This window comes from Staurois parvus, unplaced genomic scaffold (assembly GCF_062004578.1).
Source record: "Staurois parvus isolate SC_StPar_1 unplaced genomic scaffold, SC_StPar_1.0 ptg000347l, whole genome shotgun sequence".
Lineage (NCBI taxonomy): Eukaryota > Metazoa > Chordata > Amphibia > Anura > Ranidae > Staurois > Staurois parvus.
The window spans coordinates 7504976-7555756 of NW_028318143.1; the positions used below are offsets into that span (position 1 = coordinate 7504976).

At 41.8% G+C, this 50781-nt stretch overlaps 1 protein-coding gene across 1 annotated transcript; it reads right to left on the minus strand.

Annotated features, from left to right (window-relative positions):
• Positions 1–1567: 1567 nt before the first annotated feature.
• LOC149456826 (cytochrome P450 4B1-like) lies at positions 1568–44931 on the minus strand. The gene is made up of 12 exons (XM_089684432.1): positions 44694–44931; positions 33561–33705; positions 25375–25419; positions 22980–23107; positions 20840–20964; positions 20571–20722; positions 19393–19499; positions 16924–17114; positions 13322–13455; positions 10151–10215; positions 5826–5908; positions 1568–1831 (listed from the first exon to the last, which is right to left on the minus strand). The coding sequence occupies exons 1-12, from the start codon at positions 44880–44882 to the stop codon at positions 1654–1656; spliced, it is 1542 nt and encodes a 513-aa protein (XP_089540558.1). The 5' UTR covers positions 44883–44931; the 3' UTR covers positions 1568–1653.
• Between the last annotated feature and the right edge of the window lie 5850 nt (positions 44932–50781).

Sequence of the window (50781 nt, forward strand, 5' to 3'; positions counted from 1 at the left end):
GGACATTAAGAAAAAAACATGCTGAAGTGCCTTATACCTATTGTAGGTAGTTAGCCAGTGTTAGGGCTATATTGTTTTTTGTTGTTTTTCTGTTACTGTTCTGGACGAGGTCTCTGGATGGTCATCAGCTCCTTTGTGAGAACAAGAAGGCTTTTTATTGCCATACACTGTCTCCAGTAAGGGGGAGGGCTGGGGAGGCACTTCATGTTTATTTAAATCCAGTATATATATTTTTGTGGTAATTTGTTTATTTTTCCTGCTGCTAGCCATAGTCAGCTATACTCAGGATGTACTGTATATATGTCGGTTAATGTAAATATGTAACTTATTTTTATTCATATTTTTTTACAACTATTTGTACATATCCACTTCCAAGTTTTGTTCCCTTTTCCCCTCCCTTTTTTTAGTACGGGATGCCCTGTTCCTGGGCTCAGGAATCCTTTTTTGTTGTCCCCCAGCCAATGAGAACAGGAGTAGTGCTACAGAGGTTGTAATCCTCCCTCAGAAAACCCAAGTAGTGATTTGGCTGGAGTTAGATTAGAATTCTGTCATTGTGAGTCTTATTTCATGGCAATATGACTAACAAGCAATTCTCACACACATTTATCACTCAGAACTGTTTTGTTAAAATAACAAAGCTAGAAATGTATATATATATTTATGTCAGTGGCTAAATGGTTAGCACTTCCTCCTGGCAGTAGTAGGGTCGTAGGTTCGATTCCCAGCCATGGCACCACCTTCCTGGAGTTTGCATGTTCTCCCTGTGCCTGTGTGGGTTTCCTCCAGGTACTCTTGTTTCCTCTCACACTCCAAAGACATGCTGGTATTTTAATTGGCTCCTGTCTAAATTGCCCCTAGTATGTGTATGTATGAATGTGAGTTAAGGACCTTAGATTGTACGCCCCTTGAGGGTTAGGGACTGATGTGAATGTATAATATATATGTAAAGCGCTGCGTAAATTGATGGCACTATACAAGTACCTGAAATAAATAATATTCTCGGTGTGTGATGTCTCCATCCGGGAAACACACGGCTTCTGTCATCTTCCTGCACAGATCAGGTGATTCTGGTCAAGGACTCAGATCATGGATACGGGAAGTCTTGGAAAAATAACTTTTATGTGCTTAAAGGCCAGATCTTTCTTCAACAGCTCCAGCCCAGGATCACCTTTTCTCCCAGATATCGTTTTTGCACAGTGGAGGAACAGTGCTCTTTTGGTGGAGCAGTGATCGTTTTCTACCATCTAGTGGATTTCTTCTGCCCAGCTCTGTACTATCGTGAGGATCTTCACTAACCAAGGGAACGCATCTACCCTTTCCATGCTGATGACTACTCTATGAACTCCATCTTTTCTACATTGCACTTATAATGTGCACTTCTGGTTAGTGTGCATTGTTACCCTAGGTCACCGTAGTTGGGACTTTTTTTGATCACTTTTATTTATTGTGACACATTTATATATTCTTCTAGTGCTGCACTTTTATTTTATTATAATAATAATAAATATATGTCAGAATCACCGAGTTATTCAACTTGCCTTCTAAAATAACAATGTTATCAAGAATATCCAAAACCCACAAATTGATATATTTGTATATTACATATAGAGTACAGTAACTGCAGTAACATCACACACATGATATTTTTCTGGTTTATTTTTTCTGTTGTATTTTCTTCAGATATACGTGGACACCATTTATAGATCGTAGAACAAGCTGAGGAATTTTCTTTGGCACTTTCTCAGGGTCTGGGATCAGTTCAAATCTTTGTAACGTCAGTGCGAGAGCGACTTTCATCTCATTCATAGCAAAGTTCTGTCCGATGCAGTTTCTGGAGAGGAGAGTGCAATAGCTATTGAATTATCATCTACAAATGTAACCCAGTAGAGGACATTTTGTCATGATAGCTAATATTCTCACAAATGAAGCTTATAGGTACCCCTAGATAACAGTTATCCCCATTTGAAAACAGCTTCAGATAACAGAAATTACTATATGCACACTAAGGACAAAGATCAGGTTTTGGTTAAAGAGAACCAAAAGAAAAGTCTGGAGCCAAACTCTACATCAAGAGTACCTTAAAGCCTGAGAGAAACAAAATTAGCACTTTTTCATCTAAGGAGCAGAAGGTTTACCTGTTGCTGTTCGAACTTTCCTTTTCTGGGATAATATTTCTTCATATAAGAGTCCAAGGATTCGTCAAAAATGCACTCATACTCAAAGGGCATCCACACAAGGCTCTACTGGCACAGAAGCTTAGCAGACCACCATTTGAGCCAAAAGGATCCTCCTCACATGTACCTCAAAAAGACTCAACCTGGATAACTTGTTACAGAGTATCCCCTAGCCCATTGACACAATAGCACAGAGCCATGGGCAAGAGCTCCAGCTGTTCAAATGCAAGCAGTCCATTAATATGAATCCAGGGTCACAGGCCATGATCTTGGACCACATTGCTAGAGGCTGGCAGATGGACATGGTCACAACTGCGGGTTGTATAGAAGGGACCGCAAGGGAAAACAAGATCTGGAAAGAGCTTTACCCCTTTTGACAACAGGATCCTTGAATACAGGAATGTTCCCTGCAGAATCATCAAGCTTTTGTTAAGCCAGGAAATGGCTGGGTCTACAACCGGAACAGCCCACTTTTTAGGATCCTCTCCTCAATGGGATAATGGTGAACAATTTGCTTGAGAGACATGAATACCTTTTCAAGGTGAGGCCAGTCCCTTTATAAGGCATGCTGTTATAGCAAGTAAACAAAGAATGTTTTTCCAGGCCAAGGTTGTTCGCCCTGGGGTATGGCCAATACAGGTTGTTCCATGTCTAGACATGTTATATGTTATTGTGGTGGAAATTTGTGGCTGCCATCATCCCTCAAATTAGTACATAAATGAAAATAATATTACCCTAAAAAGATGTGACTATGGGACAGCATTGGTCAATGAGCCAAAATGTTGCCATGTGTGCACTGCATTAATAAGGAGAAAAATTGTGTGCTTAAATTTGGGAGGTATTTCATCAGACTGAGACCTCTGAATTTAGCAAGGTGCTATTCTCTTCCACATGAAAGTGCACATACGCAGCCAAAAGAAATTCAAAGACTGATTTTAGTGGAGAGGAATATTCCAAAGTCATTCAGCTTGGGCTGTAATTCAAAGACACTGGAAACCTTCCAAGGGAAGTATTTACCACAAGGCAAACAAGGCATTTGCCTAGGGCAGCATTTTTCAGGGGGAGGGGATGGAAGAAGGGACACACGCAGCATAGGGACCAGGTGGGATCCGAGAGAGGCTGCAGGCTGCTTTATTGTTCCCAGGGATGTCCGGAGCTGAGAAGGTGAGTGTCTTCTCCCTCTCGCCAGGGTGGGGGGTTGTCCAGTGTATGGGGGGTAGTGGTAGAGGAAGGCTCTCTCGGGTGGGGGACTGGGGTGTTGTTGGTCAATGTCAGGCTCTCTTCATGGGGGAGACAATTTTTGTGTTGCCTAGGGCAGCACGAAACCTAAATACACCACTGAACCTCCCCATACTCTTAACGGTTCAATGAATTTTCACATATACAACACATGGAAGCATTCAATGAGTCAGTCCATGATAGATACGTTACTTTGTATTCTCTCAAAACTTTTGTTATGTACTGTATGACTGATATGATTGCAACTTGATCATATATTAGTATTGCCTTGTTCAGACTGTACATATTGGGATCTACATCTATTGTACTCTATTTTTTGCTATTATTCTGTACAATCTTCAGTAAACATCTACTCTTTAAAATTCCATATTCTCTAATTTATTAAATTATCCATCTAATTAAAATTCTAGAGAACAATGAGAATTTAAAAAAATGTACTTATGAGATATGAGAATATACAGGTTCTATACCCTTTTACTGCCAATTTTCAGCAATATACGCATGGCTTCTTGAGATGGCAGTCAGCCAGATATTACTACAAAAGAGATCAGACAATCCTAAGTAAAAGATCAAGGGGGGGCATATGCTGGGTGCCAGGGTCTGGCAACACCTTTTCTTTCACCGCTGCACAGGAGCTCATAGAGCAGGAGGCTCAGTGATGAGATGTAGGAAAGTCTAGAGCACCAAACGATGAATGTTTAAAGTATGAGGGAATAGAATACCAAATCTTTCTGATGGCACATTGTCCGGCCTAACAAAGGTGCATCTGAAGCAATTGAAGCCATAGAGATATATCCATCACACATGGCAGTAAGTACAAAGAGATGGAAGCAATGTTGAACACTGGCATGAAAACATCAAGAAGTGGCTTTCAGACAAGAGGTAATGTAAATAGGAGAATTGTTCTTAGTATTTTTATTAGTGTGCAATCTGTTTTTCTTTACAATGGCTACATCCAACACTGGTTGATGTCCACCACTGGTCTATGTGGTTAATTTGCAAAAACAAATGAGTGAATTATAAAACATGTTGGATCTAGTCTTATTCACCACAATACTGCCTACAGTAGGGAAATTGAGTTTTCAAGCATATTTCATTGCATGACACTGGTAGATAAAAATGTACGATTTGAAATAGTAAATGATTGATCTCATTCATTCCAATGTCTCTTGATGATGACAATAACAACAACAATTGTGTCAGCTTAGAGGTCTATTAAGTATTGTTATTACACATCTTTCACCCAAGATTCACATATCCACCCTATAGCAGAACTACTGCTACAGAGCGGAAGGGCTGTGCAAAATATGTACGTATATATACACGTGATTTTGCATGCCCACCCTGCCCGTAGCTACAGATATCAATCACCGGGTCCCAGCCGGAGATTACTCGCCAACACCCGACGGTCACTGAGGAGCAGTGACAGAGGAGAGACCTGTGTGTAAACAGCACATGGCTCTCTGCTGCCAGCAGTAACATGCTGCTATGTACATTTCTGCACAGCAGAGAAATACAAAGTAGCATGTTTACATAGTAAACACACACAGCACACAGTTAACCCTTTGATCGCCCCAGATGTTAACCCCTTTCTGCCCAGTGTCATTAGTACAGTGTCAGTACTTTTTATTAGCAATGATCAATGTATTAGTGTCATTGGGATGTCAGTGGCAGTTAGTCAGTTCACCCCCCCCCCCCCCCCCGTGTCAGAATGCCCGCCACAGTCCCACTATAAAAATCGCTGATCGCTGCCAGTAATAGTTTAAAGAAAAAACAAAAATAAACTCCAGAATATATACCGCCATTTGTAGATGTTATACCTTTAATGGAAACCAATTAATTTACACATATTGGGAATTTTTTTTAGCAAAGACATGTAGCAGAATACATTTTGGCCTAAATTTATGACGAAAATTTGATTTTTAAATTTGTTTACTGGATGTTTTATAGCAAAAAGTCAGAAATATTTTTTTTTTTTCAAAATTGTCAGTCTTTGTTTATAGTGTAAAAAAAACCCTGCAGAGGCAATCAAATACCACTGAAAGAAAGCTCTATTTGTGGGAAAAAAGGACATACATTTCATTTGGGTACAGCGTTGCATTATCGCGCAATTGTCAGTTAAAGTAACGCAGCGCCGTATCGCAAAAAATTGCCTGGTCAGAAACGGGGGTAAATCCTCAGGAGGGCAAGTGGTTAATCTTGGATAAAAATTGTATCAATCCTATGCGAAAGGATTTCTAAAAAGACCCTCTGGTGTGTGTGAGAATATGGAGAATTGATCATCAGTAGCATGCTGTGATCAGCTCAATATTTGTTAAAGGGTCACCCTACAAAATATGATGACATTAAAAAGGCATGATGAAAATACATGAAAAAGCACCTTTACTGTAAAATCAGGTTAAAAACACATACCTTGATCCAGCTGAGAAGGGAACAAAAGCATATGAATGTCGGCCAGTGGAATTCTCTGGTGAAAATCTCAAGGGATCAAAAACCTGAATGCAGAAAATAAATCACAATGTGTGTATTAATTTAACTGATCTCTAAAAACCCAAAATATCAATAGGAAAACAGAATAAAGTTTAAAAGCAAAAGGAAATGTTAACAGCATTATACAGCACAAAAATAAGAGCGTTATCATTAGAGTGTATGTATAGTCCAGATCATCTTTTTTTTTTTTGATGGGGTGTGAAAAAATTAAAACACTGTCAGTATTTTTATTGCTCTGTGTCCCCTCTGGGGAAGATTCACCTTCTCTATTTTTTCTGGAGGCGATTGTCACCAAAACCAAATGATAGGATATCCAACATTTTTTAGCCATCACCAGAACAGGAGGTGAGTGTAAGGCCTCATGCATGTTTTTTCTTTTTTTTGTTCTTTCCTGGACACCTTTGCTATCTCTCCTGAGAGTGTCTCTCCGGGACACCTTTGTCCAGGAGAGGAAAATGCAACTGAAAAACGCACCTAAAACCGCGGCTGGCATGTGTGTTATTTCACATTTATGTGTGTTTGGACATTTGACATTCACTCATTCTATTGGCTAGAATAATAATTTATTCTGACCATTGGAATGCATTAACCCACAAACACACCCAAACGCACTAGTGAGGTTTTTATGCCCAAACGCTCCTCTTCTTAATGTGCTGGTGGCAGGGGCGGACTGACCATTTGGAAACTCGGGCACTGCCCGAGGGCCCGGGGTCAGTAGGGGGCCCCATGAGATGCCCCTGGTACATTTTTCATAGGCTTTTTTGAGTTCTGCAAGAACACAGGGGCCCCATGATCCCCTATTGCCCGGGGGCCCCATGAGTTGTCAGTCCGCCCTTGGCTGGTGGTATGTTTCCTTTTTCTACCTCTAAACCAGCCTTTTGTACCACCTGAGGATGTCAGGGGTGCCACGGTGTCCTGGTAGAGAAAGGAATGTGGATCAGACCAAACTCAGCACCTCGGCTGCACTGCACAGCAGGAGTTTGGTAAGGAAAGTGTGTGCTGTGCTCTCCGCCTCCCCTACAGTGCAGTGCCTGGCAGTACCAATGCAGTACTGCAATTTTTAAAAGGCTATCTACATGTGTGTGTTTACATGTCTGTGTATGTACTGTATGTATGTTATTTTAATCCTCAAATCCTGTTCTGCTTTTTATGGGCTCATTCATAATAGCGGCAAGGACTGCCGCTCCATGAAAAGCAACCCATGCCAAGATGGCTTTTCAGAGGCATTTGGCAGGTAGTAAAGAGGCGATATGTTACCTCATCAACCCCTGCTTTAACCCCCTAAATGCATCATTGCAACAGCATGCAATACACACAGCTGTGGGGCAGTTGCAGCGTGGCCCCATTCACCTATTCGTATACTTCCAGCCATAGGCATAGCCTGTGTATGACCCTGACTGCTGCCTCTGCAGTTTAAAGGGGAGCAGTTAGGCATGGTAAAAACTATTCTCAACCACATGGTTTTACCCCCCCCCCCAAACCTTACGTGTTAAAGAGCCTTTGAGTCACATGTGTGCGACTGCATGCTGCATGTAGGGCAACTCATTCATTTCAATGGGTATCCCTACCTGAAAAAATGCAAGAAAAGAAGCTCCAGACTCTTTTTAAAAATCATGCCGCACTGAACATGCATGTGTGGGGGTAAGAAATAATGACACCCCTGTGTATCTGTTCAAGAGCAGCACGTTTGTCTGCATGTCAGGAAAGCATGCAATTCTGTACATGTTCACCAGCACAGTAATGTGAACAAAGCCTTAGATGGGGGTGCCTCGAGACTGAAAATTATTTTTCAAGAGCACCTGACTCAGAAGGTTGAGAAACACTGGTCTAGAAGGCTCGATTTCCACTGAGAGGAAATCTATCCAAATACTAGAATTCCCATGTTAACAATTGTCACCAGAACATTTGTCCCCGTTGGAAGATTTCTGCTTAATTCTTGTTTATATGAAAACTCCTTACATTGTGTCTAGCTGACAATGGACAGGACAAATAGATCAGTGAAGTTCCCTAGGGGGGCACAGACAGCAATAAACACTTGGTAGAGGGTCTAAATCCAGCTAGTACACCATGCAAATTTCAGCCCCCAATGAAAACAACTCAATGAGATCAGTGGGTGGCCCTATCGCCACCCTCCCACCCAAAAATCGAAGGAGCTGGGCAGAAATGTGTCAGCCGAAGAGCGGCTGTATCCAATCAGATGCAGCCACTGTTCAGGTACTTTAAAAGCCAGCAGGGCCAGCTGTCGAAATACAATAGTCACAGTGGGAGTTTTGTCCATCCGAGCTATATATAAAAAACTATATGCGTATTGCCAACTTTAGTCTTCCCCATTTTAGTAAAAACTAAAAAAAATAAAGTATGCCTTTGTGACGGGAGTCACTTTGGAGAGGTGGGGAGACCCCTGACTCAGCTCCCCATATCCCTCTTATGTGTAAATCACCCTGTGCCTGTTAGGGGTACAGGGTGATCTGTCCTAATATTGTGTGGGCTTTGTCTCAGACTGTGTAGACAGGTTTAGGAGATAGGTGGGGTGGGGGTTGTTGATTGTTTAATGTTAGGTGGCTGCATCCCATTGTTCTATTGTTTGTCTGGCTTGGGAGCAAACTATTATGGGATGTATGTGTTTATATGTATTAGCTTAGTGGGGGGGGGGGGGGTCACCAGCAGCACTCCCTCCTGATGATACTGTATGCTGGTGTGAAGTTTGAATACCTGTGTGTCTCTTGTTACTAAATGTAGATTGCCCCGCCCTTTGTCATTATTCAGGGAGGGGGGATTGTCCCCTGAGTGTATATATCTTGTATCTGTGTTCAAATAAAGTCATCTACTCTGGTTTACTTCAAGACTGGTGTTGTCTAGTCTGGTATGGTCAGCTGTGGTGTCTGTTGTCAGTGTTCGGACGGGGAAGCGGTATTCTAACGGAAGTACTCAAGCGCAGACTGGGTCGGTTCCGTTACAGCCTTTACCAATACCAATACTGGCATACCATCCATACTTCAAATACAAACAGCCTGTTGACCAATTCAGAGCAGTAGATACCAAAGACCCTAAGGATTTTAAATGTGGTACCAGGAAAAAGAAAATTATAATTACACCAACAAATATACACATAAAAACATATTTGTGTTATCCAGATGCAATAAAAGATCTTGAGAAAGAAATGCACATGAAGTGCAAGTTAAAAAACAAAAAAGCTTATTTTCCATTTACATACTGTATATACCTATGGGTTAGTACCCAAAATTAAGTTGGCCCATCTCACAGATACAAGGCTTATTCAGGACTGGGGCATACAGTAGATCTATATTTTGACAGAGATATGGTGATATTTACAGTAAATAGTGATCTGTATATATTATCCACATTGTACTATGATGCTGTTTCTTTTGTAGATGGATTGACATTTGTTAATTAGAGAGATCTATCTCATGCCCCAGTCCTGAAGAAGCAGTGTATCCATGAAGCGCATCAACTTAATATTGGGTGCTAATCCATATGTAGAAATGTATATGGCAAATAAGAGGTTTTTTTACTAGTAGTTTATGATTATACGATCTCTGTCTAGAGATCTTTAAAGTGTTCCTAAACCCCGGACCCTGCATTCACTATATCTGCAATTATTTTTGTAAATATAAACTGCTAAATACCTTTTCTCATCAGCAGTTAGAGCAGTCTTGTGACGTCTATCAGTATCCAGCCGAGCACTTGTTAAAGCTTGTAGGAGGAGTTTTCATTTTGCTCTAGGAAGATGCAGAACCCCATGACCTCTGTCTGGACAGTGCTGATTGGCCCTGTACTGATCACATGCACTCTTCCAAGCAAAAAAAAAAAAACCTCTCTAGCAACTAGCAATATACACCAAACTGAACATGTGCAGAGTGACTCCGCACGATACGTCTTATCAGAAAGTAAGAGGGAGACCATGGAAGAAGTGGAGGATCAGAGAAGACAGGATCAAACATCATTTTTACACAATGCATAGGATTAACCCCTTAGGTTCCACAGCGAGTATAACAAGCATGCTTTACTGAATATACAGACTGTTGTAGGTTTAGTAACACTTTAATTTCATGTATATGTTTTGGTGTAATTAGTATTTTTTTTTATCCCGGTAGCATATTTAAAGTCCCTTGTTTTAAAGTAGAAATTACTGTAGATACCATTGGATAAAATAATTAAGAAGAGAAAGAATGATCAATTATTTGTTCTTATTATACACACTTATGTTTAAAGTAGACCAACCTTACCTCTGGATCGTCCCAGACACTGGGGGATCTGTTTATGGTATATATACTCATTAGAATAATGGAATCTGTCAATTAAAAAGAGAAAAAGTCTGAAGTTCTCAATCACAGATTTTGGGAGGGTAAAGTAATATGATTAAATGTTTATCTTTAAGGGGTTACAAGACTATGAGCCACATGCACACAAAACACATACCTGTACCTTGTCATTACCCTTGGGGTTACGAATGAAATAACCCCAAATTGTAAAAAAAGATGCATTCCACGGCATTGCTGCAAGGCATTGAATTGCTGCTGCATTGCTGAACCCTGGCTGTGGCAGGTATTCCACTCTACCAGCTGTGTAAATACCTCTTCCCGCACCACACGCATTGGTTCCTCCCACAACTTCATGTGTCATGTAGAGATATATGAGCCAGTGGGAGAAACAACAGCATAAGGACAGGAGGAACAGGTGACTGACACCTGAACTGGCTACAGCTCAGCAATGTAGCTGAGTTTTAATAATCAGGCCACCAGAAGGCTAAGTATACAGCTTGTTCATATTGCTGTACAGTTTGGTACTCTAGCTATACACAGACAAAACAGCAAGAGCACAGGAGTTAAAAAATATAAATGTATTCTCTCTTGAGCAGAGGAGGTGAAGGGGAGATATGATCAACATGTATAAGTACATAAGTGGTCCATATAATGAATTTGTGTTTGTTCACTTTCAGGTAATTTCAGAAGACAAGGGGGCACTCTATGTCTGGAGGTAAAAAGATTTAACCTTCGAATACCGAAAGGCTTCTTCACAGTAAGAGTTATGAAAATGTGGAATAGACTCCCTCAAAAGCCGGTTCTGGTTAGCTCAGTAGGTTGTTTTAAAAAAAGAGCTGGATTCATCACTGAATGCACAAAATAGTAATGGATACTAATATTTCTAGGTAACGCCATGGGTAATTAATCCAGGAAACATCTGATTGCCTCATGGGGGGATCAAAAAGGAATTTATTCCCCTTACTGGAATGAATTGGATCGTGCTTTATTGGGCTTTTTTGCCTTCCTCTGAATCAACTCTGGGCACAGAATTATGTATATGAAGGTTTTCTATTTGCGGGTTTGTTTTTTTAAATCAGTTGGACTAGATGGACTAGCGTCTTTTTTTCAACCTGCATTTAGTGCGTATGCGCTAGTAGGCGTGCCCCTGAGGACGTGCATGTGCACGAAACGCGTTTGATGGAGCCTTACGTGCTGACGTCATGCCACCATGGCTGGAGATTGAAACAGTGGCCATCTTGGTATGCTTTCATGCACTTAACTCTTTGCTGTGTCCACATGGATTACTTTTAACCATTTACAATAAATACTACACTATATTGCCATACCTTCAGCTCCTGTGGTGAGCTTTTCCCTCTAGGAGGATCCTTTGCTGGTTTTGCATAGCCCTGACCCTGGAGAAGTCCGGTCCCTATTTATGGCTTCCTGAGACCCCCAATAAGGATCAGCATTAACGAGATTTACAAGTAGCGTTCTGGTGAGTGCACATCCATATAATGTGGGGGATTCCTATGTTGGATCATGAGCACTCTCGAGCATCCCAGCTGGTATTGCCGCACTTTGTAGTTCCACGATCACCGGGCTTTGCTGTGGCCAGTAGTGCCACGGACTATTTATTATCACTATTATTGCTGATAAGCACACAAGTACTATTTGGCACTTCTGTGACCTGTAGTGCCACGGACTATTTAAGTTCAGATTTCTAGAACTTTTATTATTCTATGATTTTATATGATCTGAGTTGTTTATTAGATAGATGTCACTTGCATATTGTATGATACACTTTTATTTACATAAGCACTTTATGATTCCATGTAAAACGGTTTATTAACAGAAACATCATCACTCACATTATAGTTGCTTTTGTTTGACTTAGGGTGCAGGAAGAAGATGTAATGCAATAACCAGGGGCCCTATAGTGGAAGTGCTGATGATGAGCAAGCCTCGGTTAAAATGGCTCCATACCCGCTTGCAAGAGATGAGAACCAATGGCATCTATATGGCCTTGTTCCATATACCTCACCGACAGAGCACAACCTCATAGGGGATGTAGTGGGCAGCAGTGCATTTGAAGAGTGCCATAGTGGAAGGCGTTTGTCAAGCATTGGATACAATAATGCCAGACCCGCCTTTTTCCATTATGCCTAATTATTAGGTTTTAGTATTGTTATTCTTTTTCCTTTGTTTGCAAACTCCATGCAGGAGGCGCCATGGTTGGGAATCAAACCCATGACCCAATTACTGCAAGGCAGAAGTGCTAACCACTAAGCCACTGTGCCGCCCTGTGTGTGTGTGTGTATACACACACACACGGTTGTTTTTTTCACTGGTACTCAGACAAGAGGTAATATTTGCAGAGGATGGTTAAGATTTGCCAGTGGATTATTGAGTCCCCACTTCTAGGTTCGGAAGATGTCTATTTGAACTGTCTTCACGAACAAGCTGAAAGTTTTATGAGAGATGTCATACATTCTTGCCGTTTTTGGTTCTCCATACTCCCCTCAGGTGCAGGTTCTCTTCCAGCCTGTAGGCAGCACTTTGTCATACTTGCAGTTGTAAAAACAAATTACAATAACATACGATATGTTCACTGGCATGATAAGGACATAACTTTGTGGCGACCGCATTCTCAGAGTGCACCATGGGTAAACACTTTGTACATGTGCTGAGACACTCATTATGTATTCAGAGTAATATGGCAATAGTAATGTTATAAGAGAAATTTCACAGAAGTATTTATTTATTTCAAGTACTTATATAGCGCTGTCAATTTACACAGCACTTTACATATATATTGTACATTCACATCAGTCCCTAACCCTCATGGGGCGTACAATCTAAGTTCCCTAACTCACATTCATACATACACATACTAGGGCCAATTTAGACAGGAGCCAATTAACCTACCAGCATGTCTTTGGAGTGTAGGAGGAAACCGAAGTACGCAGAGAAACCCACGCAGGCAAAGGGAGAACATGCAAACTCCAGGCAGGTGGTGCCATGGTTGGGATTTGAACCAACGCCCCTAGAACTGCCAACCACTTAGCTATACTTTCAAAAATAAAAAAACAGTAGTTGGGCTTTAAAGACACAGAACACACGATCTCAGTATATGATGCATTTGTGATAACTGACCTTTAGGCAGGCTCCGTCCATCAGGGAAGGTGATTGGTGAAGAAAGCTGACGTGCCACTCCTGGCACTGGTGGATACAGGCGCATGCTCTCCTTAATACACATGGTGGTGTACGGCATCTTACCCAGATCCTCCCTGATCAAACACAAACGTGAAATGTATGGTAAATATTTAATGCTCAGCTCAAAGTTTTTTTTAAATTGTCTCCTAGTAAGGGTTTAAACCCCACCAAAAAACAGCTCTGGCTGCAATACTCAACTCTTGCTCTTATCTCCTGCATGTGACTAGATGTCTTCAGCCTTCTAGGTTGAATGACACCCAGAAGACTGAGGACATCTTGTGGGTACAAGGACGTCATTGACTCTCCCACTTAGGAGCGTCACCACAGTACTTACAGAGTGATGCAGAGAACAGAGCTGGCTCAATGACTTTGCATCACTGAGAACTGCCCATACAGCTGTCACATGACCCAGCTCTTTCCCAGCCTGTCTACAGGGAAACATAAGCAGGAGGCGCTTCTAGTCCTCTGCTGCTGGTCACATGTTAAAAAAAAAAGCCTTTGGAATACGGAGTAAAAATAAATAATTCATATCAATAAACGGTTTTAAATCATCATACAAATATATATTTGAAATCAAATCTTTATTATTTTTGGCAATAACATGATGTGGGTGGATTTCTGCCAGTCATGGACTGTGTTATGCCACTCCAGCATGTGTCTTAGAAAAAAAAAAGAGGGAGATGAAGCCTCCATCAACCCACATGTAACATCCCTCCCCCGTTGTGTTTAGCTGGTTAGTGGGCATGGAGGAGGATGGAGGGAATGGGAGGTCAATTACCACTGTGTATACGCCCACATGGGTGACCATACAGGTGAAACTCAAAAAATTTGAATATCGTGCAAAAGTTCATTTATTTCAGTAATGCAACTTAAAAGGTGAAACTAATATATGAGATAGACTCATTACATGCAAAGCAAGATAATTCAAGCCGTGATTTGTCATAATTGTGAGGATTATGGCTTACAGCTCATGAAAACCCCAAATCCACAATCTCAGAAAATTAGAATATTACATGCAATCAATAAAACAAGGATTGTACATAGAACAATATCGGACCTCTGAAAAGTATAAGCATGCATATGAATGAAGCTGTGCCATGCATAGCCATCCAAAGCAGTGTGCACAAGCTGACAGGGAGGAGAACTGTATTGTTTACAAACAGTTCTCCCCATTGGAGATGACTGGCAATCACTGGGTACCAGCAAGTAATCACTGGCTGGGACCTGGTGATTGACAGCCATGGCCGCAAATGGCAGGGCAAGTAGGGTGCGCGTGAGGCACCCCTACCCGAAAATACAAAATCACGTATATACAATTAAATGTGGGTGGACTCCTGCGCTGCCAAATATCCTCACATGGGATGAAGTAGCTGCTAACACCTGAAGGAAATGAGCTGAAAAGATTATTTTGAACAAATGGTGTAGCGCTGTAAATACTAAAATACCATATTGTCAAATCATAATATAAATATTAAAGTGAAAGAATATTAATAAACCTTGTGTATCCTTATTATCTTAAAGGTGAAATACATTCCAAAGCAAATATAAAATCAAAAGTGACCAATTATAAAACCGGGACATATATCAATTGATATAAATAAATTAAAAAAAGTTTCAAGAAGCGAAGAAATAAGACCCAAACAAGTGAAAAAAAAATTATTATAGCACAACAAAAATATAGAATATAAAAATCCAGATTTTTCAATTCTTCAACTTTTATATTACCACTTTTTGTTGCGTGCTCATATTTATGGTGTCAATTATATCCATCACCTTCTAGTGAGTGCGCTCACCTCAAAAATTTTACCCTCAAGGAGTCAAAGAGCAAACAATATCCCCGGATGATCCCTGGTTGGATGGATCTCTCCCTTTAAGTGGACACAGGAACAGCTCCCACCGAAATCATATAAACGATCAAACACATCTTTAAGGGGTCTTCAAATGGCTCAAAAAAGAAGTCACAGATAGAACTTCCTTAGTGTAGTAATTAGATATTTAAACATTTAAAAACCAGCCAAATGACATAGATGAAAACATAATCTATGGGAAAATGGCTGCTATAATCTATGTATTCATGTGGTTCTTTTCAATCATATATATTCATCCATATAAATATGTAAATTAAGGGTTATGTATGCAGTATGACCATAGGGTCAGAGTCTGTCCAAATATTGCAATCATTTGAGATCATTATCATGCAGTTTTAAATGCTCCTTGTATATGTGGAAAATCCATGGGAAAATGGCCGCTGTGCTCTGCTTAATGATCCAATTCAGGTGCGGACTTCCTATAAAAGGTGTTCGTGGTCACCAGCTCTATAGCCCTGAAGAAGTCACGTGTTAGCGTGACATAACTGGTAGGAATAGAGCGTGGTGATGTCATTACGTTTGGACGGTAATCGCCATCTTGGGACTCCTTGTATGTACACCTGACTGTGGGTTACACAGTACATGCCTGCTGGGTCTGTGACCCTTGTTTTTATGTGAGTAGCCATTTGGCTGTTTTTTAATTTTTTAAATAATTATAATAATTATCTAATTACTTCACTATGGAAGTTCTATCTTTGACTTCTTTTTGAGCCATTTGAAGACCCCTTAAACTGTGTTTGATCGTTTGTATGATTTCGGTGGGAGCTGTTCCTGTGTCCACATATATACAGTATACGTGATTTTGTGCATCCGTGCCGCCCTGTAGCAGCATTTCTTCTATAGTGAGGTCGGGAAGCGGTTAATATTATTACTGACACTGTATGGTCATACACAATACCTTCTTTTTTGGTCACATCCTAACATGATTAAGGCAGGATGCAGTTTTAATCCCTACTTCTCATTCATTATTACCACTTAAAGGCTCAGACCAACCAAAACTGATTGTTGAGCATGGACACCAGTGGGTTAAAAGTGGTTCTAAAGGCTTGAGGTTTTTTGTACCTTCATGCATTATTTTTAGCTTCTCTGTGCAGCATTCCCCACAGCCCCCCTAATACACATCAAAACCCCCTCTCGATGCGGCGATGAGCACAAGAGCCTCGGCTACCCCAGGACTCCCTCTCCTCATTGGCTGAGACAGAAGCAGGAGCCATTGGCTCCCACTGCTGTCAATCACAGCCATTGAGCAAATGAGAAGTGGGGGGGGGGCAAGTTACAGCTCCATGTGTGAATGGACACACGGAGCGGCAAGTGCCCCCATAGCAAGCTGCTTGATGTGGGGGCACCCGACAGAAGGGAGAGGCCAGGAGCGCCAGCAGGGGCCCTGAAATGAGGAGGATTGGAGCTGCTCTGTGCAAAACCACTGAACACAGCAGGTAAGTATAAATATGTTTTTTGTTTTTTTTTAAAATATGCCTTTAGAATCACTTTAACCACCAACTAGCTCCTTAGATCTGGAATTCAGGAAAGCTGGTAGACATCGGAAATTTTTACTATCAAGCATCCATACAGAACTGCTATTTAGCTATGGATTGGATTTAGCCATTATTACTGAACAGAAAGTTTTTAGAAGGCCATCATATTAAAAAGGACATTGAGATAACATGTTCTCACCATTCCAAAATGTTCCGACTTCCCAAGAGCGCTCTGATCTCCTCCCGACATTTGTCCTGGTGTTCAGGGTATGTAGCCATACAATATAATGTCCAGGAGACCCCGCTAGCTGTTGTATCGTGTCCCTCAAACATGAATGTGTCCACCTCGGCACGCAGGTCCTCATCCGACAGGCCCTGACCATTCTCATCCTGATGGTTTTAAAATAGAATATATTAGCAAACCTTCCAACAAAGTATGTCAAACAAACAATACAAGTCAAAAGTTCTACTCTACTCTACAGAGGCTCCACAAAGAAATGATCAGATGGATCAGAAAAGGCTTCTTTTAAATCTCTGCCCTCAACGGTTGCCTTTAAATTTTGAATTAAGAAGAAATTATATATTAAAAAGTGAAGTTATATATTAAAGTCCAACAGATATTTAGACTGTGAAACTTTAGTCAGGAAATTAGGTCCCACTAGATCACTTCATATTGGCCCCTTTTGCAGGTATAGCTATATAAAATATTAAAATAAGGTACTTATACTGGATTATAGTCCAGTAATACACTGTCTCACCCTGCTCTGCACATGCTCAGTTGCTCTCTATTTTTAGGCACTGTGCTGAATTTGCAAAGGCTGATCTGCTGCCAGCCTAAAGATTTACTGCTGTTCAGGGGCTCTGGTCTTCAGCAAAATGTAGCCTCCAGCAAGGAGCAACAGGAGCATTGCTGGTGGCAATTTATAGTACACAATAATTTTGGTAGCATATTTATTCATGTGGAATATATGTGCCTTGCTTATTTTTTTTTATCAAGTTGTTATGGGTAAAGTTCCACTTTAAAGTGCCATTTTGCTCACAAAGCATATGCATGTCACTTTTTTGGATAGTTAGGAAAGCTCTGCTTGCTCTTTTTGTATCTGCTGAAGAGATTTGTCCTTATTTCCTAAGTGACAACATTAACATCAAGACATTAAAAGGAAGCAAAGGGTAAATCTCCAAGGAGACCACACAAAGCAAATTAAATACATGTGTGTTTTTACTTTATGAGGCTTTAAGAAACCCTTTATACAGATAAGTAATTAAAAATGTCCAAAATATTTGTGCATGGTAAGCATGATGGCCTTAGTGTGAGGACTGGTATACCCCAAAACTTGAAAAATACATATATGCATTACAGTATGTGAATGAGCACCTTTTATTGCATATTCTATCAATATGGGAAATGTAAAGTTCTCAAAACTGAACACAAATTGGGAATTTTTGTATCTACATCACTTTGATGTGCAGCTTATTGCTAATGTCTATTGTTAGCTGTCATATGGTACAGGAGACAACAAAATTATGGTTAGTATGGATATAGGATTCCTGGGAAGAAAGGCAAATGCAGGCTCCCAAATGCTTGTTATCTGACTGTTATGTTGACCTCTAGTTATAATACACTATAGTGGAAACATGTTAACTCCGTACTCAGTGTCAAATTATAATTCTGAAATAATAATAATATTAATAATAATCAGCAAGTACAGCAACAATACCCACACACAAGAGATCTAACAATAATAAACTCATAAGTGTTGCACTACCTTTTTAAGAGCTAATATCCACTCAGGACATTTATATAACCATTCAAATATTGAACAGCAAAGTATAATGAGTGACCAGTGCAATAAATCAAATGTGAAACTTGAAATAGTTAACAATAGTGAAAAAGTCCATTTCCACAGGAATAAATATAAAATTTCAAAGCCAAATCCGTGTGCATGACAAATTAGATGATGATCTCCTCCACCAACATAGATATCAAGCCTATTACCAGAAAATTCATATTACCAGAATAATATGACAAGTCATCACAGGAGGTCAAACATGTTTGCCACAGAAAAGATCATATTTTGGATGCTAATGAGCCCTTCAAGATCAATCCTCCTCAGCCTCACAGGTAACTCCACACAATTTATAGGAAGGCCATAATGAAGGAAAGAAGAAGATTCCACATAGTATAAACCAAAATACCAAATCCGGGTTTATTCGATTAAAACATACTCATAAACAAAAGCAGCATAACAGTGTTTAACAAATACGAAATGCGTCGGACAGAGTGTAGGATGTGACGTCATCACTCACGCCAAGCGGTGTTATTTTTTTAAAGAATTAAACATGTTCCATACAGTATATCCTGAGACATTGACCCCAGAACAAGAATGCAGTTTAGCAAAGACAGATGTCCTAATGTGCATACATGTTCCAAGTCAGTGACACAAAGGTTTGAAGCAAGGGGGCCAGCAATATAGTCAGGAAACTGGTACTTGCAGAATGACAACAGGCATCTCACGTTTCTCTTAGTAAAGGCTTGCTCTGAAAGAACTCGCTTTTGATAATCTGTTAAAAGTTTACATATGTATCCCCGGTGTTGTTGAAATCTTTTCTGCATGCACCAATGAAAATAATTTCTATGTAATCAGTCTTTTCAGCTTGGATTTGGTACCTTGGCATAGAGAAGAATGTCAAGAAAGTCCAGGTGTCTCTTCTGCTTGACCTTCTCCAGCTCATTGTCCTGTTTAAGAGATTCTTTCCGCTGCTTGATAACATTATCTGTATTGGAAAAACATTGGTTCAACTAAGCGAACATCATGATGTCATAACATACAGTATATTATGCTGTTACTGTCACTTAACACAAGTCTGAAATGTTAATATATCATACCCTTAGAACAAAAAAAAAAGATAAATTCAGAGGGAATTCAAATGAAGCTATAAGTATATTTGATTGTATATAAGATCCAAAACCAGGACAAATCTCAATAACTACTCATCAAATACAGATAAATCAATAAACAAATTCAAATAAAGTACACGGTCGCCAAGGTACTACTTCCCCCCTAGGAAGCTAAGATATGAACAATTGCTCAGCGTCAAAATTGGTATTCAATCAAAAGTCCTTAAACACATTTTGTAGAAATTCATACTATTATTAGATGATTATTTGGTCAGAGGCAGAGTGGAAAGGAGCAGGGTTCAAGTTGTGAAGGTTTCTGCGGGTAATTGTTTGCTGCTTGGAGGAATAGGTGTTTGAAGACGAGGACACTGTGAAGGTGATGGGATTGTGATCAGAGAGAGGAAAGGGGGTGTTTGTGAGGTTGTAGGGAGTGCAAAGATGGGAGAAAACAAGGTCTAATGTATTCCCATCAGAGTGAGTGGAGGACTGTATACACTGTGCTAATGCAAAAGATGAGGTTAGGTTGAAGAGTTGGGATGTAGCCGGGTTGTTGTCATTAATAGGGATGTTAAAATCTCCGAGAATGATAGTGGGTAGTTCAGAGGAGAGAAAGTAGGGTAGCCAGGTGGAGAAATCATCAAGAAAGTGGGACACCCGTCCAGGAGGCCGATAGATCACTGCAATCCTCGAGAATTGGGAGAAAACAGCCGGATGCAGTGAGTCTCATAAGAAGAGAAGCATAGAGAGGGAGGGTTAGGGAGGACTTGAAAAGTCTCTGACCTCCTGCATGTGCAGATGGCAGCTGACAAGAACGAGGGATATTTTTATGGACTGCTAAGAAACAAACTTTTAGAAACAGGGAAATGTTTCATTTTTCTGATGGTTGGCAACCATGCTGAGAGAATGTTTGGACCGCTCATTTCCCCCTTATCTATGACCCTGCTTACCTGTGTGTGCATGAGCTAGTCTTTGTGCCCTCCGGAAGCGGTATCCATGGGGGCTCAGGTTGAAGATGAGATCACTATGGTATGGGAAAGTTCGGAATCGATAATCCACCAAATAGGACATCTCATAGACAGCCTTGATGTATTCACTTTCACTGTAAGGGGACAAAATATGAGACCAGTCTATGACATGCAGCAATCTCTTTCAGCCACCAGGTGTCCTAATAGCAATAAGCCAAAATATATTTTAGTACCTCTGTGAAAGTACTGACCTGTCATTCTGGCAGTTGCTTTGGTAACTGAAGGCACACTTCATGATGGTGTCCAGCGTCATGAGGCTGACATGATGGAACAGCTCTACAGATTTCTTCTCTGAGACCAGATGTTCCCATTTGTCCTAATGAAGATAAAACAAGAAATAGTAATTTAATGCCATCATTTATTAAAGTATAACTAAAATGCAAAACTTTTTTTTGTTTCATTTTGAATAGAGTGGAAACGGATTAGAACACTTGTTTTTATTGCTGTCCGTGTCACCATTTCAGAGATTCACTCTCTCCATTTGACTTGTATATCTCTATCACAGAGTGAAAGTGAAAGAAAATACCAAGTTTGGTTTTGCCAACAGAACAGGAACAGCAAGAAAGTCTTCCAATAGGGACACTAGTGCTGGAGACTAGGGGTGGTAGATGGGTGCTATAGCACCCCCAAAAATATTTCTAGCCCCCCATTTTTCCGCAGTGTTCTCCTTTAACTTAGTGCCCACAGCGTTTCCTTTTACATCAGGGTCCGCAGAGTTCCCTCTTGCACTGTAAAGGGGAACCCTGTAGACTGATGTAAGGGGGAACACTGGGGCCTCTGGTGTAAGGAGGAAGTCAGTGGTACAGCAATTAGGAATATTTTGTGGGTACAAGTACCATTATATGTGTGCAGTGTATATAGTGACTAGGCACAGATTCTGTTACTAATCCCCTTTAAGCTCCTCCCACTGTTAGCCAAAATCTGGCCATGTATACTAATCACTGTGGCGTGCTACGCATACCGCGGAACTTATTTTTCTGTTTTATCCCAGGGTGCCCCAGGTCTTTTATCATCCTAGTAATACTCATATTTTGTTACTTTAGAATTTAATTGTAAAGCCAGAAGTGCATTTACTCTGAGTATTGCTAATGTGTTAGATTGTTTATACTGCTTAAATATACTGCCCCACTACATACTGCTCGCGGCCCCACTACCTCCTGCATACTGCCCCCACTACATACTGCTCTCTGCCCCCTTTGCATACAGCTCACTGCTCCACTGCATACTGCTCACTGCCTCTGCCACACACTGCTCACTGCCCCCTCTGTATACTTCTCAATGCCCTCACTACATACTGCTCACTGCTCCACTACATACTGAAGGGGGCACACTGACTGCTATACTCCTGGAGGTTAATTATTGTGTAGTTTTGGGGGCTAATAATGTACAATCCTGGGGGTTTATTGCTGTGCTAGGAGTTACTGTGCCATTCTGGGCTTTATTATTGTGCCCTGCTGGGATTTAATTGTTGTGCCATGCTAAGTGGTTAATTATTGTGCATTGTTGGAAGTTAATTGCAATGCTGGGGGTGTATTTTTCCATGCTGAGTGTTAATTGTGTCATGCTGGGGATAAATTATTGTTCTGTGCTTGGGGCTAATAATTGTACCAGGCTGGATGTTTTTGTTCCATTCCGGGGGTTAATTAATATGCTGTTCTGGCCTTTACACATGCTGGGGTTATTGTTTACCCTCACACTTATTAAGGGGGTATCATTGCTGGTCCGATTTGGGTTTATTTTACTCCAGAAAACTGTGTATTGTGCCCCAAGCCCCTCTTTTGTCTATATAATGGGATAGACCATGAAAAACACCCACATTCTGGTCACACCCACCTTTGGCCACACTCACTTTTTGCCACCCCCAAAAGACAGCAATTAGCACCCCCACTTAACCTTTCAGCACCAACATAGCAACATCCAAAAACTTGTCTGGAGCTGTCTCTGCTGGAGACCCCAGTGATTCCCTCTTTGGAGTGATTTTCTCTTTTGGCTATGGGGCATAACAGGAAGGGACATTTCTGGGACACAGATGGCTAAAAAAACTGACAGGGATTATATCCATTCCTTACTTCATCTATGGCTTTAATTCTACTTAGAGACTAAATCCAGCCTTTTTTCTGGATAGAGTAGGATGGAAAAGCATATTCTTCTGTCAGTTTCCCTCACTTCCTGTCCCTGTGATTCTAGGACAAGAAATAGGAGGTGCTTTTGTCACCAGAACAGGAAGATACACAGCAATAAAAACATTCTAAGTTCTATCCCTTCTCCATTCTACACACTTGCTCATTCTCTACAAGACCATTCCGCATTTCAGCACCGATTCCTCCTTACCAGCATCACATTAGCGCAGTCTGACATCAGTCTCACATATGGCTTCAGAACATCATAATGGAAACCCGGGGTCAGCAGCTTGCGGTGCTGGAACCACTTTGCACCAGATAATACCAATAACCCTTTCCCTGCATATCAAGAGCACAGTAGAAGGATCAAAGCAAAAAAATGCCTAACAACCAGAATATTACATGGTACATGGATACCAGACTGAAATTTCAGACTAGATTGGGTTGAATATTCCACTGGCTCCTTAAAGTGTATGTTACTCCAACCATTCATATTCCTAATACGTTGCACAATGTACTTGTGTTTAAATGTATCCTGTTCTACTTGTGTGTCTTCCTTTATGTGAATACCTGGTGATCCTGCCAGTACCCCTGCCTTCCTATTTCAAACTGACCATGCTAGACATAGAATCACATCCATCCCAACGTGGTTAGTTTCCTGGATGTGCTGGGAGAAAAGCCTGCCAGTTCTCCAATGGCCAAGACTTGTGCTGACATGTCCCCAATCCCCCTTCCCCCCTGTACAGCCAATCACTGAAAAGATCAATGTATTTCACTTTCTCTGCCTCCGATTAATAAAAGAAAATTAAAAGGGATAATTTTAAAGAAGTTCTCTTCTTTAAAATAATCCCTTTAATTTTCTTTTATTAATTTAATTTTTCGTCTTATTTAAAATTTATTTTTATGATTCATTTTTGCTTAATATGGTGCATAATCTATTGATAAATTTTTTATAATTTGAAACAATGTTTGGGGATGCTATTTAGTACAGTTCCCCTAATTTTTAATAATTTTTAGCACGTTTTATTGATTAGCTCAATGTATATCTCATTGCGACCCCTAGGGGGAGATTTACTAAAGCTTGTTCATTCAGAATCTGGTGCGGCTGTGCATGGTAGCCAATCAGCTTCTAACCTCAGCTTGTTCAGTTAAGCTTTAGCAATAAAACCTGGAAGCTGGTTGGTTTCCATGCAGAAGTGCACGAGATTCTGAGTGAACCAGTTTTACTAAATAAACCCCCTAGTATCCATTTATTACACTGATGGCATACATAGCTATTATCTGCTGATCAGATCCTATTTAAATCATCATACTATCACCAGGGGCAGGTTTTGGCAGAGAAGGTGTGTCCTTTGAAACGCGTTGCCGCCCCCTCCTTGCCCTCCCCCTCCTCTCTTTCTACATTGTTTGGAGATCCACAAGACAGTGTCAGCGGTGCTGGCTATTAGCTGTCAAACTCACTCCTTCACTATGCTGGCTGAGGGATTCTAAATGATCACCCACTTCATGCACTTAGAATTGCTTCTATGTTGCAATCTGCACCAGAGCGGTTTGTCAAGAGTTTACACTGTATGGAGATCCAGGAGGCAGTGTCAGCGGTTTCGACCCTTCGAGGAGTTTGACAGCTGACAAGCTCACTCTTTCCTCATTCCGGCTGAGGGCTTCTAAATGGTCATCTCCTTCACAACATAGAAGCAATTCCAAATGTGTGATCTCCACCAGAGCTCTTTGACAGGAATTTTACAGGTCAGTGTACTATTTTTTAATTGCTCAATAAAACTACATGTATTGCTGACGGAGATGCTGCACTGCTGTTCTTTTGTTTTTTTCAAGCCGTTTCTGGATCTTCCCGGGTCTATTGGTAGATGCAAGATCTTTTGGGAATTTCATTCCATCTGCTCCCCCCCATCTCCACAGACTATTGGACATTGCAACTTGAAGGCCGGGATGGGTTTGTGATTGTTTCTATGTATTGTGCAGGTTACTTTAACACACCCCTTTAGAATAACGTCAGATGAGGCAGAACAACATTTCATAACTTTACTGATAAAACTCAGCAATACAGTTTAACAGGCAAAAAGTCTCTCTCCTAAATAACCCTAACTGTGGCTGCCCCAGCATACCTTCTTAAGTGGAGTCTAGAAGTGGTAAATCCAAGGTGGAGCTTGTCCATGATGATGGTGTCCCGATGAATCAGTGTCTTTCAGGGCGGACTGCAAGTCCCAATGGCCCCAGTACAGGGTAGCAGTAGGATGGCTATTCAAGAAGGGTTCAATAGGAGGCTTAGGCAACTCTCTGAAGACTCTCCAGACTTGAAACTCTTTAAACCCCCCGAGACTCCCTGGATCTGAACCCTTTTCTCTTTTATAAACTCACAAACTGGAGGCGGGGGGGGGGTGGACCCAGAAAAGCCTGGAGAAGGCAGCATAAAGCATTAACCCCTTTCCCTGGCTACGGCAGCCAAACCTAGAAATACTACAGTAGGCAACCTGCCTACAAACATGAAAGTGTCACCTGCCAATAAGCAGGAATGAACTGATGGGGAAGTGATAGAAAGTGACAGGAGGAGCAAATGAGCACTAATTGATAGGAAAGTTGTGACATACCAATCCATGGGGTGATGAAGTGATAGGCAAAGTTGTCCTTTGGATCTGTAAGAAAGAGAACGTGATAGTTCATTAAGAGTGCTGTAATGTTTAACCCCCTTCCCCCTTATTTAGGGTACAAGATGGCAGAACCTAAAAATAGGGCAACAGGAAACTGGAGTTGAATATTTTATGGCTTTCCAGGTTCTTCCTAGATCCACGTTTTTTTCTAATATTGCAGGGATCTGCTACCCTCTGTTGTCTGTATTTATAAGTGGCTGTGTTACTTAAAGCGGTATTAAATAAAAAATGTAATATATTGCAGTTTACCAATCATTAGATGTGGTGGGTGCATTCGTTTTTTTAGTTTTATTTCCCCCATTTGCTTTCATCTGGTGATCTGACCATTAACACACCTCCTATATTAGAGGGCCCCCACTGTGGATCTGTGAGCACAGGGGCCACCTTTGGACAGCAGCATTGTCAGTCTGGGGGGGGGGGAAGGGTTAGATGTATTAGCAGATTTAAATACACTAACAAATTGAAGCCAAACCTTGACTATCACTTTATAGGCAGTTTTTAAATGTATTTTTTACATACATAAATAAAAACTGATCACTGTAAGCACCCCTGCCAGTGTTAAATGATTTGTCTCATTCTGTAACTGCAAGAAAGCTTGTTCTTTTGCAAAACAACAGACTTACTGGTTGGATCACCAGATGAAAATAGAAGAAAGCCTAAAAAAGAAAACTAATGCAGCCATCACGTCTGAGAACTGATAAGCTGAAATATAATAAATATTTACTTTTAGGTGTAATAGCTCTTTGATGCCACAGAGTTATTTATGTACATCACTTTCTGTCTCTGGAGGATTGGGTTGAAAACTCTAGAGGGATGATATAGAGAGGGAGAGTCTTATACCACATGTCCTGCTATTGACGGGCAGCTGCTGAATCCATGCCATTTATATATTTATTGTGTATATTCCATACCAATAAGTCACCACTCTCCTTTACACGTAGCAAACATTTTGGCACATGCACAACAGTTTCAAGCCTCCCTGCTGACTACACTGCAGAGGCAGTCTCATTAACTACTTCCAAGTGGAAAACTCACAGAATGCTGCTGAGTGAGAACAGGAGGAGGCTGTGTGAATGGGGAGCACAAGCAGGAGGAGAGGTCTTTAGGGCCTGTGTGATATGCGAGTGTGAGCAGAAGGACAGATCATCAGGGGCCGTGTGATCAGTGAGCAGGAGCTCACAAACAGTAAGGGAAAAAAAAGAACTAATGCTCAGAATAAACTTAGCAAGTAAAGCTAACAATAAATTATATAAAATATTTATTTATTTCAGGTACTTATATAGCGCCGTCAATTTACGCAGCACTTTACATATATATTGTACATTCACATCAGTCCCTAACCCTCAAGGGGTGTACAATCTAAGGTCCCTAACTTCCATTTATAGATACACATACTAGGGCCAATTTAGACAGGAGCCAATTAACCTACCAGCAGGTCTTTGGTGTGTGGAAGGAAACTGGAGTACCCAGAGGAAACCCCAACAAGCACAGGGAGAACATGCAAACTCCAGGAAGGTGGTGCTATAGTTGGGATTCGAACCGGCAACCCTAGTGCTGCCAGGCAGAAGTGCTAATCATTTAGCCACTGTGCTGCCCATATATAATTCCTACTTTTTCCTGGATTATCCCTATTAAGGTAGTGGGTGATATGTCCAGTGGGAGTGGTGCACATCCTGCACCATGTTCCTTGAACAAAATGTGAGCAAGTTCTTTCCTTGGAAACCCAGATCCTAAATCTAAGCAGTCAATTGGCACCACTGTAAAGCTTCATCAACCTGAAAGGGAGTTTGGACTGTACCCATCAGGTATTGGCAGAGGCCAGTATAGAGAAGGGAGGTGATATGGAAGTGCAGAAACTACATACACCCGGTTGTGTGATGTTGGGGATATCAGTTCAGGAGTGGCATTGCTGAAGTAGAGTACCTTCCCTTGCTGCCAATCCTCCAGTGAGGATGGAGGTTAGGTTACAAAAAAGGATAGACAAATACTGGTGGTAGGGGACTCAATTATTAGACAGACAGATAGAGCAATCTGTGATAAAATTGGGCTTGCCACACAGTATGTTGGAGAGATTGTTGGGTGGGGCTGGCAAGGACTCAGTTGTCATGGTACATATTGGTATCAAATTTATATTTCAGATTGTTTTTTAAGCTTTTGAGCAGTGCAATAGAAAAAGTGCTCCAAAGAGATAATTTCCACAAAGCAGAAACAACCACTTCAATAAATGAAAGTGGTCATTACAATGAACAACATACAAGAAGATAGAAGGGTAATATGCATGTCTGTTATCAGTAACCCTTACTTATATAGAGCTTATATCAACAGCAGCTGAAAAAACTACATCTCCAAGTATGTAGTGTTCAGTGCTATCTGGAGGCCAACAAGAGTTTAACAAGGCCTATGAAAAGCTGAATCTGTTAGAGTATGAAGCATGTTCCCTTTCTTCATTCAGCCCATAAAGAGCAACAATCTAGTGCAGGGGTGGGCAAACTTTTTGACTTAAGTCCCCAAGTCCCCCCTGTGTCAATTCACTTACCTTTGCTCCGCGCGTTCCTCTCGCCGTGTTCCCGCGCCGTTCCGATGTAGCATGAAAATCTGTCTCCTATGAGGATCTGTCCCCCTCGACGTATCTGCGCATGTGACAGTTTCAGGCATTAGCAGCCGATCGGCGATCTCCGGCACATGCGCAGATACGTCGAGGGGGACAGATCCTCATAGGAGACAGATTTTCATGCTACACCGGTCTTCAGGGCGGACTGTGAGAGGAGCCTAGCGGGAGCCTAGCTCCGCGGGCCGGATTAACAGGTCCGCCGGGCCGTAGTTTGCCCATTGCTGATCTAGTGTAAGCAATAATATTCCTTAAGAGGAGAGTATGCAAATCATAAAAAGATAATGCAAAAGTCAGAAAAAGAGAAAAGAGGGGATCACAATGGCTGGGAGAAAATGTATAATCCAATCTCAATCAGCAGAAGACCAACAACGAATTTAGAGGCAGATGGAGTATCCTAAAAAATGACTTTAGGGACTTAGGAGCTATATTAAAGAACATTACTTCCAGGGCAGTATTCCCAGGAATACTGCCTGTACTTCAAGCTACACCACAGAGGCAGCAAGAGCTTAGGAAACTTAACAAATGACTGAGGAACTGGTGCAGGAAAAAATGTTGGAGAACTGAGCTGACATTTGGGTTGGTTGCTGGCTCTATAGCATGGACAAATTCCACTTAAGAAGAGTGTGCAGCTCTGTTGAAGGAGAAGATGGTCAACATGTTGGAGGAACTTTTAAACTAGGTGGAGAGGGGAAGTGATCAGAGGAAGATATACCAGACAGTGGACAAAGGTCAGAGGGTGCTGGGGTGGATAAAAATGGTAGTGTAACTAGACTACCCAGGACCAATGCATGTAGACTGGTAGAATCCTAGTACAGCCCTAGATCAAATGAGGAGAAAATAATATGTGCCAGTACAAAATTAAAAGGCATGTTCACAAATGCTAGTTTAGTTAGCAAATGGAAGAACTTGAACTGCTGATACATGAGGACGGTTTTGACTTTGTGGGAATGTCAGAAATCTGGTTTGACAGCTCACATGATTGATTTGCAACTGTCCAGGGGTACTCTCTCTAGCAGAGGGACAGGGTAGGAAGAAGGGGGGGGGGGAGGTTTTGCTTATGAATATGAGGGATGCCATTGCTAACAAGGCAAGAAAGTAGGTGGAATGCTTGTCACTGGAGCGTTAAATAGAAGAAACACACAGAAAGTTAATTGTGCATGTATGCTACAGGCCCCCTAGCCTAAACGAAGAGGAGACCAATTTCCTCTCACAGTTAGAAATAGCAGCAAGACAGGGCCATATTATTATGGGAGATTTCAGGTTTTGATATATTTCAGATATTGACTGGGCAGGCGGAACCACTCACTTTTTTAAGGCTCATCAGTTTGTGTCAGTGGGTAGATGCCCCGACTAGAAATGATGCTATGCTTGACCTACTAATTGCAAACAACACGGAGCTGATTGCAGATGTGGAAGTAAGGGATAACTTGGGAAACAGATATCACAGAGCAATTATGTTCACCGTAAATCGTAGGAAAAAGGAGACAGGAGGGCAGAACAAGAACACAAAATTTCAGAAGAGCCAACTTTACTAAGCTGCGATATATACTACAGGACATTAAATGTGTTAAAGCTCTAGAAACAGAATGCTGAGGAAAAATTGGAGTACTTTAAGGACATATTAAATAACAGCATTAACCAGTGCATTCCAATGGGCAACACTAGAACTAGCAGCTAAACCTGGGTGGCTAAATTCTAGTGTAAAAAGGCATATTAAAGAGAAAACACTGTCCTTTAAAAAATATAAGGCTGAAGGGTCACCGTCAGCATGCAAGCAATATAAAGAATTCAATTAAATAGTAAGAGTGTGACCAAGACAGATAAATAGACCACAAGAGACACATTGCAGAGGAGAGTAAAAAAAAAAAGTCCCCAAAAATGTTTTACATATATCAATAGTAAAAAGGTGATGTCAGACCACATTGGCATAAAGCATGATCATAGGAAGTTGGCTACAAGTGAAAAGGAGAATGCTAAATACATACTTAGTGTAGCACTACTCCCTTAGCAGTCACTGAGGTCTGGGTCTTCTATAGTCCTGCACAGCCAGGCAACAAGCATTTTCCACTCCAACTTGCATCCAGGAGACAGTAACCAGTCCTTGAGCTTGGTTTTTTTATATTATAAGGGGATGAATAACTTGGATGGGGTAAGGGGTGTATGGGATGCCCAAGGGAATGGCAACTGAGGACAATCTTCCTGAAACTTTGTAGAAGGATCCTCTTCATGGAGAGCTACCCAGCTTCTCCTGGTGTATCATTCCAGACCCAAGATACTCTTCTATCCAGCTATCTGAAGGAATCCCTGGGCAGAGGATCCAGTGCAAGTCACTTTAAATGCAAGACAGTCCTGGGTAGAAAGCTAATCCAGTTTCCCACTAGAGTGTTCTTCCCCTTACTGACCCAGGGAATGTCGGTCAACTCACTCATTCCTCTGCCTGCAAGCTGGTGGGTTGGTGGCTACTCACAGGCCTTCTGCTGCTCCACTCCTTCCCTGTTGCACAGATGGTCCTCACTATTATACCCAGGCTGCTACTCAGCCCCCCTAACTATAAATTGCACTCTAGCTCCCCCTAGCTATCTAGGAGGGTGCTACATTAGTAACACAGCACAGAATGTACCAATATGACTAACAGAAGCCAGTGTTAAAAAAAAAAAAAAAAAAAAACCACTCAAACAATTTAATTTGAGTAAATCACCAGGACCAAATGGTTTACGCCCAAGGGTCCTCAAACAACTTAGCAAGGTTTTAGTCAGACAGTTATTCCTAAAGTTTAAAGACAACTTAGTAAATGGAATGGTACCAGCTGATTGGCAAAAAGCTAATGTGGTACCAATATTCAAAAAGGGGCCAAGATATATATCTGGCAACTGCAGACCAGTAAGCCTAATATCAATAGTATGTAAAATACTGGAGGGGATGTTAAGGGACCACATCCAAGAATTTGATGATAAAAATAGTGTAATTAGTAGTAACTAGCATGAATTTATAAGATAGGTCTTGGCAGACCAACCTGTTAACATTCTATGAGCAGGTGAGTTGTTGATAGAGTCCTGTGGATGTGTTATATCTGAATTTTGCTAAAGCATTTGACAGTACCCCATAAACACTTAATTTACATACTAAGATGTGTTGGTATTGACAAGAGTATGTATCTGGATAGAAAGCTAGTTATAGGAGCTCATTCAGAGGATGGTGATAAATAGTGTACCCTCTTAATGGTCTGGAGTTGTAGGTGGGGTACCCCAATGCTCTGTCCTAGTACCAATTCTGTTTAACTTGTTCATAAATGATATTGAGGTTGTGTATACATAGTTCAAGCTCTGCGTTTGCTGATAATACAAAGCTAAACAGGGTAATGACTTCATAACATGATGTAGTAGCTTTGCAAGAAGATCTCGATAAAACAAAGGGGTGGTCAACGACATGGCAAATCAGGTTTAATATTGAAAAATATAAAGTAATTCTAATGAAGGCTAATATGAATGCTAGTTATTCAAAGGGAGAGAAAGACTAGGAGAATGTAGGATGGATCAGGATCTGGGGGTCCTAGCAGATGACAAATTCAGCAATAGCATGCAATGCCAAGCTGCAGCAAGCCTATTTGAATATTTACTTAAGAGATAAAACTATAATTCTTCCACATTACATAACTCTAGTCCGAGACACATCTTGAGTATGCCATCCAGTTCTGGTCACCCATCTTCAGGCAGGATATGTTGGAACTGGAGAAAGTCCAGAGAAGGGAAATAAAGCTAAAAAGGGGGCTTGGGAACCTCAGTTATGAGGAACAACTACAAACATTACATTTTATCTCCCTGGAGAAGAGATGCTTGAGAGGAGATATGATCGCAATATACAAATGTCTAAATGGTGATTCTAGCAACAGGGAAAAAATATTCAGTCTTAGGTCTCTTAAAAAGATACATGGTCTCTCAATAAATTTGGATGAGAAGCAGTTTAACCTTTCAGGTTTACTCTTCCAGGGTGAATGATGCTAACTATATTCAGCAGGGACATTTTGTGGCACACAAAAAAAAAAAGAAAAAAAAAAAAGTGTGATGTGGAGAGCATCGCCAGATTATAGTTGAGTATTGCAGCCAGATCTGCTAATTTTTCTTTTATCTACACATGGGGATGGGGTTGCCACACTGAAATAAAGAGCCTGACTTTGAACTTTATGACCCATCACTGCTACTAATGCCAAGCCTATTCAGAAGACTGAGGAAGGTTGGGCATCAAGCTTAGCAACCTGACTATCTTAAAACACACATTCTAAAACAGTAAATGCTGCAAATGTGTCTAATAGCATAGGGAGGTATACATGCATACAACACACAACAAATCCTAGAAACCTACGGAACTCCAGCCAAAAGTTTTCTTCTTGGTTTTTGATAGAGTGGAGAAGAGATTGGACCTATGCTGGCATTTATTGTTGCTCTCTCTTGGCTTGAAGGTAAGGGGGTGGTAAGGGTTAATCGTATCTTTGACAGATTGTTGAAATAAGTGTCCCCATTGTGAAATTCCCATCCTACACCTACTAATTGGTAAAAACAGTTTTATATTTTCATTAATTTGACCTGGTGCCTTTCATCAATTAGGTCATAGGCAGCAATAAAAATACAACAGAGGTTCTGAATCTGTAGAAGTGGTCAGCACTGATCCTCTCTAAAGGAAATTTGTAGTGACAGATGTATCCAGACTGTCATCATTGCCCTCTCCTGAAAATGCTAGTTGCCTGCCATTCTGAGCCAATGGCTTTAACACTTTCTGAGTGACTGACAATTATGAAGTTTGGGAGTTCCATTCTCACTTGCTGCATACTTGCTCTGGAGAAGTAACTCAAAGTAGTAAACATCATTGCCACTAGCTTTTTCAAAACCTATATTAACTAACGGGGTTCACTCAGCAGCGGGTGTGTGTGACCCCCTGGATGGGTGCACAACACATAAAAACACGGGCACAGCACAACAACAGTGGAGGTGAAAAACAAAAGGGTGCAGTTTTACAGGAAAACGTCAAACCAAAAAGAAAACATCAAATCAAACCCTGGCCAACTTGGCTACTTACTGTACAAATCACTTCCCTAGCTATCCATTAGGTACAGCCTGATGCTGTACCTAGTCTCTGTTAGTTGGAGGCTAACCACACAGGCTTTTATCTCACTGCACTCAGATAGTATGTTGCTCCCCCAGTCAGTTCAGGCACAGATCAGGTTGGAGCAACTCCCTAAGCAGGCTGGGAAGTTTTATCAAGGCCTTGAGCCCAATACCTTCAGCTGGGCTCATTACCTCGGTGCTGAAGGACTCAGCACTTCCCTCTAGTCAGTGGAACAAATTCCCTATAGTCTAAACCTTGGACAAATGTATCGTCCATCCAAGACGCAAGCAGGTGATTTCAACTGCCTACTGTCACATAACATATCCAAATCCTTATCGCAGAAGATGTTATCCTTTTACAAATCAAAATTCATTAGCAAAAAACAAAATGAAAACAAAAAAAAAAAACTTCTTACCTTGTCTGGACAGAATGGTCTTTGCATAGTCTGGGTGGCAGATAACAAGAGTGGCAAAGAATCTTCCAAGCCACATGGTATATGCGTATTCAAATTTTCTCCCATAACTAGCCACAACATCCAGATCGGTGCCATCTTGCTTCAACTATTAAAAAAACAAAAAAATTAAAACGGCATTTATGACAAAGGAGAAAATGAAGCACGATGGTCATTTAGCAGATTCTATTTTTCTGATCCCTGCACCAGGTAAAAGCGTGAAGTTAAACACTAAATAGTTGCTATGGGCAGGGCTTTTTTTCTCAGGGAATAGGTGCAGGTACTCCTCCCTTCCCAGTCACCCCTTGTCTTTGCCCCCTACCCACCTCAGAGCACCATCGTTTGGTTTCACCCACTACCCAACTCCCAGTAATTGCCCCTTTAAGAGAATACAGAACCAAGTATCATTTTGTGGTGCTAAGTAATATGTTAATGATAAAAAAGCAGTAAAATAGATCCTCTGCAGCCAGCAACAATAGATCCACCCAGCAACAATAAACTCTACAACAAAACACCCCCAATAACAATAGATCCACCCCAGCAACAACAGACCCCCACCAGCAACAATTGATCTCCCAGAAGCCAGCAGAAACAGGCTCTTCAGTGGTGAGCAACAATAGACCTCACCTGAAATAGTAGATCCCTCCCAGCAACAACTGACACCCCCAGCAACAACAATAGACTTTCCAGTACACCTCACCACTACATGCATTCTGGCTCTGGAGGTGCCGAAACTGCGTTCCCCCGCATTCCCGCTGAAAAAAGCCCTGGCTATGGGTTATTTAAGGTATAGCTGTGCTTCTTGCATTCTTATACTCCTTGCTTTACAGCTCTTCTATTTCATCCATTCATTTATTTCTTTGACTGAAAGCTATGCTGTCAATCACAGAACTTATAGGGGGAGCTGGGAATGTCCTGTACTGACTGGCATTCAGGAGGTTTATCTGCTGTGACAATGCTGATAATCTCCTCCTCAATGCAACCTCAGCATCTCTTCCATAGTCTGTGTCTTTTTCCCTGCTACGGTTTTGCTCCCTGAGGATTCCTTACAGGAAGACGTTCAATCTGCCCATATTTCTCCTAAACATAGGAATACCATTTTGGTCCTTAATGTTGTGGTGGACTTGTGTTTTGCCTTAGAGTAGCTTGTGTCAACTTACCCAAAAGACACCAGCCTGGGCTTCTAAAAATGCATGTACCATGGAGTCTGAGTTGTAAGCTGACAAGCTGCATCCTGAAAATACGTTCACCACTCTTAAGCGTTCTGCTCAGCAATATCTTATTCCTCTTCAGGATTTACCTAAAAAAATGAGTGGTCCCAGTTGTGGACCCTGCCATTTGCTGCCTTGACAAGATCTTAACAGTCATTGCCTCTTTTCAACAGGGGAATCTTCTGGGCTCTGTGAACATCAGAGATGCCTACATACACATCTCAATTTTCCCACCAGGCAGCAAAATGACCAGTTTGTTACCCTTCCCTTTGGTCTGTTCAAAACACCTTGGGGTTGGTTTACTAAAACTGGAGAGTGCAACATCTTGTGCAGCTGTGCATGGTAGTCAATCAACTTCTAACTTCAGCTTGTTCAATGAAAGTGGTTGTAAAGGCTCAATGTTTTTTACCTTCATGCATGCTATGCATAAAGGTAAAAAACATTCTCTGTGTAGCTGCTCCCCCGGCCCCCCCAATACTCACCCAAGCCCCTCTCGATCCAGCAATGTGCACTGGAGTCTCTGCAATCCCATGACTCCCTCTCCTCTTTCTCTGTCAATCACAGCCAGTGAGCCAATGAGAAGAGTGAGGGGGTGGGTCCAAGGCATGGCTCCATGTGTGAATGGACACACAGAGCAGCAGATGCCCCCATAGCAAACTGCTTTCTGTGGTGGAGGCACCCGACAGAAGGGAGAGACCAGGAGCACCGGTGGGGGACCCGAGAAGAGGAAGATCTGTGCTGCTCTGTGCAAAACCACTGCACACGGCAGGAAAGTATGATGTATTTGTTTTATTTTTTTTTATTTAAGCCTTTTAATATCACTTTAAGCTTTGACAAAAGAAACTGGAAGCTGATTGGTTTCTATGCAGAGCTGCAGCACTCTCATGTTTTTGTAAATCAACCCCTTTGGGTCTTCCCCAAGATGCCATCAAAGTCCTGGCTCTGTTTTGCTCCCAGGGTATTCACATAATAAAATTTCTGGATGATCTCCTGCTAAAGGAACAGTCTGTACAGATTCTGTCAGTCATGTCCACTGAACAGCAAAGAATCTGCAGAGATTCAGATGAATTTTCCATGTCCAGGAATCAGGGATGGATTTGAGTCATCGCCTTGAGTATATGTGCTTAGTCTTGGATACAGCCACTTACAGAGTGTTTCTTCCCCAGGAAGAGTTCCAGTCCTTCCTCTCACATTTGCACCATTCAGTTTAGGAGCCATCCCACTATTTGGCTACCTCTTCCCCATTCTGACAAAAAAGAACTTTTTTTTTATTTGACTGGAGTTGAGCTACTTAGTTTATGCCCCTTCACAGACAACATTTTATATCGGCAGTGCATCTTAATTTAATTACAACTGATACTGCAGGGTGTGTTTGGTCAGATTATTTATCAGCACTTTTCACCCAGTAGATCCGATGTTGAACCCAGACATTTGTTTTGACACCTACTGACTGTTTCTACCTTTAACTGATAACACCTGTTTGACAAGTCCATAGAAATGAATGGTTAACCCATAGCACACAGGCCAATGCAGTGAGGACACCACGAGGCTTATCACAAAGACTAGACCTATGGAACTGGAACCTGGGATCAAACTGCAATCTTCAAGCTCAATAAACAGGTAAATCTGGAATAAAGGGCATATATCTGATAATTTTTGGATTGTGAGTTATTGTGTTGCACGAATATAAATAGTACTAAGGACAATAATTTGAAGAGTGAGGAGACAGAAAAAATAAATAAAATAAAAATATTTAAAACAACGTGACATATAACAAATAATAAGTGACCATCAAAATAAACATAAGTGATCATCAAATTGGCACAAAGTCCATGTAAATAGACCGCCAACTCCAAACGAACAAAGCAACTGGGTGAAATGAATGATATATCCGTCACCGGCTAACATACCTTCTCACCTCCACACCAAGACCCCAAGGGGCCACACAGCTTTCAGGCCTCACACTCCCAGGGCCCTTAATAGATATCTAAGATGATAGAATTTAATAGATATCTAATTTAATATATTAAATAGATTTAAATAGATTTAATAGATATCTAATTTAATAAATTTAATAGATATCTAAGATGATAGAATCACACCGTTCACAGGAATATGGCCTTCCTCACCGTATAACCGCAGGGATTTCAGTGGTGTTGAAACTGGTAATCCTTTTCACAGGAACATCAGCCAGCTCAGATGCACCCCAAAGGAAAAAGAGAGAGCACTCTCATAGTGTGGTAATTTTAAAGCAAAAACGTTAATGGAGAAATGCCAAATGAACACTTACATCACATCAGTTGAAATCGGGCCTCAAACACATGTATTGATATGGTTTTTACTCCGCTAACAGACCCACACGTTACGTCACTGTCCTGTGACTTCATCAGGGTCTTTTCAAATTCGGTCACTTTTTTAATTTTTAAATGTTTAAAAAATTTTTTTATTTAGTTGTTTTAATTGGTTGTCACTCTTTTGAGTTATTCAGTTGTTTTTTTAATCTGATCATTCCTACTATCCAGGTGTCTGTCACAGGACATTTATAGAAGGAGACCCAGAAAGCTGCTGCTATAGCTCACTTCCTACTAAATGCATAATGGTAATTAGGAATATGCTGTAAATTTGTAATAGTTTATATCTAATTACTAATGTAGCTAGGGGTAGCTAGACTCCAATTGTTAGCTAGGGCTGAGTAGCAGCCTGGGTGCAATAGTTAGCAGAGGGCAAAATTTGGTTAGAGCTGAAGAAAGGTCTAGAATAAGTGGGTGGAACTAGGAGTGGCTTTTCTGCATTATTGAGGGAGGCTGGCTAGTCCTCAACAGGAGGCTTGGTAAAGGGCCTGGACAACCCTTAAAAGTAATGGAGCCTACGCAGCAGGAGAGTTGGAGGAGAAAGAGAAGGAAGAGAGTTGGAGGAGCAGGAGGAGAGTGCGGGTGAAAGAGATGGAGAAGGATATGAGGCTGAAGGCTGGAGCCTGTGAGGGGGCCCAGATGGATAGGGGCTCACCTGCAGGTGCGCAAGATTCTTTAACAATTTTGATAATAACATTTACTGTATTTTATTTATCATTTGTGTTAGTCATGCCTCACAAATTTTACCTTTATGCAAGGATCTATTATTTTTTCTCCTTGAAAATTGAGATTTCCTTAATTAGGGATGTGGCACATTAAGCCATCTACTTTACATTGTACAAACAAGCTGGCCATAGACGACGCGATTTTCTTTCCTTAAACCACGGGTTGCAAGGAAGAAAATCTCTAGATTCCAACACTGACTGTGTTGATGGGGGAATCCCTGAGCCATTTTGTTCTCCCAGTGGGGGGGCAATGATATGATGAAGAATATGACATCCTGGCTGTACCAAAGTTGTACAACAATTGCATTGGGTGAACTGGCCGAGATTTGAACCATCTATGGTCAGCTTTATAATACCTGGCAACTCCTGGGAGCAAATTCGAAGAAACCCGTTTCCTGGGGATGGACTCTCACAACACGGACTGTCCTCCAAAAATAGGGACGAATGGCAACCTTCCTTCAGCAGAACAAGTGAGTACAGAGCATGTCAGAAAACCCTCTCTAATGTGTATTTTTTTAAATGTATAAATGGGAACATTTAAAGATTGTCCAAGTGATGGGCACTCTGCAGCAATGACAGCTCTCACCTACCATCCAGGTCCACAGCAGTTAATAAACTTCTATCCTTTGCCCAAAGTGGAGGAAGCAGCACATCATCACTGGCTCCAGCAGTCCATAAAATAAAAGCCAGTAGGCACATGATACCTTGCCCTGCCCTACACCTCAATGCTGAAGAACTATCATTGGATCCTGGGGGATGGAGGTACGACATCAGGAGCGGGGTAATTTATTTGGGCCAATGGCACTGAATACAGCTAGTGTACACCTAGAATACTACAAGCCTTCCCCAGCCTGGCCTCTCTTATGAAGGTTAGGCAGCCATGCTGTATTTCTCCTCTCCACTGCTGGCAGAGGTAGCGATGCCGCAGTCACATCTTCTGTCAGCCTATAGGGATAGAGCTTGAAGGAGCTCAGGTGGAGTGGGACAATACTCATCTCCGTGGGATCGCAGGGTTAGGGTCAGATTGCGGGGTTTTCCCAGAGAAACCAGAATGGTTGGGCGGTGTCTACATTATTTCCTCCATACCGCTACTCTAAACTAGAGCATTGCCATATTAATAGATAAAAGCTATTTGTACCACTCGGACTACCAACCTCCACCTTGTTCAATGAATGTGCCCAGTTTAGATAATGGCAATTTAAAGTATATGTGAACCCTTTCCTTGTAAAACAATCCATTCAGTTTAAAATAAAAATAAAAGGCTAAACATGCATAATTTCTGTTCTCTCTCTGTTCTCTGCTGAAAAAGTGGCTTAGAGAGGTGGGGGTGGATAAACAGCAGTACACTGATCTTTCCAGTGAATAGCTGTGCAGTGGGGGAGGGGGCAGCACAACTCTGATCATTGGATAGGCATGCTATCCTCCCAGCACAGTCCGAAAAATGACCACACTAAGATGGATGTGCTCTCATGCCTAGTGTGGTCAGTATGAAATAGGACAGCAGAGGGACTGACAGTATCACCAGGTATTTCATACAAAGGAAGAAATACAAAGAGAACAAGGCACTTTTTAAGACAAGTACATGGTACAAGAGGCACATATCAGGAATATGAAATGTTGCGGTAGCATATTCTTTAAAGCCACTCTCCGGTCTGTAACTAAGAGCAATTAAAAAAAAAAAAAAAAACCCTACCTGAATGTCCCTTTTACTCACCTAAATCTGTGGTCATGTGATGTTCCCTTCCTGAGTCTTCCCTCTTTATCTGTGTACAGGAGGTGGGTTCCTTCAAGTGTCCACTTGACTGCTTGCCTGATGTGCGAAGCAAACCTTTCAGCGCTATATAAATACTGTATAATCTAATAATGTGCACACTCCCTCTTGGCTGTCCACCAGCAGGGTCCTTGCAGGATCCAGGATCCAGACCACCTGCAATGGTGATGTTAGCAAAAATGAACGGTCAGCACAGGCACATCTGCCATGCTAAAATACCCGACACCTGGAAGCTTCACCAGCAAGGCACTTGGATGGCAGTCTTAGGGCCCTTTCACACTGATCAGTTTTTGATCCACTTTTCAGTTTAAAAAAATGGATGAAAAATGCATTCCTATAAATCCTATAAAACTGTTCACACTGGTCAGTTGCGTTTCTATTGCGTTTTTTAAAGTCCTGCTTGCTACATTTGTGCCCTTACACACTGAGCAGTTTTTGATCAGCAAGCAAGATTTTAAAAATGGAACTGAAATGCAACTGACCAGTGTGAAGAGTTTCAAAGGATATAAATGGATGCATTTTTCTTCTGCTTTGTTAACTGAAAAACTGCTCAAAAATGGATACGTGTGAAAAGGGCCCTTAGGGGAACATAACATCGCTTACTTATCAGACAAAAAAAACAAAACATTTAATGGGTTAGATGGGGTGGCGGTTTAAGTTTTGCCCAAAGAAAGGTTTTCAACTGTGACTATGTAAATCAAACCTCTGCTTTGCTTTAAGTCTGCTGTGGGCCAGTCAGTCAGCACTGTCAAGGCAAATCCTTGGCTCTGTGTAAGCTTAGAAAGCACAGAGAGGTAAGTGAGCGCTAAAATCAACTGAGCTGCTGAAACACCAAAAGGTACCAAAAAAACCTCCAAAGCATCAATATAAATGGGTGCAGCGCTAAAACCTTAAAAATGCCAAGTGTCAACATTTAGTAACCACATATGTAATAAATGACGAATATATATACAGTTGTGTTCAAAATAATAGCAGTCAGACATCACTAACCTGATCAATCACTGTTTTTGGTAGAAATTATATTTCTACATGGCAAATAATTTACTAGCAGGCAGGGACGGACTTACCGTTTGGAAACTCGGGCACTGCCCGAGGGCCCGGGGTCAGTAGGGGCCCCATGAGATGCCCCTGGTACCTTTTTCATAGGCTTTTTTGAGTTTGGGCAAGGACACAGGGGCCCCATGATCCCCTATTGCCTGGGGGCCCCATGAGTTGTCAGTCCGCCCCTGCTAGCAGGTGTAGTAGAGTAATAGAAATCCAACAGACCCAACAGTCATGACATGCATGCTGCTGATTCTGTGTAATTGAATCGCTAATTGAAAGGGGCATGTTCAAAATAATAGCAGTGTGGAGTTCTATTAGTGAGGTCATTCATTCTTTGAAAAACAGGTGGCAATTATTGCCCTTATTTAAGGAAGGAAGGCAGCAAATGACTCCATGCAACACAGAGGTACAGCAGTTCTCAGAAACAGTGCTTATACAACGAAATATTCATTAAGTGATTCAAAGGAAAGCAAAATCTTCAAACATTTTTCAGTTTATATAGTGAATGTTTGAGTTTGTAAAGAAGAATTTTTTTTAGAGGAACAACACAAATTTGATATATTTTTCTTCATGTTTTGATTTGGAATAGAATGTGTTGTGTTCCCAATGCATTTGTGTGTATGGAAATAAAAGTTATTAGAAGGATTTTGAGCTTTATTCACTTTTTTCAACACACTGCTATTATTTTGAACACAAGTGTGTGTGTATATATATATATATATATATATGAGAATATTCAATAAAGTGACCAGTGATAAGGTGCTAATATATCAACAAAATAAAGTGACTTAGTGGCAACATATATCTCTGTCACTGTGTAGTGTCCAATAGTGCTTAATAAAGTGCTGGAATAGTAATAACAATGTCCAGAGATGGGTGTATGGAAGATCTGATAATGATCTTCAATTGCTGGTGATCTATCCGGTATTACAGTGATGTGTCCAATAGCGTAAAGATTGCGCACTCACCAGATGCGCAATCAGCGCATTTAGAGATAACACTTTCAGTAGATCAACTGGAGGCCCCTTTAAAGGTGACTATGGTCTGGTCTGATGTTCCCTCACTGCTTCCTCTGCTGTCAGCAATGGCCCTGCCGCTCCCCTCATGATGTAAGTCAATCAATAAATCTTGCACCAAAGTGGATGCATACAAATATCCGTAAAATCATATAATGATATAAAAAACTGGTGAGGATACTGGCACAGATGTACGGATATTTGTATGCATCTACTTTGGTGCAAGATTTATTGATTGACTTACATTTATGTGTAAGGCGTTTATATAGTTTAGCCTTACATATTTGGGTACCTGGGATCAAGCGTGCATGCGCTGTGGTTACTCCCGAGGGGATTTTATCTAGTTTGGAACAGGGGCGAACTGACAACTCATGGGGCCCCCAGGCAATAGGGGATCATGGGACCCCTGTTTCCTTGCCCAAACTCAAAAAAGCCTATGAAAAAGGTACCAGGGGCATCTCATGGGGCCCCCTACTGACCCCGGGCCCTCAATAGGGGACTATGGGGCCCCTGTGTCCTTGCCCAAACTCAAAAAAGCCTATGAAAAAGTTACCAGGGGCATCTCATGGGGCCCCCTACTGACCCCGGGCCCTCGGGCAGTGCCCGAGTTTCCAAATGGTCAGTTCGCCCCTGGTTTGGAATATATGTAAGTCAATCAATAAATCTTGCACCAATGTGGATACATACTGCCCCACCTCCCGGCTTCTGAAACTCTTAAAAGGACTGACATGTCACTTGTTAGCATTTGCTCACCACATCCAAGAAGAGCAGACTCCAGAGGTTAGCTCCTTGAAAGGATGATGACTGGGCCTTTTCCTCACTGGCTAGTGTTTCCTGTTGTCCGTTCTCTGAGGTGCCTCACCGGGGATGGTCACACGCCTCCTCTGCGATTTCCAACACTCTGACTTCTCTCTGCGGTGGGAGATGTCGTTGCTATCGGTAACAGCCGTTGCTAGTGACTGATACCAATGATCGCAGTTGCCGCTGACTTCAGCTGCTGTAGATAACCGTTGTCCTTAGCAACCGCTGTCAATCTGGAAACAGTGTCCGTGTACTTTAACCACTTCCCGACTGGTCATTGTATATAAACGGCCGGACGGTGGCAGTGCAGGGTCGGGTGGCCGTTTATAAACGGCCTCCCTGCACCCTGCTTGTGCGCGCTCCCTGGGAGCGCGCAGCACCGCTATCCGGTGCCCGCTGTGTCCTCCGGACACTGTGAAACACAGATCGTCGGACGGGACCTCTATATGAGGTCCCGATCATGTGATCACTGATTGGCCAATCAGTGATCACATGCAAAGTAGTTAGCAAGATGTCACTTGTGACATCATTGCTTACTACGTGTGAAATCTGTGAATGATCACAGAGGTCACATGGTACAAGGCTATTCACAACAGCCTTGTACCATGTGACAAGCTGTGACCAATCACAGCTCACTCAGTACTTCTCAATGACTGCAAGAATGCAGACAGAAAGAGAAATGATTGCTTTTACATCCTATATGGGTGTAAAAGCAATCAGTGTAAAAAAAAAAAAAAAAAATCTTCATCACCCCCCACAAGTAGTATAGTGTCACCATGGTGACACTGTACTGCTAGGGTGACAGTATGTAAAAAAATAAAAATAAAAAATAATATAAAAATGTAAAAAAATTTTTAAAATGTTTAAAAATTATAATTTTTGGTTATAAACTAATTTTGGATTTTTTTTTACTAAAAAGATAACGGAATACATTTTGGCCAAGATTTATGATGAAATATTATTTATTTGCAAAATTTTATTAAAAAAACACTTTTTTGCAAAATTTTTGGACTTTTTCATTTATATAGCAAAAAAAATTAAAATCCCAGCGGTGAATAAATACCACCAAAATAAAGCTTTATCTGTCTCAAAAAAATAGTAAAAAATTTATTTGGGTTCAGTGTTGCAGGACCGCACAATTGTCATTCAAAGTGTGATAGCGCTGAAAGCTGAAAATTGCCCTGGTCAGGAAGGGGGTAAAAGTGTCCGGACAGGAAGTGGTTAACAGTAGGGGCTGCAGACTAGCTCTCATATGTCCCCTGCAAAGGCACACATGGCTCCCCCACCCTCCCCCTTGCAAAGCATCCTGGTCCCTGTAGTCCTGTGCAGCATAAAGTTACATTGTCTGCCTCTGTGATGAAACTGCGACTCCCACAAACACTCCAGCACTGCTGAGAACTGAGCCAATCAAACCCTTACTGACAGCATGCAGTGTTAAAAGGGAAACAGTTCTTTAAAAGGGAAACGGCAATGGCCCCGCGATACAGGTATGGCCCACATTACAAGTCCCAGGAGATAATTAACATAATTACGTAAACAGATAAATAATCAAACACATTAAAGCAATGGATTCCTTCATGGCACCTAGAGCAAAAAACTGTTGTAACTGCTTATAAAGTGTTAGCCCCCCCCCCCCAGACTGACAATGCTGCTGTTCAAAGCTGCTCCCTGTGCTCCTTCATCCAAAGTGGGGGCACTCTAATACAGGAGGTGTTTTACTGGCCAGATCACCAGGTGGAAACAGAGGGGGGAGGGGAGCCTAAAAAGGAAAACTAATGCAGCCACCACATCTAATGATTGGTAAACTGCAATATATTTCATTTTTGGTTTTGGATTTAATAGAATAAGCCAGCATTAGAGGTAATTTATTTCATTTGTGCCTACTGCATACAAATAAAAAATTAATTCTGGAGTTCCACTTTACAATACTGGCTCCAGGGGCGGACTGACCATTGGGGAACTCGGGCACTGCCCGAGGGCCCGGTGTCAGTAGGGGGCCATTGAGATGTCCCTGGTACCTTTCATAGGCTTTTTTTGGTGTGGTTTGAGTGTGGGCGAGGACACAGGGGCCCCATGATCCCCTATTGCTTGGGGGCCCCATGAGTTGTCAGTCTGCACCTGACTGGCTCCCAAAGCTAAGCTTACATTATTGTCAAGATAAGTATAGGAGTGCCTTACCATCTGTGCATTGCCATAGAACCAGTGCGTCTCAGGACCTGGAAAAGAACGGAAATGTTTCAGCAGCTGCTTCCTCCTCAGATGCAATGAATAAGCTGTATATAGGAGATAGAGGACACACAGCCAGGCAACCCAATGAAAAATATCTGAGAAACTCAGAGAGGACAATCCAAATATAGAGGACACCATGCTGGAAGTGTACTCAGCGCTGCGCACACCACACTGATATCTATTCTGTATGTCACGTCACATATGTAGTCTAGGGTCAGGAGAAGGCACGTCTTCACAAAAGCAATTGATAGGACAAAGTACAGAGTAGGAGGACAGGTCTTGCAGGAAGTTGAAATTTCCCAACAATCATTACAGACAGCCATACAGTGCAGCATGTGTACCAGAGACTTAGTAGAAGAAAGAGAAAGTAAGTAAGAGTTTATTAAATCCCAGTTTACAGTGGAATTAATTTGATCAGAAACACATGAAAAAAATCAGTTACAAATAATTATTTTACATGAATTTGGTTCAAGTGTTGTACTTACCTTAAAAAAAAAAAACTAAGCAAATTTAAATATTTTCATTTTAACTTGTGCTACATAGGTCAAAAAAGTTGGCGATCATAGAACTGAAAAAAAAATCTTCCGCCTGGGGTTAATTTAGGAGTAGGCAAAATACACCCAACAGCAGGGAAAAATACTTCCCAATCCTCAAAGGCAGTCGTACACTCCAAATCAAACATTCTACAACAGTCTTTCTCAAGCAGGAGTCTATGGTACCCCTGGGTTCCTCTGGTGGTTGCTAGAGGTTCCTTGAGCAATGAACAGATTTATATCCCACCTACAGTGACCACCAATGCAAACAGGCAATTTTGCACTAACCACCAGTGGAGAGGGGTGCTTTTACAATAACTTTCAACTCAAAGAGAAATTTTCCACTAACCACCAATGTAGAGGGGCTCTTCTACAATGACAACCAATGCAAAAGGTCAGTTTTCCATCAAAATAGAGGTTCAATCCACACTGAGCACTAATGCAAAGAGGCAATTTTCCACTAATGAACAATGTAGAAGGGTACTTCTACAATGACCACCAACGCAAAGGGGCAAGTTTCCATGAATCATCAATGTAGAGGGCCAGTCTACACTGACCACCAATGCAAAGGGGCAGTTTTTCACTAATCCCCAATGTAGAAAGTCACTACTACACTAACCACCAATGCAAAGTGTCAATTTTTCACTAATCCCCAATGTATAGGGTCACTTCTACACTGACCACCAATGCAAAGTGTCAATTTTTCACTGATCCCCAATGTAGAGAGTCACTACTACACTGACCACCAATGCAAAGGCATGATTTACCATTGAGCTGTCATTTTTTAGTAGGGGGTCCTCAAGGTTGTGAAAGGCTGTTTACATCGTGTTTTCCTGTAATATTAGCAGTCATTTATATTTTGTGTTCTCAGAGACAAAAAATATACAGATTTTTCTGAAGCAGTCTACTGTGTCTGCTAGAACGAGATCCTTAGCAACCTTTGCTTGACTTTTCCACATTTTCAAAGCTTGTATAGCAAAGAATCCTTTCCATATGCAACCCTTAGTGGGATCCTTCTACATTTTCACAGATTGTACAGTAAATAACTATTTCTACTTTGTGAAACTTCATTTACTCTAGTTAACCATTTGCTGACCACCCCATAGCAGATATACTGCTAAATGGTGGCAGCACTGTGCAGCATTATGTATATAAATGTGATTCTGCACTTCCTGGTCGCAGGTGCGCGCCACTTTTGCTGTGATTGGCCACAGCAGAAGCCGAGCGTGGAGTGCTGGCCAATAGATGAGCGCCGGCACCCGCTGATCATCTAGTAGACTGACAGAACATAGTTCTGCCAATGTAAGCAAGGAAGAGCTGTGTCCTGTCAGTGTCAATGTGCTGCATTCTCTTTCCCTGCAAGGCAGGGAATAGAATCCAGCACAGGGGCAGACTGACCATTTGGAAACTCAGGCACTGCCCGAGCGCCCGGGGTCAGTAGGGGGCCCCATGAGATGCCCCTGGTACCTTTTACATAGGCTTTTTTGAGTTTGGGCAAGGACACAGGGGCCCCATGATCCCCTATTGCCCGGGGGCCCCATGAGTTGTCAGTCCGCTCCTGATCCAGCACATTACCTAGTGAAAACAGCACACACAGTACACATTACACATAGCTAGGCACAGAGTTAACCCCTTGATCATCCTAGATGTTTAACCCCTTCCCAGCCAGTGTCATTAGTACAGTGAAGTGGTGCGGCAGGCTATACATAGATATGTGGTGAGATGTCAGTCGGCCATTCCATGCGGTGGAAAGTGCTTTATTGAGATTTGATGTGTTTATTATTTATCCTAATGTGAATGTTATTTTATGGGGGATGGTAACTGTATAAAGCATTTAGACAGAATTATGCTATATGGTTTGTTTGTGCTTTATGTTTATGAATCGGATTGATTGGATCACACTCTCTGTGGTGGAGATTGCGGGACCAAGAGGGGGATTAATGTTTTTCCTAACTAATGTTCCGGTGAGTGTGTATTCTGATGGAGAGAGTGTCTCATAGGAAACACGGCGGTGTTGGAGTGGATCAACTTGAATTCAAATTTTTACCATAGAGACTTCTCTTGAAAAGGATTTATGTGGAGGACTTTCCTTTATGCACTCTAGTACACTTGGTGGGGGATATTATTTCAATTCCTAATGACCTTTATTTCAGATATACTGTAATTGCTATTATGGTTTAGTGCTATTTGTATATCCTTTTAGCCATAATAGGTGAAGCGTTGTTTTTGTGAGGATTCATTTTTGACTCATAATATTTCATATTTTAGAATTGTATGACATACCCAAAGCTGTCTGTTGTCTGGGAGGCAATACATAGTTACATACAGGGCTTTATTCAGCTAGAAGTTGGTGGAACTCGGTTCTGCCACCTCTGGCTCAGGCTCTCGGCTCACCACTATTACTTGTAAACACAGAAGTCCGGTTTGTCTCCCAATGGCTCCCACTGAGTGCAGGATGGGGGTAAGGGAGATACAGGTTCCCAGGGGGCAGTGCAGATGCCAACACCCCCACTGGATGATCTCCCTGCCAGTGAGAGAGGCAGAGCCAATTACAAGGTGTGTAGGGAGGTACTAGAGCCAAATGCGTGTTTCAGCTTAATACAGAAGCAAAAGTATGACATATGGAAGAAGGTGGAGCTTTTAAAGAGGTGGGGAGATGGTGGGGGCAGTGGAGGGTGGGGTTGCATGCAGAGGTCAGAGCTAAAGAGGGGTGAAAGTGAAATGTGGATGGGGGAATGCAGAGGCAAGCAGTGGTAGAAGAGGGATGAACTCTGTATACAGTGCACCCCTGAACTCTGCATTTTGTAGGCAACGCACATCTGAACTCTGCATTTTGTATGCAGTGCACCCCTGAACTCTGCACTCTGTATGTAGCACAACCGTGAACTCTGCACTCTGTATGTAGCACAGCCCTGATCTCTGTATGTAGCACAACCCTGAACTCTGCATTTTGTATGCAGCACACCCCTGAACTCTGCATTTTGTATGCAGCGCACCCCTGAACTCTGCATTTTGTATGCAGCGCACCCCTGAACTCTGCATTTTGTATGCAGCGCACCCCTGAACTCTGCATTTTGTATGCAGTGCACCCCTGAACTCTGCACTCTGTATGTAGTGCACCCCTGAACTCTGCACTCTCTATGTAGCACAACACTGAACTCTGCACTTTGTATGCAGCGCACCCCTGAGCTCTGCACTTTCTATGTAGTGAACCTCTGAACTCTGCACTGTACGTTTTGCACGCCTGGTATTTAATGCCTCTTTAAAAAAAACTTCCTAATGTTAGTGAAATTTGACCACACCCACTATATGATGCAGTTTGAAGGGCGTGTGTGGGGGGAGGATTTTTTTTTTTTGGGGGGGGGAGGAGTGTTTGAGTTCCTGTACTTATTTTCTGAGAAAAAAAGACCTGGTTACATAGTTACATTTAAAAGGTTGAAAAATATACCAGTCCACCCAGTCCTATGTGTATGATTTTAATTCTCTAACAATGCCCATAGCCCTGTATATTCTGCTTCCTATGGAAGACATCTAAAAGTTTTTTTGAAATTTTCTATACTCCCAGCTAGCACCACTTCCTGGGAGAGGGATTTCCACATTTTTACTGCTCCAACAGTAAAGAAACCTTTCCACAATCTAAGATTAAACCTCCTTTCTTCTAGCCTCAAATCATGGCTGCATGTCCTCTTCAAGAGCCCTAGAGTAAACAGTTTCTAACAGTTACCTTTAATATATTTGTACATTGTAATCATATTCCCTTGTAATATATGGGTGGAATGACACGTTAACATGTGACCAAAACACCATGGTTGGTTTTTGTGTAAATGTAGGAAAAAAAGTATTTTTTTTTACAGCATAAACAGACAGTCTTTATTTAGGTTGCATTTTTAATGAATTGTGTGTAAATCTCAGCATGTCCGACACCATCCAAGTGAACTTTTTTGCCTATAGCACAGTGCATTAAGATGAACACATTTAGGCTCCATGCACACTAGCATTTTTTTAAGCTAAAAAAAGCTGGAAAAACGCTGGGTAAAAAATGGTGGTAAGAGTGTTTTTTAGAAGTGTTTTAGTAGTGTTAGTGTTTTTATAGTTCATGCAGAAAAAAGCTAGAAAAAAGTTGTTAGGAGCGTTTTTGTAGTGTTTAGTAGGGCAACACAGTGGTTAAATGGTTAGCACTTCCACCTGGCAGTACTAGGGTCGTCGGTTCGAATCCCAACCACAGCATCACCTGCCTGGAGTTTGCATGTTCTCTCTGTGCCTGCGTGGGTTTCCTCCAGGTACTCCGGTTTCCTCCCACACTCCAAAGACACGCTGGTAGGTTAATTGGATCCTGTCTAAACTGGCCCTAGTATGTGTATGTATGAATGTGAGTTAGGGACCTTAGATTGTTTACCCCTTGAGGGTTAGGGACTGATGTGAATGTACAATATATATGTAAAGCACTATATAAGTACCTGTAGTAAATAATAGGAGTGTTTAGCAGCTTTTTTTTTCTGCTGGAGAAACGCTACAAATAACTCTACAAAAAAATGTTTTTCTGCTCCTAGATGCTGAAGCTCAAAAACCACTAATCGCCTAAAGTCGCCGACGACACACAAATCTATCTCTCAACCCCCCACCTCACCCCCTCGGTCTCCGCCCGAATCACACACCTACTGAGCGACATATCAGATTGGATGTCGCTCCACTTCCTTAAACTGAACCTCTCCAAAACCGAGTTTCTTGTCTTCCCCCCAGCCCGGACCCCACCCCCCATTGACTTCTCCGTCACATCCAACAACACCAATATCAAACCCGCCCCGCAGGCCAGAGTACTTGGTGTCATTTTGGACTCCAACCTATCCTTCCAGCCCCAAGTCCACTCTTTAACAAACTCGTGCAGACTCCACCTCCGCAACATCGCCAAAATCCGCACGTTCCTAACTCCAGAAACCACTAAACAGCTCATCCACTCCCTCATCATATCACGACTCGACTACTGCAACTCCCTCCTCACTGGCCTGCCTCGCCGCTGGCTATCCCCGCTTCACTCGATCCTGAATACGGCTGCCAGACTCATTCACCTTTCCAACCGCTCTGTCTCCGCCACCCCCCTCTGCCAATCCCTCCACTGGCTTCCGATTGCGCAACGGATCAAATTCATAATCCTAACACTGACGTACAAAGCTGTCCACCACACTGCCCCGAACTACATCTCTGACCCAATATCCAAGTACCGCCCAGCACGCACACTCCACTCCTCACAAGACCTCCTTCTCTCTAGTTCCCTGGTCTCCTCCTCCCATGCCCACCTCCAGGACTTCTCCAGGGTATCACCCATCCTCAGATTATCACCTACTCTCCTCTCCTTTAGGCGCACCCTGAAAACCCATCTCTTCAGGGAAGCCTACCCCACCCCCTGCTAACTTGCCGACCTCCTTCACTCTTCCTACCACTCCATCCCCCACAGCTATCTCCTCCTGTACCACTATCCCCTCCCTCCTAGATTGTAAGCTCCAAAG

Excerpts from the sequence above, each read along its gene's own strand:
- LOC149456826 (XM_089684432.1), bottom strand. The coding sequence starts at position 44,882 with ATGGTGTCCTCTATATTTGGATTGTCCTCTCTGAGTTTCTCAGATATT. Across the intron at positions 17,115-19,392 it reads ACATTCTTCTCTATGCCAAG|GATGAGAATGGTCAGGGCCT; the intron begins GTACCAAATCCA and ends TAAAACCATCAG. Across the intron at positions 10,216-13,321 it reads TGGACGGAGCCTGCCTAAAG|ATTCCATTATTCTAATGAGT; the intron begins GTCAGTTATCAC and ends TTTAATTGACAG.